The sequence below is a fragment of the Schistocerca nitens genome, chromosome 2 (assembly GCF_023898315.1).
Source record: "Schistocerca nitens isolate TAMUIC-IGC-003100 chromosome 2, iqSchNite1.1, whole genome shotgun sequence".
Lineage (NCBI taxonomy): Eukaryota > Metazoa > Arthropoda > Insecta > Orthoptera > Acrididae > Schistocerca > Schistocerca nitens.
The window spans coordinates 615,356,584-615,428,672 of NC_064615.1; the positions used below are offsets into that span (position 1 = coordinate 615,356,584).

At 36.4% G+C, this 72,089-nt stretch overlaps 1 protein-coding gene and 1 long non-coding RNA gene across 2 annotated transcripts; one reads left to right on the forward strand and one right to left on the reverse strand.

Moving 5' to 3' along the window:
* Positions 1-6,876: 6,876 nt before the first annotated feature.
* Positions 6,877-45,927, reverse strand: LOC126236711 (uncharacterized). The gene is made up of 3 exons (XR_007544973.1): positions 45,775-45,927; positions 38,181-38,304; positions 6,877-6,983 (listed from the first exon to the last, which is right to left on the reverse strand). It is a non-coding gene; the product is annotated as an uncharacterized LOC126236711 (long non-coding RNA).
* On the forward strand, positions 25,789-49,437 carry LOC126236706 (esterase FE4-like). Its single transcript, XM_049946229.1, has 11 exons — positions 25,789-25,931; positions 26,229-26,372; positions 32,451-32,585; positions 33,338-33,488; positions 36,093-36,278; positions 37,492-37,691; positions 39,630-39,795; positions 44,366-44,547; positions 47,546-47,678; positions 47,797-47,917; positions 49,164-49,437. The coding sequence occupies exons 1-11, from the start codon at positions 25,863-25,865 to the stop codon at positions 49,315-49,317; spliced, it is 1,641 nt and encodes a 546-aa protein (XP_049802186.1). The 5' UTR covers positions 25,789-25,862; the 3' UTR covers positions 49,318-49,437.
* The last annotated feature ends 22,652 nt before the right edge of the window (positions 49,438-72,089 follow it).

Here is a 72,089-nt window from a genome sequence, read left to right on the forward strand (position 1 = left end):
ATTTTAACACGGATAATGTACCACGAAGCAAATACCGTCAGCACTGACGGAATGTTACGTGATACCACGTACTTATACATTTGTGACTATTACAGCGCCATCTATCACAAAGCGAAAAAAGTGCTCCGACTAAAACATTCGTATTTCTTTATGTACTACTCGAATACGTAATAAAAAATTGGGGTTCCTATTTACAAAAAAACGCAGTTGATATCCGTTTGACCTATGGCAGCGCCATCTAGCGGACAAACCATAGCGCCATCTGGTTTCCCCCTTCAAGCTAGACGAGTTTCGTTCTTTGTAGTTTTTTCGTTTGATGCTTATTTCGTGATATATTTGGCTCGGACACTATCAATGGACTATATATATAAATTTGTACCATAGATAACATTGGCATAGAAACATAACAAGTAGAGATATGGTCTTAAATTTTTTAATGTCTTTGTAATCAGCTGTTCGTCTCTATAAGTGATAGTGGGCTGACGTATTACCACAGTCTGTATTACGAGTTCCACAGAGTTAATATTGTTAAAACATTTGTTCGTCACTATAAGTGATAGTGGGCCGACGTATTACGAGTTCCACCGAGTTAATATTGTTAAAAAAATCTTTTTTCTCTATAACTGGTAGCGGGCGGACGCATGAAGACTTCTGCCACATTAATATTGTTCAAATATATGTATTCTCCCCCCCATGAACCATGGACCTTGCCGTTGGTGGGGAGGCTTGCGTGCCTCAGCGATACAGATGGCCGTACCGTAGGTGCAACCACAACGGAGGGGTATCTGTTGAGAGGCCAGACAAACATGTGGTTCCTGAAGAGGGGCAGCAGCCTTTTCAGTAGTTGCAGGGGCAACAGTCTGGATGATTGACTGATCTGGCCTTGTAACATTAACCAAAACGGCCTTGCTGTGCTGGTACTGCGAACGGCTGAAAGCAAGGGGAAACTACAGCCGTAATTTTTCCCGAGGACATGCAGCTTTACTGTATGATTAAATGATGATGGCGTCCTCTTGGGTAAAATATTCCGGAGGGAAAATAGTCCCCCATTCGGATCTCCGGGCGGGGACTACTCAAGAGGACGTCGTTATCAGGAGAAAGAAAACTGGCATTCTACGGATCGGAGCGTGGAATGTCAGATCCCTTAATCGGGCAGGTAGGTTAGAAAATTTAAAAAGGGAAATGGATAGGTTAAATTTAGATATAGTGGGAATTAGTGAAGTTCGGTGGCAGGAGGAACAAGACTTTTGGTCAGGTGATTACAGGGCTATAAATACAAAATCAAATAGGGGTAATGCAGGAGTAGGTTTAATAATGAATAAAAAAATAGGAGTGCGGGTTAGCTACTACAAACAGCATAGTGAACGCATTATTGTGGCCAAGATAGACACAAAGCCCATGCCTACTACAGTAGTACAAGTTTATATGCCAACTAGCTCTGCAGATGATGAAGAAATTGATGAAATGTATGACGAGATAAAAGAAATTATTCAGGTAGTGAAGGGAGACGAAAATTTAATAGTCATGGGTGACTGGAATTCGTCAGTAGGAAAAGGGAGAGAAGGAAACATAGTAGGTGAATATGGATTGGGGGGAAGAAATGAAAGAGGAAGCCGCCTTGTAGAATTTTGCACCGAGCATAACTTAATCATAGCTAACACTTGGTTCAAGAATCATAAAAGAAGGTTGTATACCTGGAAGAATCCTGGAGATACTAATAGGTATCAGATAGATTATATAATGGTAAGACAGAGATTTAGGAACCAGGTTTTAAATTGTAAGACATTTCCAGGGGCAGATGTAGATTCTGACCACAATCTATTGGTTATGAACTGCAGATTGAAACTGAAGAAACTGCAAAAAGGTGGGAATTTAAGGAGATGGGACCAGGATAAACTGAAAGAACCAGAGGTTGTAGAGAGTTTCAGGGAGAGCATAAGGGAACAATTGACAGGAATGGGGGAAAGAAATACAGTAGAAGAAGAATGGGTAGCTTTGAGGGATGAAGTAGTGAAGGCAGCAGAGGATCAAGTAGGTAAGAAGACGAGGGCTAATAGAAATCCTTGGTTAACAGAAGAAATATTGAATTTAATTGATGAAAGGAGAAAATATAAAAATGCAGTAAATGAAGCAGGCAAAAAGGAATACAAACGTCTCAAAAATGAGATCGACAGGAAGTGCAAAATGGCTAAGCAGGGATGGCTAGAGGACAAATGTAAGGATGTAGAGGCTTGTCTCACTAGGGGTAAGATAGATACTGCCTACAGGAAAATTAAAGAGACATTTGGAGAGAAGAGAACCACTTGTATGAATATCAAGAGCTCAGATGGCAACCCAGTTCTAAGCAAAGAAGGGAAGGCAGAAAGGTGGAAGGAGTATATAGAGGGTTTATACAAGGGCGATGTACTTGAGGACAATATTATGGAAATGGAAGAGGATGTAGATGAAGATGAAATGGGAGATAAGATACTGCGTGAAGAGTTTGACAGAGCACTGAAAGACCTGAGTCGAAACAAGGCCCCGGGAGTAGACAACATTCCATTAGAACTACTGATAGCCTCGGGAGAGCCAGTCATGACAAAACTCTACCATCTGGTGAGCACGATGTATGAGACAGGCGAAATACCCTCAGACTTCAAGAAGAATATAATAATTCCAATCCCAAAGAAAGCAGGTGTTGACAGATGTGAAAATTACCGAACTATCAGTTGAATAAGTCACAGCTGCAAAATACTAACGCGAATTCTTTACAGACGAATGGAAAAACTGGTAGAAGCCGACCTCGGGGAAGATCAGTTTGGATTCCGTAGAAATGTTGGAACACGTGAGGCAATACTGACCTTACGACTTATCTTGGAAGAAAGATTAAGAAAAGGCAAACCTACGTTTCTAGCATTTGTAGACTTAGAGAAAGCTTTTGACAATGTCGACTGGAATACTCTCTTTCAAATTCTGAAGGTGGCAGGGGTAAAATACAGGGAGCGAAAGGCTATTTACAATTTGTACAGAAACCAGATGGCAGTTATAAGAGTCGAGGGGCATGAAAGGGAAGCAGTGGTTGGGAAAGGAGTGAGACAGGGTTGTAGCCTCTCCCCGATGTTATTCAATCTGTATATTGAGCAAGCAGTAAAGGAAACAAAAGAAAAATTCGGAGTAGGTATTAAAATTCATGGAGAAGAAGTAAAAACTTTGAGGTTCGCCGATGACATTGTAATTCTGTCAGAGACAGCAAAGGACTTGGAAGAGCAGTTGAACGGAATGGACAGTGTCTTGAAAGTAGGATATAAGATGAACATCAACAAAAGCAAAACAAGGATAATGGAATGTGGTCGAATTAAGTCGGGTGATGCTGAGGGAATTAGATTAGGAAATGAGACACTTAAAGTAGTAAAGGAGTTTTGCTATTTAGGGAGTAAAATAACCGATGATGGTCGAAGTAGAGAGGATATAAAATGTAGACTGGCAATGGCAAGGAAAGCGTTTCTCAAGAAGAGAAATTTGTTAACATCGAGTATAGATTTAGGTGTCAGGAGGTCGTTTCTGAAAGTATTTGTATGGAGTGTAGCCATGTATGGAAGTGAGATATGGACGATAACTAGTTTGGACAAGAAGAGAATAGAAGCTTTCGAAATGTGGTGCTACAGAAGAATGCTGAAGATAAGGTGGGTAGATCACATAACTAATGAGGAGGTATTGAATAGGATTGGGGAGAAGAGAAGTTTGTGGCACAACTTGACTAGAAGAAGGGATCGGTTGGTAGGACATGTTTTGAGGCATCAAGGCATCACAAATTTAGCATTGGAGGGCAGCGTGGAGGGTAAAAATCGTAGAGGGAGACCAAGAGATGAATACACTAAGCAGATTCAGAAGGATGTAGGTTGCAGTAGGTACTGGGAGATGAAGAAGCTTGCACAGGATAGAGTAGCATGGAGAGCTGCATCAAACCAGTCTCAGGACTGAAGACCACAACAACAACAATATGTATTCTAACTGGACATTAAAGAAGTGCAATAGAAGTTATTTGGAAGACGAAGTGTATTAAAAAAGCATCTGTTCATTATTACGTCACGCGCCGAGAATCCTGCATCAAGAGGATCGAAGCAAACGAGAGGAATTTGCATGAGTGTCATAACCAGTTCCATGTTTAAAGGCGCTAATAGGAAGTTCGTAAATTTAAATGGTGAATGTTGATCTTAAATGTACTGAATATTGTTGATATTAGTGCCAGTTCAAGGTCACTCAGGATATGTGTACCTTCCAATTTCCTTCAAAATTTCCCTTTTAAATTATTTAAGCAGCAATTTTTAATCAGTTTCCAATAGATATTACATTTTATTACCCACGTAACTATTCAAATTCTGCTAGCAATAAAGAACCAGTCCATTCGTCATTAACAGCAAAATCTGTTCCACGTAATTTCTGACCATTATTTACTATCTGATTCACATAGCTCGCCATTGAATCACATTTTTCTAGACCTGTTTGATATCAGTGTTCTCAGTTAACTTAGTCTTCTCCGAAAACCAGTGTTGTCTGATGAAACTACTTCTGAGACACATTTCGCTAATCCTTCAAGGTTAAGCACATTTTCGATAACGAACGACCAATATCCGTACTTCTCATGTTCATTCAGTTTCGTCACATTATTCAGGTAATTCCTCGCCATATTTGTCGACTCAAACAATTCTTCTATGTGAACAGCAGCATACACTCGACTTTGAAGCACGACATGTGGGTCTTTAAACAGCGATTCCTGATACTTCTAACGATCGGTTGTTTGGGTACCTGGACCCATAACCTGTTGTTGTTCTGTGGATATTGAGAACATAATAAACATGTACATATTCGGTGATTTATTATAATATTACACACAATCAATATGGACAAACCGGGACTGAACAGCATGTAGGAAAAAAGACGTAAAAAAAGTCAAAGATAATACCACATAGCCCTCTTCGTAATGTGTATGGCAACTGATTGAAGGCTTTACTGTTTAATGCTCGGTAAGAACGCTGTGTGGTTAGCATTAGATTGCCACGTGTCCTAGTTTCTTTATTGTCCTCCACGAAATAAAAGTAAATATTTTATAGCAAATACCTCCTTTCCTGATACGGTTAAATAAAGGTCCTGGGCTGTATAAAACCTACGTTCCAAAATGTTTATGCCTATGACATCGGCATTCTGGAAATTATTACGTATTTCCCTAAAACTCGTGCCTACGACATTAATTTCACGGTTGACACATGACCAAATCGGTAAATCTGGACGTTACAGGACAATCACAAAGAGTACATTTGTACGAGTTAAATTATTGAAACATTTCTTTAGTATTGTGCTTGCCTTGTAAGTCTCATTTCTATAAAAGTCGTTAGATACTCCAAGCAGTACAAGAAAAAAATCCTTATTAGTCAAAGTAGTTACTTCACTTTTGCTCCATAGTTTTGCTTCACACGTATTGGCGCAAGTCGGTAGTCTTTGTGACTATGACATCATGTTTTCAAATGCTGCCAGCCGCAACGTTCGAACAGTTGCTTTGTAGCTGCTCTAAAAACGTGTATTCAGTGTTCTTGGGTATACTGTACGTGCGTATACACACACACACACACACACACACACACTCACAGTACCTCCTGCCCATCACATCGCGTTGGCGACCCATTGTCACGTTCTCTTGTGCTGGCGCAGCGGCAAATTATAGTTAAGTTGTGATTTAACACACCTGTACTTTTTCAAATCTCCGATGCTGAACTTTTTAAAAAAAAAAATTAAAAAGACGAAAATGGTCTCTGGGAAGTGCCAGAACGCGTTCCGGCCGAAATTAAGCCCTTCGCTACACACGATTTACCTCCACGTTCGCTGCCATCTTGCCTCCTGTTGCATGTGAACGGTTTCTTACCATTACAGTGACATAATTATGTAGAAGGTTATTAAATTTACAGTATTTATTAAAAATGATGTTCAGAATCATCTGATGAAGAATGAGTTGGATGTTCTGGTACTTCACATGAAGGCCTCCACGAAATGTGTAACTGCAAATGGGAAATGCCTCAATAGTTTCTCCGATCAGCCGCCACACTGAGTGTCAACTTTGTTTGCTCATTTAGTAAATGTGGTGTTCTTTCTTTTTAGTAACTTTTTTTCAACTCTCCCACATATACAAGTTATATAGGTCAGCTACAGTCTTTTGCAACATTAATATAAGTCATATTAATCCCATATGTGTTTTGCTTTATTTTAAAGTACTATTATCTTGAGTTGTTTCTGGTAAAATATCGTTATTTCTCTTACAATGTTGTTTTTCATGGTCTTTAACAGTTAACCTGCTGTACTTATTACTATAAAGAGCATTTATTGTTTTCATTACTCATGTTTTTGTTGTTACTTATTTCATTCTTCTTTGTCTTCCGTATGTATGTGTTACATATTGCAAAGGAGGTGGATTAATGAAGCTCCCTTATAAGCCACCCTATGTGATTTCTAAGCTTGCCTTCCATTAAATGCAGCACATGCTGAGTTAGTTTGTCTCTCAGTGTCACATTATCAATGTAGCACACGAATACAGAAATCCATCATCACAGATTAATCCTTCTGAACCATTTCAATCAGACTACATACACGCTAGTTTGCAACAAAGAAGAATCAAATAAATTACACATTATTATCCCATTTATGATCCTGTTTTCTTGATTCCTTTTCTGGGTACTGTGACCACATCTAATAGACTACACAAATGGAGAAGCAAGACATAAAATATCACCCTGAAAACCAATATTTATCATCTACACCAGATACTAACGCACATCTGGTTGGAGCTAAGCATATACAACATGGTGGTCCTCTTACAATAGTTGTATCCATTTTTCTTGTTGAAGGTCTGTTAGCTCATCTTCAGTTGCTAAGAATTTTTCATTCCTCTTCATTCACACTGTGGCTTTGATGACCTTGCAGGACCTTCATCCATGGTCACTCTTCACAATTTCACACTAGAAGCAGAAACAAGGAAATTATTGACAGGAAATTGAGTCCCCACTTCTGTGGCAGATAAACAAAAACATACACAGCCTTACTTCTGCACTCAAACAATGGGAAGACCAGGTTAGAATATCATCAATTATGCAAATGATAAATCAATATTCACCTAAAAAATGACACATTGATTTTTTGACAGGCACAATGTAAAGATGGTTATGCTTTAAGCTTTTGGTCCAAAACTTTTCTGGGAAAGAAAGGAAAACACACACACACACACACTCATATAAGCAGCCACACTTCACATACTTATGACCAATATCTCTGGCCAGAGTGGAGTAGTTGTCAGGTGGCATGAAGTGTGCATGCTTGTGTGAATGTGTGTACATTCTTATTTCTTTGATGATGAAGACTTAGTGTGCAACAGTCCTTGTGTTGTGAACGTCTGCAACTCTGTGTGTCATATTTGCATTGATTAGCAGTCTATTTCTATCATAACTGTTACCTCTGCTGTTTGTGTGTGCAGGTACTTTAATTCTGCATTCCATATGCAGGTATTCAAAAACTTGCTTCAGTGCTACCTGCAGTCTTTAGATAAATCTAAATATTTCTATGAACAGGAGATTTTGAAACAATTTCTGGACTCCTCAACTTCCATGACATTTCGAAGCATTTTCACTCTTTAAAAGGTTTTTCCACAACTGTGAAAAATCATTCCTGATAGGAGTAGTTCGTCATAAGCTGGATGTTGAATGAACCAGGTAAAAGCAATGCAATAAGCAGTAGTAAGTGCTCTATGAAAATCTCAAAATTAATATTGTATCACCAGTGATTCCTTCGAACTCATGGAGCAATTATTTGTGCACTTGGCTGAACTTCAAACAACATGACAAACATTTATGTTCTGTCTCTGCATTGAAACCAAGAACCTGTAGCCATTATCACTAAGCAATTGTTTTGGGCCTCACCAGGACTCAATAGCTACAATATCTGTCATTGACGACTATGCACAAAGAGTTACAGAACACTGAAATTTTCACCATTATCTGTTATTAAATGTAAACTTGATAATTTTTGTGCTCTGAATGGAGTGTTGTCATGTTATTTAACTATGAAAAACGTTTAATACAAATTCAAGTAACAAAGTTTGTTCATGTTTAAAATGAAGTGCCGTAATGTAAAGATTTATGACAGGGACTTCAATCCAGCATGTAATCAGATTTTTAATTAATTAAAGTCAGATGTTAGATACAGCCCCAGATCTATGATATTTCTGAACAGGTCAAAAAACTTAATAGTGGCACCCACCCTTGAGTGCTTGAGTTTTGATGTAAAAAATTTAGAAAAAACTCAATTTTTCAAAATACATTTATTTTGTAGCGCACATCTTTCTGAGGAGTTTGATATATAAAACATATATGGTCAAGGAAATGTAAGACATGTGGCAAAGTGCTTTGTCACGCCTCTTCACACAGCGTTTTTGTATTGTAGGTTACTATATTTCGCTCTGTGGAATTCAAGCGAGTATATTTTGTAATAGAAACCATCAAACCTATACTCAGGAGACTGGGAATTAAAATATACTATGGTGTCTGTCCTGCTCCCAGTCAGCCAGACTGACATCCTATCCTCCTTGAAAAGAAAAAAAGAAAGCTCGCGTTTGGGTGAGATTACTAATGACACACAGATTAAGAACTCTTCAGAAAATTTGTACTCTTAATTGCCTATTAGCTAATAACTTTCTCTTTTGTGTCACAAAATTAAATATAGAAAAAAACCAGTAAATACAAGAAACAAGCAAGACAGTACACATTTCTTTAATTTTTAAGTCCTGGCATTTTTTCCTCTCTAAGCTTGCTACAGCTTTACATTGTGTGCTTTCCTTTCTTCGAAAGAATCTATTATCTCATCAAAGTTCGTCAAACGTTTTCCTACATGAAAAATCGAAATGTCGTTTTCTAATACTGAAAAAAGCTGTTAATACGAATAGTACCCAAACATGGTGTGATTTCTCTGATTGATTACGTCTATTTTGGCCCTGCCTGCAACATAAAACGAAATAGGCCTTTCTAATGTTGCAGCCATTGTAACAGACGCCAAATAAGAGAGACTGTTTTGGTACAAGTGGTCATTTTTGTGTACTTACTTAACATAAGTAACAAGAGAGAATATAATTCATGATGTACCAATACGAAATGCCTATTGGGCCTACTACAAGCAAACCGTTTTATTTTAGGAAATAGTTTCACTTTTCAGTCATGTGTTCGAGATTTTTAAGCATGAGATCGAAAAGAAGTAGTAGTGGAAAATTTTTATATAAATTTGGAATCGTCATATTCTTCCATATAATTTATGTGATCTCCCTGTTTCTTCTCCTTCCTCATTCCAACAAACAATCTTGTCATCACTAATTCTGTAACTATTCCTGCCATTGTCAAAACCTTTTCTCTAGTTAACTTTGCTAACCTTTCCAGGGTCACAGATTCAGTTATCACGCGTTTTTTTCTCCGTTTAAGCATTATTATGTGCCCGTACAACGCGTTTTCGGCGCTATTCCGAGATAGAACTTAAAGCAGCTGCTAACCGGGGACTGTACAACTGACAGTGTAGCGATCTAGCGAAAATTTTGTCAAAATTTCATTTTCTTTGATACACCGATGACATGTTATTCCTGTTAGTCGTTTATTTCCGCTCTGGTAGTCTGAATCTATGGCTTTCGCTAATAATTATGACAAAGCTGATCATTTGCACATCCAATCAACCACATGGACAAACATGGAATGGCGTTCACGTGTTTGGGTTTATTCGGCTCTGCTCATATAGCCCTGTCCCCTTTTGTCTGTGCTAAAGTTTTTTATTTCCAGATGCAACATGGGTTCACTAGACAGAGACATCACTACACTACGCACACATTCAAAAGTAACCTAATGATTAATTCAGAAATCAACTTAGAATGTGTTCAAAACTGTTCAAAAACTCACTGGGATGCATTTCGAAATCATATGAATAATGGACAGACTAACATGTGCTGGGTGCTAGGTGCTTTGTGAAAAAGGATTTTTTTCTTCAAGAACATGAACTTGGCGCCCCCTGAAATTGCTGGCTGGATCAGATACTTCAGTTTTTCCCCCCCCCCCCTCCCCACAGATCACGGCCCAGTTATATATCAAATTTTTTTCATCAGTACCGAGATGTTTGAACTTGAAAAGAGGATATGATTTTTTTGTGACTTGGAATTGAACCTGGCACCTACGGACGATGTACTACTAAGGTGAAGGAACTGTCCTCTATCTTGAATCACTCTTTGTTTCGTCCCAACTTGTCAGTAGGTTCCTACCTGCGAAATGTCACAGCTCAAGGAATTCTTGCACTTTATGAAGATAGATAATGTCGCAGCATTATTTCCCATACCCTATAATATATGAATTATTTTCTCATCAGTAGTCAGATGCATGCATGTTTGACTAGAAATAATGGCATCTATTGCTATTTTCGACAACATATGAAAAGACATTCAAAATGAAAATTATTTATCACTAGTAGTTCAGTGTGCATATGCTAGAGCTTGAAATGAAACCATGAATATTTTTGTGTCGTGCCAGGATCTGAGCTCACATATGTGTCTTTTGTAGAAACCTAGAGGAGTCTGTAGTCTTGGGAAAAACTATGAAATGATCGAACTGTATCATTTGGTATGGGTCAGATACAACGAAAGAGGAGGTCCCAATTCGAATTCCAGTCCAGCACTAAATTTTGCAGCGTAATAAGTTCAAATAAAATAAGAGCACTGGGATCTTAAATGATCATTGCCTCATTAAGTAAAAGAAATTTTCTATTGTAGGAAGCTCAGTGGCTACACAGTTTTTGTTTGCCATAATTTCTGCCTCTGCTATGGACAAACCTAAATTGGCTCTGCTCCAGTTGGTAGTGAAAGGATGTGATGTTTATAACGTGGATCCTGAACTTGATATTCTTCAGTAGGCTAAAGGAGATCTGTTTGTGTGTGTTTAAAATACCTGTCAGAAGTAGGAATAGAACCTATACCTAGAATCAATCCATCAGACCTCTTAAGCCAAAATTTGTTACATTCATGATTGTCTTGTAACTTATGTTTTACTTAGATTATTAATTTGGCTTGGTGAAAAAAATTCAATTCCCTATCAACTGGTTAATAATGAGCAGCCTTCTGACATGGGAATTCGGCTGGTGTCATGTCAGTGCATATAAAGGCACTTTTAGCCATGATAAGCTTGACTTTAAGCCATTTTGAAAGTTTCACTATTTCAAGAAATTTCTCACATTGAGAAATACCATTGCATAGTATGGAGTTTTCAGGTAATCTGATTATTACTGCCATTGTCACTGTAAACTTCTCCATTCTGCTGCTGCTACCTGAGTGCTAGAAGGAAGCCTTTAACGCTTCTTGACCATTTTTAGAAGTAGCTTCCCAAAAACAAGTATTGGTAAGTACAGTATTTAGTTCACAGAAAACTGTTGCCGCATTCTGTAGCAGCTGGACTATAAGAAGTAGTTGTGTTGTTCTTTCCTTGTCTAAGGAATACTTCTCAAGTTAATATTGGACACCTCCAGTTATTTGTAGATTACATTGAAACTAAATTGACTGATGAAGACGTTGCTTCATGGCAGAAATTGCGTTGTATTTCTTCATTTACTTGCATTTAGCAACAATGTTCGTAAAACGCTAAAACTTGCAGTAAATGCCACCTTCAAAGCCAGTGGATGTTAATGTCTCCTGTTAAATGTCACGATCATTCACTCCAGATGACTTAGTCGACGTCACCTTTCTCCAGTAGTACAAGGAAGAAAAAATGGCAGACAATCAACTGCTTTCATTCTTATTGCAAAGTAGGATCTTTAGATACTAAATACATTTACACATTACTGTAGGCAATAATCACAAGGCACTAATTTATTAAATCTTTTTTCAAAGTGTTAAAATCTGAATGAATTTATCTTCTGAGGTGAAGGAACTGTCCTCCATCTTGAATCACTCTTTGTTTCATCACACCTTGTCAGTAGGTTCATACCTGCGAAGAGTCACAGCTCAAGGATTTTAATAAAATTCGCATTCTTGCACTTTATGTAGATAGATACCGTTGCAGCATCATTTCCTATGCCCGTTCTATGTGTCACCTCTGGGTGAAGAGCATGGCGGAGGGAGGCCACAGCAACTGCTTTTGTCGCTATGGATGTCCATGGACTACCACAGAAGATCAAGACAATAGCATACTCAACTGCAGTGATGAAGACCTTGTCAGGACTAGCACTGAAATTGGGAACATCGGTCAGCAGGCTGATCTGTCATCGTCATCTCAACGAGAAAGGAAGAAAAGGAAAAAAACATGGTGGCTAAGGAAATGCTGAAGGGGCAGCATAAGGCTGCCAGATTAAACTTCACTCAGGCATACAGAAGGAAAGCACTTAGTTATATTTATGGATGAGAAGGTGTTTGCCGGCCGGTGTGGCCGAGCGGTTCTAGACGCTACAGTCTGAAACCGCGCGACTGCTACGGTCGCAGGTTCGAATCCCGCCTCGGGCATGGGTGTGTGTGATGTCCTTAGGTTAGTTAGGTTTAAGTAGTTCTAAGTTCTAGGGGACTGATGACCTCAGAAGTTAACTCCCATAGTGCTCAGAGCCACTTGAACCATTTTTTTGAGAAGGTGTTTTCTATTGCACCAAAAACTTTGGTCGCTGTATGTAGACAATATGGAGTGAGAGTTGACAGACGCATATGTGTGGCCAAACAGCTGTCATAGTTTGGGGATGAATATCAGTAAGTTGTTGTGGGATACTGTGGGAACTGAATCATGTGTCTTCTAGCCATTACTACTGTGAAGTACTAGAGAACGTAATGCTTCCTTCTGTTCAAAAGAGATTTTCGTGAGGAAGAGTACTCTTCGAACATGAATGATCTCCTGTCCACATGGCAAACTCTCTAAAACACTGATTTCAAATGAACAGAATAGTTGAGCTATTGAACTGATGCATGGGAAGAGTCGTCACAGCATAACAGATTCATATGAAAAGTTGTTGCTTCTATTCCCTGGGGGCTAGATGCAGTCATAGAGGAGGATGGAAACTTGACACACTATTGAATTATTGCATTGTTATGGAGCTCATTTTATTTATGACAAATGAACATTTAGTTTTCCCTTGAAGAAGAGGAAAATGTTTTTGTCTTATCTCTTTTTCTTTCTTTTCCTTAAAAAAGAGAAGTAGATTATATATAAAAACTAGGCCATCAATTTTAGTCTTTTCAGGCATTCGATATACTTTTGATTTTAAATTATTTCGTGACCATTGATCAAAAAGACTGAGACAAAATTGAAACTCATCTTTCTGGTCACATGGTGCATGTTGTCAGTGGTGATGAAGGCATCGCAGAGAAAGTATTAAGTTTTCTTCATGTCAAGAAAAAACAGGATGGCAGTACTGACAAAAGCACGGAGGAGATATCATTTTCTTCTAATGCCAAGCAGAAATCATTATACATAAAGAGATAAAGTGGTGCAAGACCAGCAGTGTACATGTAAAACTGGGTGTTTCAGTTCACTACAGACCCAGTTATATACTTATTTATTACTTTATAATTATGAATACTTAATAACTGGTGTTGCCCTCATAAACTTATAACTCTTACCATAAATTAAAATTCATCACTGTAGCAGAATTTAAACGTCCTTGCATCAGATTTGAAACTGATCACCTCAACTACTGCACAATTCTATCAGACGTGTACACTACACTTATAAAGTGGTGTCATAAAATTTCGACACAGTGATGAAAAAGTTGTGTAGAAAATGACTTGAGAATCTTTGAAGCACATATTCTATCACCCTGATTGAAATGTATTAGGAAATGCAATTGAAGTACACACTTATCATATCTCTCTTACGACGAAAGTTTGACGTATTGAAATACAACTGTTCGTTTTACTCAAAGTTCTGAACTGATTCAAGTATATCACATGCTTATCAAAATGTATATTTTGTACCTCTTCTGATGTAGAAGCAAGAAGAAAGATATACAAAAACATGCAACTCTGATGTACAATACATTTATCTTCTTCAGATTTACCTCAGTATGTTTATTGCTTACACAATCATTGTTCTGGGTGATGATTCTGTAAATGAGAAACAACACACAAACTACCATCATTAATGGTTCCTCAGAACAATTTCTGAGCCTTTCTTGTGAAGTAACTCAGTATTTCCAAAACAGACAGTTCTGGTCATTTCTAGAATATACTGAATGTAAGTTGTGAAAGGGCTTATAATGTAGAGCTTGTGTCATGATTTAGTCACTGAATTTCATTCTGGCCATTTTCATACTGAATAAAGAAAACAAGAAGATCGATAAACTACCTGATTAGTCTCAGACTGTTTTCAATAACATGAGAGAATATACTGTTGGTGCTTAATTTCTCTCTGATGTTTACTGTTGTGTCCAATAAAATAATCTACAACTCTATTAAAATATGCATTGTACTAAGTCGAATGGAATTCATATTACCACAATATCCTTCTGACAAATGTCTATTTTAATGAAACATAAACTATCTGTAACTGGAGTTTGCCTAATCCAGGAAAATTAGTAAGGCATTACTCAATCTGGGCTCCAAAACGGTCTGTGTTTACTTGCAGTCCTGTGTCACAATGAAATGGTATGAAAACTTGGCTTTTCATAAATAAAATAAACAAAAGTTCTTTACTGGTTTTTGATCTGACTTCTTGTAGCTCTATCACAAAACATCTGTTAAAAGTTTTATCAGTGCTTCTTTGTTTTGTGCATGTGTTAAATGCACTTTTGCATGTATTAGAGAGTAAAACAGCGTAATTTTTTAACTGGGAACGAAAGCAGTCCTATTTTTACAGGCAACCATGTTACCTCACAGCAAGCAGGATTCTACAGGATCGAGCGTTCCCTTATTGCTCCAATGCTGGCCAGAATAGATTAAACTTGCAGCATAAGAGACAAGATTAACTGCAGTTTCCACACTGAACGACTTTCCCGGATTCAAATTGATAACTTTATTTAACCTGTGAGAAATTGCGCCCTTAAAAGATTAGCGATTGCTCACATGTCGGGCATTTTGCTTATACTCAACAAGTAGTATGAAATGTACCTAAAATGTTTAAATTGGTATGTTTTTTGTTATTTTTACAATAATGCACTCATATTTTAGTTTTTAATATGTTTATTTGCAGTACACAACGATGAGTTTATTTATATTTTTCCTAATAATCTTAGGATAATTACAGTCGCCATTCTTCTGAGGCACTTATAAAAAAATTGAAAGAAAAAACAAAGAAAACAGATATTTCTCTTTATTTAACTTTTGTGACTTACTTCATCATATATGTGAGCTTTTCACATACCACATAATAGTGCAGCATGTTCATTACACAAAAATGTTTGACGGTGCATACAAGCCATTTTTGTCTTCCGATTTTTGCGTCTTGGACAGACTTGACATATACCACTGGGTTTGTCAGTGTCTGAAACTTCAATTTCATTAGTAAATCATTTTATAACTTGCTGTAGAGAATGAGGTAGGTTTTCCATTGTACTCCTACGCTCATTTTGTTGCCGTGTTAGTTCTAGAGTACTGTCTCCTAGCAATAATCATATTTCTATTCTCTTCATATATTATTTGAGTGTTTATGTCAGTAACATTTAAAATCGTAAAAAAAAAAACTTTTCAGTGGCTACCTACATGCTCTTTGAGCCACGGAACATTCTTCTTTTAGTCGATCCGCCACATCGACACCTCCTTTTGTCTGATTATAATATGTGATGATTTCGGGTTTTGCGTGTTCCCCAGTTGTTGGATCAATCTGATCAGTGTCATGTAGTGAACTTTTTTCTTTTTTTTCTTTGATGCTTGGGAAACCAGAACCTTGTTCTCACGAAAACCAAAGATAATGCTGGGTGTTGGTCTTATTTTAGTATCTAGGAACATAGGAGGGATTTCTTTTTTATTATTTCTGACTGTACCAACTAAAGTTGTTCGTTTGCTCATCAATTCGTCAGCCAATGGTACCCAGGTGAAATAATTATCAGTCGTTCTATTTCTATCAGTGTATAATATATCTTGTGATAAGCGATTCACGACAGAAAATCCAGTGTTATCGAATTTGTATGGGCCATTTGGTTGCTGACCTGGGAAAATTTCTGTAAATTTACTTGTGTAAAAAGAATTTGAGACACACAAAGCATATACCTTGATTCCGTCCTTACCAGTTTACTTGCTGTTTACATATGGAATTTACTATGGCCACGAAATGCTTCTAACATTTCATCAATCTTTACATTATCTTCTATCTGATAATTCGACAGATATTTTTCGACAAATGAATCAAATCTTTCGGGAACTGGGGCGAGATTGTCATACTTAGACCTCTCTGAGCGTGTCTGAATATCGCTAAACCTTACAGTTGTCGACAGAAAAGGAAATCTAGTATCTCTCATAACGGCTCGAAAAATATCAGGAGCAGTGTCGTCTTTGTCTCACATTTCCTGCACCTTCAAATGTGGCATGTTTTGCACCAGTCATGTATAAAATGACAATAAACACTTTCTGTTGTATAGTGTCAGTCTCTTTATGATCTCACTCTCTTGAAAATCGAGCTTTGATATTTCTAATACGAATATTAGGCCTAGTATTTGTTACCATGTCAGTCAACATTTCTTCACTTACAGAAAGAAGAAAACAGTCTACAATATCTTTGGCATCTTTTGCCACAGCTTTTGTCTCTCATCTACCAATAATAATATGATAAGATCTTGCCCTTACGTTGGAACGTCCTAGGTTATAACCGCACTTCGGTTGTTTATCTTTGTCTAAGTAAAAACACTGGCCTTGTGCTTCGAAGGAAGACATTTCCACCTGTACTTCATCTGATGACTGTTCCGTTTCGGTACGGTGGTCGCTGTGTTCACTGTCTAGGTCACTTTCGGTGTTATCGTCTCTAACAGATGCTACTGTAATATCTTGTGGCTCGTCTTTTCCAGCAACGCCAAAATTCTTTCTTTTAGTCTATACCTGTGTATAAAAATACAAAATAATGTTAGTTTAAGCATTATGTAGATACTTAACGATCGCAAATAATAAAAAAGAAATGCACATAAAATGATATTTTAAGAAATATGAATAACCAAATATATACTTACGTCGACACTCGCACGATGAGCAAAATGCGGCATGGCGATGATCGGCCCAACGAAAACATATCTGCGAGCGTCACACATGTACTGGCGCAATGACAACGGTTTGCACTGGTTGGGGGAAGTACAAAACCCAGCTACCGAGCGAACGAGAACTCTGAAGGCATTGTTGACAAAATATCAATTGTTTTAAAATTTGTGTGAGCAAAATGCTCTTAGCGCGAGTGATCGCGGGTTAACACCGTATTTGGAAACCATTACGATCATTTAATGGAAATTATATAAATATATAAAGTGAATTGTGTAGGCTAATTCTGTGTCAAACAGAAAAAAATCATCGATCGCAGGATTGACATGCCTATCCTGCATTGTTGCCAAGATTCAGTGACTACTATTCAGGTCTCAAAGAAATGGAGCCAAGCACCGAAATAGCCAATGTATGTATATCAATGAGTCTTATTTGCATTTCTGTATTTGGGTTTAGGGATTATAGCATATCCACTAATAACACTCAGTAGATATACTGTAAATGTTATGAGTAGGCATCAATATTTTTTATAATGTGGATGCCAATGTCCATGAAAGACAGGCATACAAATGAAGAGACAGCAACACAGCAATTATGGGTTATATGGAGATCCATTTTTTGTCATGTGTTGTGAGTGTGTACATCCATAGTGAGACTTTGTAAATTATGGACGACATGAAGTTCCAAATCAGGGAAGACTGCTAGGCATGAAACCAAAAGAAATGATAAACATGCAGGGTCAGAATTCTGTTGAGAATTAAACTGGTGAATGTATGCAGCGAAACTTCGATTTCAACTCCTGCTGACGTGAAACGTAAAGCAGTTGTTACCAGAAAGTTGAGAAGGAACACAAAACACTGAGAGTAAAGCCTAGAATTAATCAGCCTTGAGTGAAACAGTCATTCATTCCTTAAATACTAAAAGAAAAATTCGCATCGTCTATTCATTATGATTAACTGTATCAGCTGCTGGAGTGATTATAAAAATGAGAAGCACCTATGTTGGAAAGCTTTTTGTCATGCAATGTTCTTTTATACAGAGAGAAGCTGAAATAACAAAAGGTTCACCAAGCTGAGTGTGGTGCTGAGGTTCTGCGCACACAGAATGTTATTAATTTTGCCCTTGGTGTTTTAATATTCACAATTTCTATAGGCTACCACAATAGCCATATGAGAATTATTGCCAGCACAGATGGGCAGACGGTTCTAGTATTACGGAGACTGTCCATATGCTACTGGATCATAATGCCAATCTACTACTAAATAAAATTATAGATCATACTTAATTTCTATTTATTTATTTATTTATCCATGAGACCATGTTGGCACATAGAATGTTCATAACATGTTGGATATCATTTAGTACAATATTGTTTCTACCATTTCAACATCATTAATCTCTTATGGCCACACTACGTATAATTGGTACATTATTTGTATTTACCACGTTACTATGATTTCTCACTTGGTAGTTTCCTAAATATCGTTTTTTCAAGGTGTAGAACTTCATTTTGGCAGAGCTTAGTTGTTGTATTGTGTATATGGAGATACATTTTTTGTCATGTGTTGTGTGTACATCTTCATTTTTGAGGAAGACCATGGGATTTTCAGTTCCATACTGTTGTATGAATACTATGGTCTCATATATATGAAGGTATGGAAGCGGGAGGATTTGCACTTTTCTGAAGAGTGGCTTGCAAGATTTTCTGTGTTTGACCCCTTCTGTGATTCTTATGATTCTTTTTCGGATTCTAAATAGCTTGATGGTGTTTGGAAAAGCTCCTCAGAAAATGACTCCATACTTCAGGACTGATTGGACACTCGCATAGTAGACACTTTTTAGGCAGTCTTTACTACAACATCTTACAGGTTTTTTGCTGAGATTGTCAATATGAGTTCCCCACCTGACATTTTCCTGGATCCACATCCTGAGTAACGTTATCAGATAAACTCTGTATCCAGCTTTGTTAGACAACAGGGTATTTATAGTTTGTGGATCCTTCTCTTGACATTATGGAAGCTGATTGCTACAGTTTTTCGTTCATTTATGATTAACTTATTGTATGTTTACCATTCTGCTATGTTATCCATTGTCTTAGTTATGCTTTCTTGTAGTAGGTTTTCTGTTTTTGCAGTAATGAGAAAGCTTGTGTCTTCAGCAAACTGGTAAGCGTTTTGCCATTGCATATTTATTTGCAGGTCATTTGCGAATAGGATGAAGATCTCTGGTCCCAGTACTCATCCTTGGGGAGCATCATATTCCATGTCTTGGAAATCGGAGTAATAGTTTGTGATTTTGTTGCAGTCAGTGTGTTGTATTTCCACTGTTTGTTTCCGTTTGTAAAGGTATGACCTGATTCAGTCATTAGGTGTGCTTCTGACACCTAGTTGATTTAAATTCTGTAGGAGTGCTTCATGATGTATAATATCGAATGCTTTTGACAAGTGAAGGCATACACCAGTGATATAATAGCCACTGTCCCGTTTCTGGAAAATTTCACTTAGGAATACATAGATAGCACTGTTGGCTGAGCAGTTCTTCCTAAACTCGTGTTGTGCTGAGGATGGGCTTTGATATTTATTTAATTAATTATTTCTTCTTCTGGTGTTTCATGTTGTGACAATGTCACAGGCAATGGAATGTGTCACAAATCTATGGTAGAACATAAAAACCAAATGATTTCATAATACACTAAACTGTAACTTAGGTTCTACTACAGAAAATCAATTTTGAGAGATAAATAAATATTACAAAATAATAAGTGTAACAGAATATAAAAATTGCAAAATATGTATATTCAGGATTACAAATGTAGATTTGGCCATATATTTGCAGTTAACAGCACAAGAAATGCTAAACACTGTAGTTCAGGAACTCTTCTATCGTATAAAATGATCCTTGCAGTAGGAACTGCCTTAAAGTTTTCTTAAACAAGAGCTCATATTCTACTAAACTCTTAATTCATGAAGGGAGGGAGTTCAAAATTTTACAGCCAGTGACATGGACTCCTTTCTGTACCTTACTTTGATTTGTCTGTTCATAGTGGTTACCACATTTTCTTCTCATCTCGTGAATATGATACTCATTATTCAGTTTCAAAATGGATTTTTCTTTCCTTATGAAACACATAAAAAGAGAATATATATTGCACAGTGGATGTAAAGATTGCAAGTTTCTTAAAAAGATTCCTGCATGTGGCTTTAGGATGGACTCCACACATGATCCTAATGGCTCTCTTTTGTGCACATAGTACCTTTTTACCCACATGCCATAATGGCGCGAAAATAACCATAATTGACTGACTTGATGGTTTCCATACTTCTATAAGAGGAAACACAGCATAATGTGTAAGTTGCTGAACTCAATCTTTTGCATACATCTAGGATGTGGTTTGATTAATTAGTTTGCTGTCAATATGCATGCCTAAGTATTTTGAGGTATGCACCCTGGTTATTCACCTGCTCGCCTATTTTTACTACTATTTCTTCATCTTTGAATATTGAGTGGAACTGAACACAGTTTGTATTAGTGTAATTTAAATTAATCAAGTTGACTGTTTCAGATAAAATCTTATTTGCTGTTTCCTCAAAGTTTTTTACTGAATTATCAATAAGTATTGTAGTGTAATCAGCAGAAATGGTGAATCTACAATATTCTGTGTAGGGAGACAGATCATTTAAAAGATAATAAAAATTGGGGGGCTCATAACTGAGACTTGGGGCACTCCACATGTGATGGTACCCCATTCTGAAGATAATGGGACTCCATTTTGACTATCCACTACAACTTTTACAGGTACAAGACAAGCCATTTCATTTACGAACCAATTATATCGAGATGTGCAACTTTAGAATGTGGTGACTGACATGGTCAACGCTTTTATTAGGCCACAAAAATCCCAACAACTTCAATTTTTTGTTGATAGATTGCAAGACTCGCCATCAAATGCAAATATTGCATATTCTGTTGACAAACCTTTCTGAAATTCAAACTGACTTTTGCCGAAGATATTTTGATCCCTGAGATGCTTAACTTTCATGGGATGTATTAGTTTCTCTAAAACCTTTGAAAAATTTGTCAGTGGTGATATTGCTGATAGTGAGCAGCATCTGTGTTATCTTCCTTCTTATACAGCAGTTTTACAACTGCATACTTAAGCCTCTCAGGAACTATTCCTTGCTTAAGTAGTGCATAAAAAATGTGGCAAAGGACTTTACTTACATGGCCGAAGCAGTAATTTAATAATTTGTTAGAAATATTGTCAATTCCAGTAGAGTTTTTATTTTACAGGGATTTAATAACTCTTTCAATTTCTTGAACAGTGTCTGCTGTTACCTTCATGTGTTGTACTGAGCTAGGTACTCTGGATTTAAAAAGATTTATAGCTTGGTTTATGGAGCTTTGAAAATCTATTTTTTTCTGTTACTGTTAAAAATGTTTGTTTAATGTATCTGCAACTACTTCTGGATTGCGCTCAAGATGACCCTCACTTTTTATTTTGATATTTTCACTACAAATGGCAATTTTCCTTATTTCCTTCTTTACAAAATCCCAAGTAGTTTTTACTCTATTGCTTGAGTAATCCATTTCTGCCTCCGAGAACATCTTCTTTGCTGCTTGTATGGCCTTATTCCGAACTTTATTGTAGAGTTTATAGTGCATACTTCTACTGGGGTCATTTGATCTGTTGGCTGCTGCGTATAGTTCTCTTCTTGTATTACAAGAAATTTTGATGCTTTTAGTAATCCAAGGCTTGTTTCCAGACTTTTACAGGTTTTCTCTCACTGACTTTTTTGGAAAGGTTTCTTCGAAAAGACTTGTAACTTCATTGATAAATATATTAAATTTTGAGTTAACATTAATTTCAGCATGCACAGGAGACCTGCTCACTAGCTGCAATTGCTGATTAAAGCTTTCAGTGGTGTGTTCGTTTATAATCCTGAAGTTTTTCCAAATGAAATTTTCTTTCCTTTGTACATTTATTTTCCATAAAGGCTATAAGTCTTTTGTGGAAGACTTTCTCTTTTTGAGAAGCCAGACAATAGGGCAATTGGCATGTAATTTCCAGCTTCTGCTGTGTTTCCTTTTTGGTAGATTGGTTTCAATTTTGCAATTTTTAGACAAGAAGGAAATGTCCCTGATGCCAGTGAACTATTGCATACATATATTAGTGGTTTCATAATGCATTCACTACACCTTTTTATTATTTTATCAGGTATACAATCTGCTCAGACTGAATTTTAGATCATTTGCCTTCATTTTTGCTTCCTTGAAAAAAATAGCATTAATAATATTATATTAAAGTTCAGCTTGGAAAACATTAATAACCCAGAGGAAGTAGCTAATATGTTTAATAACTATATTATAAAAGTAACAGAGAAACTACTAAAACAGACCTCCAATAGAAAACAGCATACAGAAACAGGGGTAAATTGTTTCAAGCAAATCAATGTTCCTTTACCCAACATATGTAGAAGAAGCACAGAATACAATAAAAAGTCTCAAAATGAAACACTCTGCAGGAGTAGATGATATACCTGATTTCATTATAAAGAAATGTGGGGACCTGATTACTGCGTCCTTAACTCACCTATGTAACCTATCTTTTGCTACAGGAACTTTTCCTTCATGTTTCAAAATAGCAAGTAAAGCCATTGTTCAAGAAAGGAGACGAAGATGATATTTCCAACTACAGACCATTGGCACTTGTGTCCGTTTTCTCAGAAATATTAGAAAGGCTCTTGAATAAGAGTCTAACAGACTTCTTAGATGATATTGGCAGAATCTCAACATGAATTTGGAGCAAACCGTTCAACCGAATCAGCAGTTCACTCTTTTCTATTAGAGGTGCTATTAGCATAAGACAACAAAAAACTTACGATGGGCATATTTTTAGATTTTTCAAAGGCTTTTGACACCATTAATCACGACAAATTGCCACACAAGTTAGAAAATCTTGATATCAGAGGAACAGCTAACAACTAGCTCAACTCTGTTCTTAAGAACATGGAACAATATGTGGAAATAGATCATGAAAGAAATACTATCATTATGAAATATAATTCCAAGCTACTGGCTATTAAATATGGTGTGCCACAAGGATAAGCAATGGGTCTTGCTCTGTTCTTACTCTACGTAAATGACCTAAACATAAGCAATGACAGCACTAAAATATTTCAATTTGCTGATTATGCAACCGTTTTAATTACAGGAAACTGAGAAGAAACCCATGCAAAAAACACAAGAGAAGACATTGACAGGCTAACATGTTACTCTGATAACAATGACTTCATAATAAACACTGGAAAATCTGTAGCTATGGATACACACACAGCACAAACAAAAAATCTGATATCGCCCAATCTAGAGCTATTTGGACAAAAAATTACCATAATTGCCAGTAGCAAATTTCTTGGACATCATCTACAAGACAACTTGAAATGGAAAGCACAAGAGCACATATTGAGCAAATGAACAAAAACTTAAGTACTTCTTGTTTTGTGTCACATACATAACAAAAACCTACCACCTACAACACTCTTCAGTGTGTATATTAATATTATGCAGTCATACAATCTCACCTCCAGTATGGTATTATGTTCTGGGGAAATTCTGGAGATGCTATCAAAATAATCAAATTTTTTTTTTTTAAATGTAAGGGTAATGACAGCAGTAGATAATCACAAATCATTTATGCCACTGTTTCAAAAAGTGATGATCCCGCCTCTTCATTATATATATATTTGAAAATATAATGTATTTAAAACAAAACGTACACACAAAAAGACCACTCATCCCTTGTACTTTCTGTAATAAACATGAAATTCCTCGCCTACCTGTGCCTTTAGGATATGATATAGTTTTCTCTTTTTCTTGCTTAAGATCTTTATTCCAGTTGTCCAGATTTGTCTCAATTATTAGACCTCAGTTTACGTTTCTTTATTGGGAATGCGGTTTCTTAGTAGTTTTTAAGTATTTCCATAAATCTGTCGAACTTTTCATATGTACTTCCATGCTCATATACTGCATTCCATGTTTCCTTAGCTTACAGTTGTCTGAAGGTGCCTGTATTCTGTTTACTTAGGGTTCATTCTTCTTTGGCTAGTTCTGTTGACATTGTGGATTTAGGTATCAGTATTGTATGGAAATCAATATACTGTCCATTATGGTCACTTAATCCTGTTCTTATGGTTCCAGCCGGGAAGTGGTTTTTTTCTGCATATGTGAATATATAGTCAATAGTGGTACATGTACGTGTAGTTTTGGTGATTCTTGTGGGAGAGCTTATAGTGGGCCGTAAATTATACGTTGAAAAAATGGTTGTGAGATTTTGTTTTACATTTGAGTTTTTCTGGAAATTTATCTTGAAGTCGCCACACACTATTAGCTTTTTCTTCTTGGCCTTAAGTCTGCAGAGTGCACTGTCTAGTTTCTGAAGGAAAATATGTATCACACGATACCACATTGCAATAACTGTTGCAAAACGTTTTGCTTCCCACACAGGCCGTGGTGTTCTCAGTGAGACTCAGATGCACACTAGCAGACCACACTGGACATTGGTTTCTTGCCACCCACTGACATTCCCAAATACCACTATAGCCACTCCAGCAACGAACAGTGAGTAAATCAGTTCTATGTTAATTTAGATTAAGATAATTTACATTTATGGATCAGTTTTCTGCATGCATAAGCACCTGACAATGAGCACAGCATGTTCAAATGCATCATAATGTGTTAAACATAAAAACAATACTCGATCTGCATCTCTCTGCCTTAGTTTGAACTGCACCGAGTAAGGAATGTTCACATACGTGATTCCTCTGTAGCTGGGTGCTACTAAAACTGTAACCATAGGCTTTAATCCCGCTGGAGTACTACATTTAAATTAATACTTTTTCCTCCATCTCTACTGTAACCAAATTTAAGTAAGAGATTCCTATGAAAACCTCAAGTTTGTACAGCACCAATGCGTAGGTTTTATATTGTTCATAGTATTATGGCTGTCCACATTTCTGCACAATTATTTCTTCCCTTTCTCTCCTTATGAGCAGGTCTTATGAAATAAAATTATATTATTATGAATAACAAGTAGTACAACAACTTGACAGTCCAATTACGCTTTTTAACACTAGTTTTTGTGCCTCATAAAACAGTTTCTGATGAGAATTAATTAATTGTCTTGGCAACAAGACATTTGCCCAAATCAAGACTTTCTCAGATAATAATCTACCTAATTCAGACTGCTCATTAATAAGTGCTTTCATAGGTCATACGAACAATTTATCATCAATTAATTTATTCTGGGAGATAACTGCCTTCACAGTAAGAATAATCTAATCTCATCACCTTTGTATTAAAAACTGATGCTCTCAAATCAGCACACACCCAGGCACTTATTATCAGTTTATCTGTTTCACAAGTGGTAAATTATCTCGTATGTAGTAGGTAATTCCCTGCAAAACTTGAACTTTGTTTTATCACAAGTCTTATCTCACAAAAGTGCATTAGAGTAATTTAGCACATGAACAATCAGAGCAAATTCACACGTGAGTTTTTGATGTATATTTTATCTTACAGCAAAATTATAATTGCTGATATACATCGTTATATATAGTGGTTGAGGGGTACACCTCTCTGCCTAATAAGTCTGTGCTTTGACATTTTCTCAAAGACAGCAATGCCTCACATAAAAATTGCATATCTTGCCTTTGCTCTTTTCATATATGGTTTAGTGAAGCAAACTGAGGTAATAAAGGAATTAGCTAATATATCCTATGTTTTGAGAAAGCAACATTCTGTTTTATAACAACTGAAATATATCAGTACTTTTATACAACCAGTAATTTTGTGCTTATATCCAATAATTTGGTAGTACTTTAGTAATGACTGTGTGTATTCCTTTGTCATTAGTTTTTGTCTGCTTTTCGAAAATAACTTCACAAGAAAGTTAATACAGTTTTGAAACAATAGTAACTTCTTTGGATTAATTATTTGCAATGTGTATCTCCTATCGTAATAAACTTGACATTAATTTCTTTCATAGGGTGCACCACGAATATACGTAACAGTCAACACACCTCTGGGTCCAATAAGAGGTCGTCAACTTAATACCACAACTGGCAACCCTGTTTATACCTTCAAAGGAATTCCATATGCTGAACCACCAGTTGGATCATTACGGTTTCAGGTGAGCAGAAATATTCTTTAAAATAGTTTAATATTTTATGTGTGTATAATGTAACACTATTATAAAGTTGTGCAACGGCACTATTATAGCAGGTTACAGTTTTTTTGCAAGAAGTAAGTTAAATAAATGTTAGTTTGCTAATATTCTTTATTTTCTTCTTTTCAAATGTATTTGATGTGTTACTTTAATGTATTCTCAATTAACTATGTTATAACAGAATACCCACAAATAAGTTTCTTATAACATAATGTGTGTGAGCTGTATTTATGTGAATGTGTATGTGAGTTGTCCACTTTAGAAGTAGGCCTTTTGGCTGAAAGCTCACTTGTTTAGCAGTCTTTTTGTTGTGTCTGTCTGTGACTCTGCATGGTGAGTACTAGTCTATCCTTTTTACTCACCAAGTGGCAGCAGAACACGCATGTAAAAAAGGCTACAATTATGCAAGCTTTTGAGGCCAATGGCTTCTTCTTCTGGCAGAAGGGGTGAAGGGGAAGAAAGAGAGGGGAAGCAAAATGGCTGGAAAGGTGTAGGAAAAGGAGTATATTTCGAAAAGTCACCCAAAATTGCAGGTCAGGTGAGATTCACTGGGCAGGATGAGAAGGAAAGACTTGTTGGGGACTGCACTGGACGAGATATAAAAATGTTAGAGCTTAAAGGTGGAAGACAGGTAATATGCAAGACAGAGATTACAGCTACAGCACAGTGCAGACTGAAAAACTAAATGCATTGTATGTAACAGATGTGTAAGTGGATAACAAAAAATAGACAGGTAAGAAAATGAATGATGTAGAAAATTAAAATACAGTGAAGAAAGCAGCAGTTGCTGCAAAGAAGTGCTAAGATTTAAGAAACTAGCATAAATTAAATCCAGGAGGGTGGCAAGAACCAATGATATGTTGTAGCACTAGTTCCCACCTGTGGATGTCTGAGAAAGTGGTCTCTGGGGGAAGAATTCAAATGGTGCATGTGGTGAAACAGGCACCTACATCACAACTGTCGTGTTGTAGAGCATGCTCTGAAACAGGATATGTTGTGCCGCCAGTATATGCCCTCTGCCTATGACCATTCATTCTAGCTCGGTGATAGTAGTCATGCCGACTTAAAAGGCTAAACAGTGATTACATAATGCTGACGTATGACGTGTCATTTCTCAGGTGGCTCTCTCACTGATAGTACACATTTTGCCAGTTACTGGGTTGGTGTAAGTGGTGGTAGGAGGATGAATAGATCAAGTCTTGCAGTGGGAATGGTCACAGGGGTAGGAGTAATAGGGTAGGGTGATGGGTGCAGACGGAGCATAGGGTGTGACAAAAACATTGTGGAGATTGGGAGGGGGGGGGGGGAGGTGAAAAGAAGCTATTCTAGGTGTGGTGAGCAGAATCGTAGACAGAATGGATCTCATTTCAAGGCTCCATTTTAGGAAGTCACGGCTCTGTCGAAGTAGCTGATTAATACGTTCCAGACCAGGATAATATGAGTAACAAGTGCCATGCTTCAAGGTTGTCTTTTGGAAGGATCAGCAGTACCAGGATTGGATGTGATGGCCCAGGAAATCTGCTTTTGAAATAGGCTGGTGGGGTAATTATGTCCAATGAAGGTGGATTACATAAAGAGATCTCATCTGGAAAAAAAGTTTAGCTCAAATGTGAAGACTGTATAGGAGGGAACGTTTGACATGGAAAGGGTGACAACTGTCAGAATATAAGTAGCGCTGTTTGTTAGTAGGTTTAATGTGGACATAAGTGTGTAGTTGGCCTTACATGAGAACGAGATCAGCATCAAGAAGAATGGCATGGTGTTCAGAACAGGACCACATGAAATTTAATTGGGAAAAGGTATTCAGAGAGTCCAGGAATTTTAACAGGTCAGCCTCACGTTAATTTCTTCCATCTCAGCATTTCTTTGCGGTAATTACTCCTTCTGCACTGTTTTAATTGTCTACATCTTTCGTTTTCTCACCTGTCTTTTTTTTCACCTTTTGTTATGAACAGTGCACAATGTTTTATCAGTAATCTCTGTCTTTCATATTACCCTGATTACCCTGTCTTCCACCTTTAAGCTCTAAGGTTTCCAAATCTCATCCAGTGCAGTCCCCAACAATCAGTCTTTCCTTCTCATCCCATAAGGTACATCTCCCCTGACCACTGGTTCTGGGTGACTTTTCCGACATCTACCACTTTTCCTAGACCTCTGCAGTATTTGCCTTCACCCCTGTGCCTTCCTCTTCATCTCTTTGGCTGGAAGAAGGATCCAATGCCTCCAAAAGCTTGTATAATTATAATCTTTTTTATGTGTGTGTTCTGCAGCCGCTTGGTGATCAGATTCTTTTACCTATCCAGTTATATTATATTGTCAAAAACTGATTGTTTTTCATTGTTATGTTAGTCCATCCTTTTTCTAATATTTCGTTGAATTGTCATATGAAAATTCTCAATTCCATGTTTGATTACATATTTGTTTCTATATATACATCTACTATTATATTTCATAAGCCAGTTTACAGTGTTTTGTCACGCCCATAATTTGCTATTATAATTACAAGTAGCTTGCAGGGAGAATTTCATTTTGTTAGCAACCATTTCATGTCAGTTCTCTATGACTTTAGCTTCATGGTCTTTTTATGAGATATATGTAGCAAAAAATAACTCTCCTAGTAACTTATTATCTCAGAATTTCGACAGTAAAGAATACCATGACACACAACACCCCATCTTGTAGTATCTGACCTCGGAGTTGGATGTGAATCTATGTGACACTTTTTCATATTAACTTATTATATCAACATTGATGTAATACACTCATCTACACCTCTTCTTTGGATGACCTCTGCTTCCTCTACCATTTCTACCTGCAATGAGTCCCAGAGTGAGGAAAAATACTCAACTATCGATGAAAAGAAGAATCTGTATGCTACCTGCTTGGTGTGTGGACACCTCTCCTATTTCCTGTAATTTGACTTAGTTGGTGATTCTACTATAAATTTCCCTGTAATTGTACTCCCGTATATTTAATAGATGTGACTGTTCATAGTGTCATCAAACAATAAATGTTTCTTCTTCCTATTATGTACAATGTACTAAAATGGTTGATGGTCAATCCTTGGAACAGGTGTTAATCCTCTGCAGGTCTTCTTGCATTTTACTATAATTATCTAGTATTGCGACTTCCCCATATGCAATGGCACCAAACACTACACAGTGTAGACAGAAACACTCTAAAAATCTTGTAAGCATATTGGAGGTTAGGAAACTTCCTGGCATATTAAGACTGTGTGCCAGACCGAGACCCGAACTCAGGACCTTTGCCTTTCGCGGGCAAGTGCTCTACCAACTGAGCTACCCAAGCACGACTCACGCCCCATGCCCACAGCTTCAATTCCGCGAGTACCTCGTCTCCTAATTCCCAAACTTCACAGAAGCTCTCCTGCGAACCTTGCGGAACTAGCACTCCTGGAAGAAAGGATATTGCGGAGACATGGCTTTTACCTCCTTTCCACAGATTTTTGAGCCTGTCATTCTTAGCTCTTCTTCCTTAGATCAGTGAGAACTGGTCACATCAAATGAATCATAAATCACTGAGAAATCATGGATTACAGACAATGTTAGCCCTAACAGCACTTTCACGTTTTCACTGAAAGTGATCAATCTTCACCTACATCTTGATAGGAGCAGTACTTATCCATCTACATGAGAAATATTACACTAACCCATGCAACCAACAGACAAAACCTAAGTACTCCTGCTATGCTCCTCCTGGCTATCAATCCATGAGAAACTCACTATTCCTGCAACTATCAATAAACCACTGAAATAAAAGAACCTTACAATAATAAAAACACACCTAATATTCATTTTTTTTTGCAGAAGCATGAAAGATAAAAACTAAAGCAACCATTGTGTACAAAACACATACTCTCATTGCTAATAACTACTTATGCTGCAACAATTAGAGCATTGTTTACTATTTATGATATTATTTCCAATGGTTATAAAATTCAAAATGAATCAGATAACAATTGCATGCTGAAGTGATCTGAAACTACAGGATGAAGTCTACTTATTTACTACAAATGGCCATAACATAAGCAAACAGAAATAAATTAGTAAACACTACAAAACAGATAAATATACAAGCATTAATTGTTTCTTCACAGAAGAGTCTAAGAAAAGTAGTATAGAAAATGCTGCATACTGACTGGGTACTACTGCTACATGTGGCTGCTATAATCTTGATAAATGAACACTGCTTTGCATGTAATGAAAATAGCGATGTTTTGCCTTTAGAATCAATAGTTAGGTTGCTTCTGTATTCAAAACTCCAAGGATATAATGTGCTTTATAATGGAATTTAAGACTTTTCATGTGAAAACTATGAAGATAGTTTATCAGAAAACTGCATTATATGAATATTCAGATCGTCAACTAAGACATTTCTTTTTGATCATCATTGTCTAAATATCTCTATGTTAGTTTATGTACCAGCCAAATCATAGTTATACCTACTCACTGACTGAATTTTCAGTTTGAAATATATAAATATAAATAGGGATGAAGAGTGTAATTGATTAATCTCATTATCCTTTTCATCTAGTACTTACAGATTACAAACTTTTCTTCTGAAGAATGTATTCTGCTAATAGTTTGCTTATATTTTATGGCATGTGGTAATACTACCATACACTATGTTATTATCGTGAGCATTATCAAGGAATGATAAAATAGAGGAATAGCAAATGTTTCTAGATGACGTGTTCAGTGCGTAGAAATTTGAGAAATTAAAGTAATTGAAGTAGTTAAGTTGGTGGAAGGGGGTACAGATGTGTGAAACTGAATAAAAACTTCAGTACACTGGAATAATTGTAATACTTAGAAATTTATTAATACTTTTCGTTTCAGTTGTAAATAAAAAATGAGATACAGAAACTAAACCTTCTCCGCATTTCTTTGAAAATCACTCTTTAAGTTATCTTTATTTGAAGAGAAACAGACAAAAGTATTAATTATATTTTTGAAGAAACAAACATTATCAAATACTTCACATAGTCAGTAATATGTTCTTGCAAAGATACTGAACTAGTGAAATAATCAGTGGAGGATTTTCTGACTGAATTAATAGGTACCTGATTACAATGTAAAGTAGCTGTACAGCTTACGACAACACATCTCTTTGTACATTTTTATAACTGTAGTTGGCTTTCCCTGCACATATTTGGTATCACTGTATACACAGAATGGTGAGAGGTTATTTATCCATCAATACTGCAATGCTTAGCAAAAATTCCCTAAAATTTGTCTGGTACACCAAATGCAAACAAAGTATACCTGACCTCTAAAAGTTATTAATAAATGTCTATCTAATAGGAATAACCATTACCAATTATTATAGATAGAAGAGAGTATTCTGAGTGTGATTTCAACATTTAGGCATTGATTTGTTCACCAAGGTCTACCCTAATGTTTTTAAAAATATTAAACTTTTGAAAGCGATAGTATAACACTCTTGTCATCAATAAATAGTACAGAGTGAGACTATTATTGGTAAGATTATTGTCAAAAAGTTTGCTTCTCTGCATACCTCTTGAAGCACCTAGCTTATTTGTTCTTCACTGAAATGAGAAACTTCCTAGCTTCCCCTCAACCTCCTAACATGGTTTCCTCTCATCCTGGAGTATGAGTTCCTGTAACCCCTTCTAACTTTCCACAGCCTGTTCCTCTTTCCTCCCTTACAAAGGTCGTGATTATTTCAAAAGCTATGAACTGATTTTCATCTTCTAAGTGTGTCCATTGGTAGTACAACAATTTTGCCTCCTGGAGGTTTGCCTGTCTCTTCATAATTTTACTATTTTCCCAAGTGAAATTTCATTTTGATGTATTTTTGTGTATTTTTGTATTGACATGTGTCCACTTATACATGATAATAAAACAATTTTTGTACGTTAAAAGTTCACTGACACATCATTTTCAGTGAATTAAACACTTGTATCTCAGGTGTGGTAACTAAATAATAATAAGGTTTTAGAAAAACTGTACAATTAGTAGTTGCATAACAATGTGATTGTAAATTTACCGTGATTTGCAGCCACCAGTACCTGTGTCTTCTTGGACAGAAGAAAAAGATGCTCTGCAAACACCAAACCGATGCATACAGATGGATGGTTTGGGAAACATAAAGGGAGATGAAGACTGTCTCTACCTGAATGTCTTTAGCCCAGAGGTAGATTCACAAGAGATTTTCTGATAATTGTAGTTACTGTCAACTTCAGAAGTAGAGCAAAATTTTAGTCTAATGGACTGTTCCAAATGTTGCAAATCTTTAAAGATAGAAATGAACTAACAGATGAAATAAATATGGAAACACAATATTTATGTACTCAATATTATGGTACATAAGAGAGTGCACAGAAAGAGAGATATATCCAGTTTTCTTCTGTTGTTCTTTCTTTCTCTAAAGTTTTATATAGTTACTAGTTCATTAGCACATTAACTGTATCTCACACCTAAATGCTGTTTCACAGTCAGTGATTTACTAAGTGAAAAATACTTTTTCAAGATAGTGGCATTTCACCTACCAGACAAAACATAAATCACATATGTTTCATGTTTTACTACCCTTCACTAAAATCCGTAGCATCTCAGCAAATATGATCTTAATTTGTAAACCATTTCACATACATATTTCATATGTGTCTACAAAACCTATAATATTATACGATACATATGATGAAATGCATAAAAGCTAAAAGAAAAGCACTACTGCCATAATAAATTCAATGGTTTTTATAATTTGCTGAAGTAAAGCTTGTGTCAGTGCAAAGTAGTATACTAAACATAAACACAGTTATACACTGGATTTTCATTTTCTTTTTTCTGATTGCTCTTCATTCACAATTCTGATATAGATGGATATTAAAAATAGAAGTACAGAGCCTAAACATTTAATAATGTGTGATTGTTATTAAATTGCAGTTACCATCTGATACAAGTGTCCCAAGACCAGTACTGGTGCTAATACATGTTGGCTGCTTCAGAACTGGTTATGCTCAGCAACGTTATTTAGATTATTATATTGATCATGGAATAGTGGTTGTATCCATACAGCATCGTCTTGGAGCTTTAGGTAAGAAAATTGACAATATAAGAAAAATCTTGACTGTTAAAAGTAATTATTTGCAATGCATCACATGCATTGAGCAGACACCAGTCTGCAGTTATTCACATTGTCCTTGTCACCTTTCTTATATGTTATTGTTACTTTTTCTTGAATTACTCCATCTTTAAGTGACCAGTTTACTATATCCAAAGGAGATTAATTATTTTTTCATTTATACACTTTATGAAATAATTTGATACTTCATCATCTTTTGTAGACTTCTTGGATTTTAATTTCTGAATTCTTTTTATGAGTTCTGTTTACATCACTGGTTCCAGCAAAATTAAGTGGGATGGTTGTCCAAGTGCTCTAGACTTCTTTGATCCTTGGTGACTTCTTTTCCCCTTTAAATTCTTGCAGCATCTATAAAATTGTTATGTACATTAGCAATTTCCATTCCATCTGTAACTATGCTGTTCTCACTTCTCATTTGCTTCTTAAAATTTGTATTATTTACATTGTTCTCTTCTGCCCACATCTTTTAGTGTCCATTATGCCCCATGCAATGTCACTTTTATGATATGAATTTGCTACGTCTCTCTTTCAGTGAGGCTTTTAGTTCTCTTATTATCTGCCTGTACATCTTCTGATGCTGTTCACAATTCTCCATATCACCTATTTGTCAGAGTCCCTTTATTGTAGTCCTGATTCATAATCCATTGCCTACTGTGATCTTTTTTTTTCTAAAAATAATAATAATAATAAGAAGAAGAAATAGGTGGTCTTGTGGAAGTCTGCATGAAAATGATGTATTAGTGCATTAAGAAACACATTACACCTCTCATTAGTGCCCTGTATTTGCTTTTTCCTGTCGAATCTTCTTTCCTCACTGTTATATTAAAATATTGGTGTTTTGTTGGTTGATAATCCTGAGTTCTCTATCGTATACTTTTATTCTTTTCTGACCTCTTGTTTTTATACCTATAAAATTTTAAATGAAGAAAACTTACTGAAAGAAGAATAGAAAACATTCATAGGAAAATTGACATGCAGACATAATTTCTGCACATGCACCCAGCAGGAGGCATACCTCCTGGAAAGATGTGCACTTCATTTTTCAGTTCAGTCCTTTTTGCTGATACATAATGTATGATCATTTCTCATAGGTCATGATCCACAAATATCCACTATTTATTTGTGTGCTGGAGAACTCTCAAGTTCATCTGCGTTCAAGTACTTTGTGCTCTGATACGTTATCTATGCTGTCTCAGTGACAATCCACAGCTGTATTGAAACAACCCTTTTGCATTCGCAGTAATTATAAGCAACAATAAACTCTATATTTAAATATGTTGACACATCATGCCATTTCCAGCTATAAACTCTACTACATGTCAATATTTGGATGCATCACCCCATTTTTTCCCATCAACAACAAGGTCATTACAGAGAGAGAGCAAATTCAGAGTAGGGAAGGATTGAAAAGAAAATTGGCCATGCTCTTTCAAAGGAACAATCCCAGTGTTCACTTTAAGTGATTTACAAAAAAATCACTAAAAACTGAAATCTGGATGGCAAGACACAAGTTTGAACTGACATCCTCCCAAATGCAAGTCCAGTGTGCTCACCACTGCATTGCCTCACTTGGTTCTTTCAACAGAAGATACTCAATATCTTAATAGTAAACACTTTAATCTCACATTCGGAGGCACAGTTGCAGTAGTTGGACAGCCTTCCTACAATTATGACCAGGTGTGCAGCTATTTACATATCCCATGATGATTGGGAAGTGGTTGTATTGTAGATGATTCCCGAGTAATGTAGATTTCCAACAAGTGATCATTAGAAATACTATTGGCCCATGATGGAGTACATCATATCAGAGACTCAGTGTGTTGAGTCAGTGATATAAATGTTTATTCAAACATGATGAGTATGTTCACACTCTTGCATATGTGCTAATCATCGACGACTCAACATACTGGCTTAACTTCAATCTTGTTTTCATTCACTGGCTGATTCACCTTCTGTGTTCTTGTGTATCTGATATTTGCAAATAAAATTTTGTTCAATAAGATAATTTGTGTTGGTGCTACTATTCCTTCATCTATTGCCTATTGCAAAGGGACAGAAGTTACCACACATATTAGGAACACACCTCAGTAGATTAGTGACAATGCTTTTGGAGCATATATGTCCTAAAGATCATTAAAGTATTCACATTTAAGATCATACTAACAATTTATGTTATGTTGCTAAAAATCATCTGTTTTATGTAACTGTTTGAAGAACAATACATCCATATTCAAGTTGTGCATTTTCTTCTTTTTTTCAAGAAGACACAACATCATACTCTTCATCCCCACCCAACTCATACTCTTGCTCTTCAAAAAATAGGAAAGAAAATACTGCACATCATACAATCTTCCTTCCCAATATCAACAACTCTAAACTAATAAAAATTGTACATTCATACAGCCTAATCATTTCTTACTTTTGCAGTTAATTTAAACTTTACTTGTATTCAAAATGCAATTTTTTGTCTGTTACAAACTACATACAATAGAGTATCTGCAAAGGAATTTTTGTTTTCAAAAGACACATCTTCTATTCTGTGCTGAATGATTACAGGGTTCATGAGCACAGGTGACTCTCTCCTTCCTGGAAATCTTGGAATGAAAGATCAGGTCCTTGCACTGAAGTGGATAAAGCAAAACATTAGAGCATTTGGTGGTAATCCAGATGAAGTTACTATTTCTGGTCAGAGTTCAGGAGGATCTGCAGTACATTACCACTTGCTGTCACCATTATCAAAAGGTATAGCAGTAAAATTAAGATTTGAAAATCATATAATATAATGTAATAGATTGTGGAGCAGCATACTGAGTCAACCAAACAGATAATTTATGACATGCACATCAACAATACCATCATTTCTTAAGATGCAAAAAAGCTTATGTTGTGTTACTCATTGCAATTACAGCCCCACTTCATGAGAAACTCAGAAAACTAATTTATTCAATCCTTTGACAGAAAATAATCTGAAGTATTCTAGGAGTTAAAAAGAAATAAGATTCAATTCTTATTTAAAAAGCTATAAGATATTTCCATTCTAAATGTGTTGAGAAGTGATGCTACATACCAAAACATCAACACAAGTCCAATAAACATGGGTCAAGAAATGCAATCATCCTATCTGAAATCTGAATCTTAATTCATAGGAGAAGATGAACATAATGTCCACTTATGATATTTTTCCATAGTGGTGTTCATTGTTAAATTCATCCATGACAATGCCTCCCTATATAGTTTTTACTTCTTTTAGCACTAGCAAATCGGAGATTTTGTGATGGCTTTCCACTTCAACATTTTTAAAGGGCAAAAAACTCTAGAACTGAAACGTAAGAATGCAAAGTGATTACAAATATAATTAATTTCCAGTTGAAATTGTATGAGATTGTACTGAACAACAAACATATTTAAAAGGAATTTTATCAGCCACAGAAATCTCAATTACCGCTGAAATATTGGTATTTCCAAGAAGATATTATTCACTGTATTATCTCATAATGTCGAACAATTTTCAGATGGAAAGTCCATACCCCTTCACTATGTGTCAAAATTAGTAATAATAAATTGTTTTTATACATAAACTTGTTTTGTAACTCCTGTAAGTTAGTATAAACTTCTCTGTTATATTTTTTCTCTGCTGTTTACTTTTTTACTCATGGGAAGATAGAAGACATTTACAGCATATTTCAGAAACAAATAAATGGCAGTAAATCCCATTACAGTATGATAATGAGGGATGTAAATGCAAAATAAAGTAAATATTAGGAATTTGAGTGAAATGCTTAAATGACCAGTGTCATATTAGTAAAAATATTGAACATTGCAGGAGCAAATCATTGTGACAGAAATTAACAAAGCCAAAAACATAATTTCATGTCATGCAAAGATCTTAAGTTGACATAATGTACTTATTTTCTCCTTTCTTTGTGTTCAATAAACAATTTTTGTATGCTCACAGGTCTTTTCAAACGAGCTATAGCACAGAGTGGATCTGCACTTAGTCCTTGGGCATTTACTACAAATGCTACTGACAGAACATTCCGTTATGCATCATATTTGGGATTTATTGGAGAGACCACTTCAGAACTTATGGAGTTTTTGATGACTGTTGATGCAAAGGAATTTGTCAAAGCAAGGGGGCCAGCTCTGGATCCAAAGGTAATGATTCCAGATTTGTCAAGTGTTGAGAGATTTAATATACAGAAGTTAACAGATTTATGATACTAATCTGAACAACCTACAATATATTTAACTGTAAAAGGATTTAAACACACCTTGTTTAAGAGTAGTCTGAATTAGCACAGTCTGTGTTTATTTTCCATGTATTTGTCCATCCAGACACTGTTAAAAAGATGGGCAGATATATATATATATATATATATATATATATATATATATATATATATATATATATATATTCTCTATTTTGTGAGAAAGTATGGTCCAAAACATACTGAATCAAATGACAGAGAATAATTTTTAAAAGATCTTCAGCCAACATGATTACAGGATAATTTATTAAAGAATATTATCTTATTTAATAGGAGAACCAATTAATGATTCACATTACCTTATTTTTAAAACTGAAAGTTACATTAGAAATGTCACTGGAGGTTCTCCTTAACTTATTCTGTCTCTACTACTCACTTTACACAAGATGATTCGATCACGCCCTCAACATGTTAATTCATTTATGAGGATCCTCTGACTAGCTTCTGACATGTTGACACTGGCTTACACCTTACTTCCACTTCACCTCTTCCACACTGTCCTGTAATCATTGTGAATACTGTATAAGATATATACTTCCTGAATTCCCAGCAAATGTTCAGTTGCAAAAGAAAACATAGGTTATGAATTTCTGTGTTTAGTTGCTACAGCTTAATTGTTTTTAATGGAGAAGTGCCACAGAATGAAAGGCAGAAAAATTACTTTTAAATGAAATTATAATGATGTGAAGTTCATTACAGTTCTCATGACTAGATTTGCAATTTTTCTTTCAATTTTGAATACTCAAATTTTTCTTTGTGAATGTAACTAAAACTAGATCACAACATATATTAGAGAAGGAGAATCTTTTTTTAGAGTGTTTGTAGATGAAGAAATAGTAAGGCAAGAAATGTATGAAAGAACCAGTTGTTCATAGGAACATTCCCAGTGCTCTTTTATGGAACTGAAAAAGATTGCATAGCAGTAGATTTACTGGACTGAACTTATAGTGTATGGAAAATACACCAATCATAAATATTTTCTAATGTTTTGACAAGTTTGTTAAAAGATCAAAATGAGCAGATGAGAACTGATATCTTAGTCCTTAACATATATTCCAAAAATTCTGTGGCCAGGCCCAGAGAAATGTGCAGAGGTGACTGTCCACAATGTCAGCATTGTGACATATGGTGCCATTGAGATGCAGTAGGGAAGGGAATGGAACCATGCAACACTTTCTAAGCTTCTGCCAGGGTTGCAGATACTGTTGCTCATTCAAGCAGCTCCTTAGTGAGTTTCATAAGACTGTATGGAACTGTTCCAGTGCTGCCACCAATGGAAAAATCTCTCAAGCCACGAGGGTTGAAGTCTGCTCATCAGCATTGCAATGCTGATGACCTCTCAGCTACAGACGCTGTCCCTTCATACCAAAGCACCGCAACACTTTTTCTTAATAAAATTTTGCATTTTAATAAAGTAAAACATCACTGATAAAAAAGTAAGCCACTAAGAATTATGTTTCCCTCAATTGTTACATGATAGTATAAGGAAAGAAGACTTCATGTTATCTCCATTTGGACACACCTCTGACTCAGGCATTTATATGAGATGTGCAACAAAATGATGAACAAGTCCCCTTTGAGCACAAAGTCATTTAGTGACATAAATATATGTAAGTTGATATTAATATTTGTGTACAGATGATTTGAATGAGTGAGGCCATAGAGATTTAAGTTCTGCAAATGTATTTGCAGCATAATGTGTAGGAGTAGATAATAAACAAATAAGCAATGGAGATGGTGAGTCACAAATAGGTACAACAAAAATTCTGTGCTGGATTTCCATTGCTTGAATTAAATAAATAAGTAAGATTTTCTTTCATTCCAGGACCGTAAAAATGCCCTTATCTGTGTTTGGGCTCCACATGTGGAGCCAGAAAATGAAGGTGCATTCCTGACTGAGCATCCAGCTAAACTAATATCAGAAAACCGCTATACGCATGTGCCATACTTAACAGGTGTAACAAGCTATGAATTGCTTATTAGGACACAAGGTATGAATATAGATTATACATATATTTATTCATAGAATGAGCAGATTTAACACTCAAGATAACACCTGCTTCAAAAATATGGATAAAATGAACTAACTATGTATTTTTTAAGAGTAGTTTGGAGTGAAAAGTGCACAATGGTACCATTACCACAATATTAAGTTTATACTGAGTACAGTAACAAAATAACTTCATTCAGCAGTAGATGCATGTTTCAGTTGACAGTATGATGATCACCAGATCAGTTATGACTATGTAAATTTTTTTAACCATGACGAATGCAATAAAAGTTGTTACTTATAGTATTATATTTGTATACAATGAAATGAAACTTTTCGTACTCTGTCTTTAAGCAACAGTAAATAGTTACATTCCACTATCTCATTTTATTCTGTAATGACGCTAAATCATTGCTCTCTTAGCTTTTCAAGCATTGGCCATCTATAAATTCTCCAAAATAATGCAAATACATAGTTTCTAATTCATCAACTTGAAAACTTATTTTTGTGTAGCTCATATATAATTGAAATAAATATATCCTTTATGAATAGGTGATTTATTCCTGTTGATAACTTTTTCTATAAGAAGATGATTATTTGATTCAATTGAGACATGAATTAACTCCAAAAAAGCACAACATAAGCTGTTTACCAAAATCTTTCTTGAACTTTATGAGCACTTGTGATAATAATGAAATAACAATTACTTATGTCAATTCTAATGGTCATTTGTCAGTTACAACTGATTTGGCTCTTGGTAGTGGCATTTTATTCACTGTCTTGTCCAATACATGTAGTTGTTCACTAAGGGTACAGGCAGTAGTTGGTCGTTAAGAGTGAAGTGACAATTTGTGAATGTTACAAACGGTTTACCTCAAAAAAAGTCACAAAGTTACACAAAATGATCAAAATTACTTAAGCATTGACTGCTTATGACTAAATAGTACACATTCAAATATCCAAAACTTTTCTTTCATATTATTTTGAACATTTTCTTGGAACTTGATTGAGTCAGTGATCAGCATACTGCATGAGAATTAAATTTGTGCTTACAAAAGAAAAGAGCAAATTTTTTCAACAGTATCTCAGAGAAGGGAAAAATTATGATTCTTTTTGTTGATGAGGCAGTCAAATGCTTTTCACAAGTGATGTACTTGTTAACATGTCTGTCAGTAGAAGATAAAAGTGTAAAGTATGCAATGGAATAACTGTTATATACTTTGTTCCCTGTTAAATACTTTGTTCTGTTTGATATTTAGTTGTAAATTGTTCCTCAACTCTCAATTATAAAGCATAAGTTCTAATTTGACATTAATCATATCTAACATTTACACTCTGTATGTCACTTTGCTGTGTGGGATGCAGGGTACTTTTTGTCTACTGTCACTTTCCCCCTTAACTGCTCCGTTGTGAATAGGTTGCAGTAAAAATGACTGCCAGTGTGACTCTGTGTGGGTTCAGATCTCTCTAAGTTTTTCTTAGTGGTCTTTTCATAAGATGTACACCAAAGAATGAAATATATTTGTAGATTTTTATAGGAATGTATGCTCTTGAAACTTTAACAATAAACCACAGTAAGATGCTGAATGTTTGCCTTGTAGCATCTTCCACTGGAGTCGATTGATCCTTTCTGGGACACATTTGTACTTACATCTGAATAACCCAAATTTGACTGATAAAACTTTCTTTGATGACTAGTTGGATCTATCACTCTGACTGACAAATAATCCCACAGAAAGAGAATCATTATGACCTTATTTTCAATATTATGCTACTGGCTTAGGCCTTCTGATAGATAGCTTTTGCAGTGACAGGGATAATAAATGGGGAAGAACAAATGTTACCCACAGCAGGAGCTGAGAGATTTGGGCCATTACTGAGATATGAGTATTTACACAAACAAAATTCACAAACATATCATCATTGTCTCTAGGCCGCAGTGCCACTGACTCCAGACAAAAGTGCCAAGAGACAGAAACAATTTGTCTATGTATTGTGTTTGTGTTTATGTACATGTGTCTTGTACTACAGGAGGAGAACATTGTCATATGCCTCAATATTTTAGTAGTCATCTTCATTGGGCCTGTCTACATCTCAATGCCACTTCTATGTCATGAGTAGCACTTTATCATTTCCATATTGTTGTTATTCCATTCTGGACTTTCCAACGTTTGAAAAAAATATTTGACCAGTGTAGAGGTAGTCATTATCATGTGATCAGGGCAGGGATTGCAAATGCAGGGGATGGACAGAAATATGATAACACCAAGGAAAATGTATGCCCCAACATAAATAAAGGTGCTAGCCAAACCCACAGGTTGCACTGCTGTATTTGACCACAGATGTGAGCTGTGCAGTGTCCTCAATATGTTGCAAGTATCATTGATGATCAGAATAGTGTTCTTCATAGTAACCAAAGAAACAGAAGCATTTGGTGTTACAAGAGACACCATTTTGAAGAATTATACCACACATACGAAAAGCAGAAAAACCTCTGCTAATTCACAATGTGGATGAATGTGTGTATTGAGTGACTGTGACACTCAGTCACTGAACAGGACTGTGATGAAGAAATAAGAGGACAAGGGCTCTAAAAGCTACAACAGAACTGAATGTTGCACTTGCAAACACTGTTAGCACTAAAACAAAATGAAGAGACCTCTGAAAGCAGCAATATGAGGGTGAAATGTAATGTGAAAACCACTCATCACTGATTAAAATGTCCAACCATAGGTAAATGTGGTGCCATGTTTATGTCCCAAGAGTGAAACAAGGTGACAGTGTGATGATGATTTGGGCAGCCATATAGTACTATTTCTTGTACTGTGTGGTCACTCTGTAACACTGTCACAGATTACATCAGCAGTTTTGCAGATCAGCTCCATCTCATGGTTCAATGTTTGTTCCCCAATGGTTATGCTGTGTTTTAAGGTGGCAGGGCCCCTGTTCACACAGCATGCACCACCCAGGACCAGTTTTGTGATACAAGGATGAAGTGTCTTCAGGTCTCCCCCAGCCACTATAGTCACCAGATCTCAGTATTATTTAGCCTTTTGTGGCTGCTTTTGAGGGAAGGTTGGGCGATCACTATCCACTATTTTGCAGGAAAATTGGTATACAATTTCCTTGAAAATTGTATGGGACCAGTATTTATCCATTCTGAGACGACTGGAAGACTTTTAAACGCCAACAGTTGCCTACAATGTATTAGGCATGGTAGTGTGTTGTGCTTTTGGTAATTCTCTATTGTTGTCCACCCCCTCCATAAAAGGGACAACAGGAATTTAGGTAATACAAAATAATATCAATATTATTGTGAGTGAATGAGACCTCAGAAGTGATGAAAAAATTTAACTAGTAATACATGATCTATATGTCTGATGAAGACTTGGAGCAGTATGCATTCAAAAAATTAAATAAAAAATATAACGATAAATGTAAATGGTAAAATACAACAAAGTGTTGAAAACAACTGTGGATAATATGTTACAACATACACAGGGTGTTACCATTGCTGTAAGGTATTCTCTGCCATGATCTTGACAGCTTTACAGAGTACGGATGTAAATATGGAGGAAGATCGAGATATAAAAGCAGTTAATGTAACTGGCATGAACTTTTTATAACAGAAGATAATCTGTTAATGTTTTGATTCGCTATGCTTAAAAGCAGTAAATATAATAGTAAATTAAAGAGGAATTGTACTAAAAAATACAATTGCAATAAAAAAACAATGAAGATGTCCACTGTCATGTGTAGCAAATGAGCTGGTGGACAGAGAAAATCAGAGACACAGCATGTGTGAGAGCAAATAAAGGAATTTTTGATCATAACAAATGAGCTACCACACCAACAGTGTATCTGTTTGATGCAGTAACTTCTAACTGTTAAAGGACTGTAATAAGTAACTTTAGAAGGATGCAGCAGGAAACAATACATGATTAAAACAAAAATTTCAGAGAAAAATTTCTGTCCAATTTAGTAGATCAACAACAGAGAACCGAATTTTACAAATTATTAACAGGCAAAACAATATTTTGTATAGTGTAGTGGCTATACTTTCACAGTTTTGTAATGACCAAAATTTATTATGAAACGTAACTCATCAGTATTTGAGTATAGTATAATGTTTTATGACAGGTGTCTTTTTTTGACAGTGGTGCCACCTATTTGCATTTTATTTAATGTATCACTGACGGCAAACTTGTATGCACCTCTCTATAAAAATACTAAAAAAAAAAAATAATGAAAACAGCCTGCAGCTAACAGTTACAACCTGTCTCAAGTAAAATTATTTTTCTAATAGTACTGTTCCATTCAGACCATTCTCTGTATAACCTTAGCACTGCCTCCTGCCCTTGTCATTGATACTTCTGCCTGTTCCAAGTAGGAACATTCTCACACACTTAAAAAAGCCAACAAATTATCTTCAAAACAAGAGAGGAATGTTATTTTCTTTTTATACTGAAGTCTTGTACAGAAATGAAACATTATACGTAAAATGTCATATTCAGAGTAATGATATCTGCTAATATATTCAGTGGCTACACAAACTAAATTTTTACTTCCAGCTGACGGGCTATTTGCAACTGAAGAAGGAGCAAAGAATTTGAATGACAACTTTGATCTCTACATTGCTGACGAACTTCGCTTCTCAAGTGAAGAACAACAGCTGAAAGTAGCAGAAGAGGTCCGACAGTTTTACTATGGAGACAATGAGATCACTCCAGCAATGAATGACTCAACTGCAACTGTAAGAGCCAATCTTTAAAATTTGGGTTTAAGGAGATGAAAATTTCCTTTCATTACTCTACTGAGAAGAAGGTACTAAACAGGTGCTAGGAAGATTAGGAACTGAATTGTGAAATTCACAGCTGTTTTGCTTTTTTTATTGAAGACAAATGATTTTGGTCCAACATCAAACTGTCTTCAAATATCCTGCACCACTTGTTTCTTGTTTTCTCCTGCACATGCTTGCTTCTGTTGCACCACACACAAAGATGGTCTAATGTTGTACAAAAATTGGCTGTCTTCAATAAAAAATATTAGTACAACTGTGTGTTTTGCAATTCAGTGCTTAATATTTTCACTGAAAATTTTTCCTATCACATATTTATGGAGGGCGTGTATGTACAGACAACTCTAGCCAGCAAAATTGTACTTCTTTCTGTAAGTGTCATGAAAACAGCAAATCTTTATGTTTTTGGATGTTTACAATACATGCTGTATGAACTTCCTCAGAGGAAGGTCACCGAATGCACAACTGCTTTGTAAGATGTTTCGAGATTTCTGCTAGTAATTTCCTAATTAGTGTTCACCAGTAATTGGCTAACAATGATTCACTCCACTTTCGCTGGTATCTCATTTCCATGTCTGAAATTTGCTGATAGAAACATTCTCAATGCTGATCAGTTACAGTACCACAGCTGTCAGGGAAGAAGTCCCACTGATAATCTAGGAAATCTAAATTTAAAAACATGTAGCACCCTGATCTATTGCAGTAATGCAGAAGATTTGCAACAATATCCTTACAGCTTTCTGCCCTCTTATTTCCTAGAAAGTTTGTTGCACTTGAACAAGGACATCCCAAGCAAACTTTTCATCGCCTGTAAGGATGGTGCTTAAATGCTCATCCTTCCACTGAAGTCACACCATTTGTGAACTTCCTACTCCATACATAGACTTGCTGCTGTGACAAACACATATCACCATACTGAACCTTCATTCGTTGATGAATTTCAATAGGTTTGATACCTTCACTACACAAAAACCGAATAACAGAATGCTGTTCTCACCTGGTGCAAATCGCAAGTGGGGAGGCCATCTTCATACTGATATTGCGACGGTATGTGTGCTTCTGTACTATGCTGCCACCTACAGGCCATTCTGCACACTGTTTGTAGCTTGCTTACCAACTTACAAGATAACAGCACGAAATTTCGATTTGTTATAACAAATTTAAGGTTTTCATTTGACTCACCCTCGTACATGAGGAGTCTAGGTCTTGTCCTGGTCCCTGATTTCACAGCCAAAGCACACTCTGAATGCCTTCCTAATCCATGGCATTATTGTCCTTCAATGTAGCCTGTCTGCAAATGTAGCAAAAATTGTCAGCATTGTTTATACATTTGTGAGGCATATTGAGTCACAGGAATTACAATCAGCACTCACACTAATTACACTTTAGCAACATGTTCTCCCAGCACAGAAACAGAAAACAGCTTGTAACAGACTGAAACTATGCTCAAATGAAACATACTCCAGTCCTCCCTCTCCCCTGCCCCTTATTGCCACTAGACTGGGCTGAAAATAGTGACAAAACACACACAGCTATCATTTCCTAAACTTCATCAGTCTATCAAGCATTAGTGGGTTTGAAGATCATTTGGGAAGGATTGACAACAAATGCTAACAAAACATAATGAAATGCACCCCTTTTAACTTGGAAATGAGAGCTAGTTCATGTTTTTCACTATTGTTTTCATTATTATGTAGTCTATATAGTTAACGAACAATTATTTCATCCCAGTTATGTTTCCACTATTAGCTAATGTATAAGTGAAGCTGAAATTAGGTGTGAGAGAAGAGCAGATCATTTCACTGACGAATCTGCATCTAATGAAATATACTATGGCATTACTGAAATAGTCTATGGTGGGAGGGTGCATTCACAAGGACAGGAAGGAAGGTTTTGGAAGCATCTGCAGAACTATGCTACTTCATCATTTGATGAGATTCAAAGTATCACTTTGGAATGGATGGCAATGATTTTGAGTGCAAGGTGGCAATGATTTTGATTTATGGCAGAGATATCAGATAATTTTTTCAGTCTGTTGTACAGCTGGGTAATGAGAGGGGTGGTTTTTTCTGATTGATTAATAAGTGGCTGACCTACATGAGTAAAAGTGTCTGAAACAAGACACCTACTTGTAGACATATCGTACATGATAATATCCATTCTGAATGTGATCATATTCTAACAAAACAGTAGTGTAACCAAAGCTTTGTTTTACTTTGTTGGGTTGGGTTGGGTTGGGTTAAGAGACTAAACAGTGAGGTCATCCGTCTCATTGGATTAGGGAAGGATGGGGAAGGAAGTTGGCCATCCCCTTTCAAAGGAACCATCCTGGCATCTGCCTGGAGCGATTTAGAAAAATCACGGAAAACCTAAATCAAGACGTCCAGACGCGGGATTGAAATGTCATCCTCCTGAAGGGGAGTCGAGTGTGCTAACCACTGCGCCACCTTACTCATTTTTACTTTGTGTTGCTGTATATATATTATTTTGAGAGTTCTTGTTCTGTATACAACTAAACACGATACTATGAACAGTCTAGAAGACAAATGAATAGTAATGACTTATTTTTAATACTAGAATACGTTTCTTACAGTTCTGAGATCATATATATGAGACATCAAATCAAATTTATTCTGTCAGAATCCATTACAGACCACAATATCTATGAGTGAAATAATACAAAAACATTCACAATAACATTTCAAAGTTTTTCAGTGAATTACAGAAAGGAAAATGTTTTCAGGATGAATTTTTATGAAGTGTATTTCTTCCACACAATCACAGTGTTGGCCTATTAGGTTAATCTCAAGTAACAGCTTACAACAAATTGTATCAATGCATGTTGTAGCTTCTAAAATGACACTGTCTTGATTACTATAGTCATTGACTCATTATTGTGCTGTTCATGTTCACTTCAACACATAATGGTACATAAAAGTTAAATTTTTTACAGATGATATCAGACGTCCTTATTGTGGAAGGAATAGACACCACTGTGCGGAACATGAGTAGAGATTCTTCAGAACCTGTTTACTATTATCAGTTTTCATTCAATGGACCACTCAATACGTTTCCTGATTTCCCAGGTAATTGTTTTACATTCATATAAATAATGATCAACCATCAATTCATTCTTTTTCAATTTAGCATCTGTAATTTTACTTCCATAAAACAATCACTAATTATGTCATCTAACTTTCACAGGAGCTAGCCATGGAGATGACAGGAGATACATGTGGTATTATGAATCTCTTGAAACATGTTCACCAGGATATCTAACTGCAGTGCAGCTGCTACAGATGTGGACAAATTTTATCAAATACAGGTAAAGAAATTCATTCTATTCCATCTATTGCTTCAGATGTTCTGATGATCCAGTGATGATTGAGAACATTTGTTTTTGTCATATAGGTGTCTAATAGACTACCATAAGCTGTAAAGAATTGTGAGGATCCTACTAGTTAATATTAATTAGGTAACTTTTTTTCAGAGGGATCATCATTGTAAGCATCATTGAGTGGCAAGAGCCTTATTGTGAAGAAACTTGATCTAGAAGTCTCTTCCATTTCTAAATGAGCTCAATGTTTGCCCATTTAATGTTGATATTCATCACAGCCATATTCTCCCACATATTCTCTCATTATGTAATTCTGCATCTCCAACTTCCTTTCATTCTGTCTACTGTCCTGCAGAAAACTATTCCAGGAAGTCTGTTCCCGTTCATTGTTGCTACATGGCCAGGCTGGTTCAGTCTTCTCTTCTTTAGCACTACAAGATGTTACTGTGTTTGTGCAGCTCTTGTAATTCTTTTTCTGTTTTCATCACATACAAGTCCAAAAATTATACTTAGCTATTTTCCTTCCAATATTAACAGTTCCTCTTCATCTTTGTTTGTTAATATTAACGTTTCACGTCTGTACCACGATACTTCTATAGCATACAATTGATGTAAGTGAACTTTTAAGTTAGTATTAAGTGTGTTTCTCTTTCAGATATTGACAAAATTTAGGTGTTTATAAGCATTGTTTGGTGGGAATCTGTTCTATTGCTGTTACTTATACAACATTCTAAGTAACTGAGGCACTCTTCTGTCTTGAAAGTGTATTCATCAACATCCAAACATGCATCACTTCAGATTTTCTTACTTATAACCAGATATTCTGTCCTTTCCAGTGACAGATAACCCTGTTTTCTCAGCAGTTTTGTAATAATTTTGTATAATTCTGATTACTTCTGTTTTGGAACTACTCATTAATGCAACAACATCTCCATAGGCAAATCTAGTAATGAGCAACCCTTGCAGTTGAATCCCTTGTTTATTAGTTTTAGTAAATCTCCTATCAATCTTCTCTAAGATGAGATTGAATAAAATAGGTGAGATGGATGTCCCAATGTCTCAGTCCAATGTACACTTTTTTAAGGGGATACAGGATTCCTAAAAATTTCCACATCAGTGTTGCAAAATTTAATGTTCTACGTTATTTTCATTCTGTGGTAGGCAAACTGCATTAATATATTAAGAATCATTAGATTTTCTAGAGTGTCTATAATTTCGAATTATCTCCTTTCAGTGATCCTTCTCCCTACACTGGTGGAAAAGTTACTGTAGACTGGAATGCATATAAGCCAGACAACCCTAATTATCTAGAAGTTGGCTGCACAATTCAACCTGGTACATCACCTAACAAGGATCGCATGGATTTTTGGCACAGTGTTATGCCATAGACTAGGCCCAGTAAAGCATGGAAGTTATTACTATGTGTTCAACATTTTGTTACAAGAACTATTAATAAACAAAGTATGTAAGAGCAATGGAGAATAAATAAAGAAATGATGCACAATAAATACTGGAATTATTATGTCTTTGCTATTTCCATCATCTTAAATCTATAAATATTTTATTTACTTTGTGATGTAAGGGGGGTAATTAAGTAGGCAATGAGTTTTGATATTGACCTACAAACATAATGAAATATTTCTGTGTTGAAATGAAGTCAGTATTTTTGAGGTGTCCTCAAGCAGCCTTTACTCCCATTATCCAGTTTACTCATTACCAATTTCTTACATTTGTGTATTTCAACTAGGTTCTAAGATACAATAAAAGCCACCACTTATTACTTGTATCGGTTTTGTGGCTCATTGCACATGATTTTAATCTTGTTGTCAATAAAATATTATCACTATCTAAGAATGATATCAATATGGTTACACTGTAAGTCCTTTAACACCAATGCCAGTTAGCAGTATGATGAACAGAGTCATCAACCAGATGCTTAAGGATCAATCATCCTTTGAAGTAACAGACTGATATCTCAACACATACACATGACACTGCTACAGTAACCTTGCTGCCAATGAACACTATCTCTCCCAACAATCTATACACTTCAGATCCACAAACTCAGTCTTTATACACTTGACTGATTATATCCCTATCTGCAACTCCTTCTCCTTTGAGTGACAAATATATAAACCATTTGGAGGAATGGTTCTTAATCACCAATGATCTTAAACCACATTCATTAACAGATTCTTCATTGTCTTGTCTCAGTGATAACATGTCTATTCACATTTGTCATAGCCTTAATAACTTCTCCTCAAAACTTACAACTCTCCTGGTTAAATCTCCACTAGCTTTGTCCCACATCTATACTTGTACCTGCTCATATACTCCTCCCATCCCCCTTTCCCTTCATTAATCTATGTTCAGAGTATTATCTCCACAATCTCCTTCTTTCTTTGTTCTGTCTCTCCTCCATTTCACTGCATGGCATAACCAAGGTGATGACACATTCCTAGTCCATTTTATTGCTTTTCCCAGGCATCTCCTCCAAACATTCCTCCAGTCTCTTCACCACTGTTCCTCTTCCTCAGTCCAGTTTACACAATTCAAGTCAGACTGCAGTGCCAGATCAATGCTGAAAGTCAGAATAAGAGAGCTGTGTGTGTGTATGAGAATGTTTTGTGAATCTGCTAAATTTAATTATGAATATTGTTCAAAACCTCAACAATCATTTAAAAATACAAATCTTTTCATTATTTAACTGCAGTATCTATTCAACAGGACAGAGGTATAAGAATATCATTTGAAGTAGATACAACACACATGGAAAAGATCTTTTTGAATGTCTTAATAACCTTACTTCCCAGTTCATTAACCCTTATGGTGGATTCATAATTGCCACCCACCTCGGTGCCTCAGCTGCCAGTCTGGATCTGCCACCTAGCAGCCTGCAGGAGGTTGTCAGATAACCATAACGTTTTTAAGTGTTGACAGTCAGAGGAAATTCTGAGCACGCACACAACATGGCACACCAACATCAAAAGAACGTCATGATGTTACAGCTAGTTCAAATATACTCACCAGGTTTGCTATTTTGTAGTTCGTGGTAGGTTGTCATAAAATCCTCAAACTTAGTTTAAAGCAGCCTGCAATGATTGCTGTTGCACTTCATGATGCTGAACAGGAACAGAGAACAAAAAGAAATTGTGTTAGAAAAATTTTAAAAAATTGAGACTGAAGGAGAGTTCCTCACTGGAAAATGAGAACTCATCATTCTATAAATATTTCAGAATATCTAAACAACAGCTTTTACCTATTGGTATTAATAAATTTTGCTCAGAGCAGCACTTAGAAGCTTGTGCAATAGAAGTAGTATTTCATAATAAGTCCTTTATAGTAGTGGGTATATACAGATTTCCTTCAGGAAAGTTTGACCATTTCATAAAAACTCTGGAAGCTCTGCTGTCCCACCTCATAGCAAAAAACATGGAAATAGTGGTTGCTGGAGATTTTAATGTGGATTTATTGGAAAGCTCTGTCAGTGAACAAGTATTGCAGTCAGTAACACTATCATTCAATTTAGTTCCTACTGTGAACTTTGCTACTAGGATATGTAAATACTCTTAGACAGCTATTGATAATGTCTTTGTAGACAAATCTGGGGAAAAAAGTCATATCACAAAACCGGTAGTAAATGGGCTATCTGATCATGACATGCAGCATCTTGTGTTAAATGTTGAAAATTTTCAGGTAAAAAATCTATTAAATCTGAGTACAGGAGGTAATAAATAAGTCAAAAATTGAGAAATTCTGGAAATTGCTCAAAGACGTGGACTGGATAGTTGTATACAATACAGCTCACTCAAATGGAAAACACAAAGCATTTATTCCACTTTTGAGAATTGTTTTCCCGAAAGGTAACTCAACTCACACACAAGTCAAAAAGTAAACCATGGATTACACAAGGAATAAAGATATCATGTGGGACAAAAAAGAGAATCTCTCTACCATCTAGGAACAGTTCTGAGGTTAGAATTGTAATGCATTACAAAGAATACCGCAAAATATCGAAGCAAGTAATCCAGAAATCGAAGCAGCTTTACTACGAGAAAAAGATAATTACATCAGGTAACAAAATAAAAACTGTATGGGACTTTGTGAAGACAGAGACAGGTGGAGCCAAAAAGGAAGAGGAACAGACAGCTCTAAAAATAAATGAAATGTTGGTAACAAGTACAGTTAGTGTTGCAAACTTCTTAAACAACTACTTCATTTCTGTTACTGACTTTTTGGGGTTATCAGGTTTGGTGAACAGTGCAATGGAGTATCTGAGACCAGTCTTTAAAAATAATTTCAGTAAAATGGAAATGACACTCTCATCTCCCAAAGAATCAGTATCCATCATAAAATCCTTAAAATCCAAATATACCAGTGGGTATGATACCATATCAACAAAGTTAATCAAAGAGTGCTCATGCGAGTTAAGTTCTATCTTAAGTTATTTGTGTAATCAATCTCTTATCAGTGGAACGTTTCCAGACTGGCTAAAAAATGCTGAAGTTAAGCTTCTTTACAAGAAGGGGGATAAAGAGATACCATCAAACTATTGATCAGTTTCACTTTTGTCTGCTTTCTCAAAAATATTTGAAAAGGTTGTGTTCAAGCGTCTGACTGCAAATGATGTATTGTCCAAGTCACAGTTTCAATATCTGAAGAGTTCTGATATAGAGAAAGCTATTTACACTTACAGTGAGAATGTACTTAATTCATTAGATAATAAATTACAGGCTACTAGCATTTTCTGTGACCTGTCAAAAGACTTTGACTGTGTGAACCACAGCATTCTCCTACGTAAATTAGAGCATTATGGTGTCACCAGTAATGCTGCAAAATGGTTTGAGTATTATCTAACAGGAAACAAAGGGTGTCATTGCGAAATACCTGTGCAGTAAACAGTGAGCCTTCATCTGACTGGGAATTAATTACATTTGGTGTTCCTCAAGGTTCCATTTTGGGTCCATTGCTTTTTCTTGGATGTATGAATGACATCTCACCTGTTACATTGCCAGATGCTAAGTTTGTTTTGTTTGCAGATGATACGAACATTTCAATAAGTAGCAATTGTAACGTCTAGTAAGAAACAAAAACAACATATTATGTAGTAATTAGAAAATTAGATGTATCATATTGTGTCATTGTGTAAAATTATGTATTTTTTTTTTATTATTTATTTTTGAGAACGTCTGCGTCGGCGAGTAATAAAACCGCCACAGAAGATAAATGTTGAACAGAGATTACAAAAGGAACTAGTATATAATGCGTGATGTAAAATAAAGTCTTTGTCTTCTTAATCTGGAAGTTGTGAGAGTAAGATCTCCTGTTGTTGTCGTGGAGAACGCGAATGTAGCATTCTTTTGTCGAGACTGGGAAATGTACGCCATTACGTGTGAATTCACACAGGTCTGTAATCAATGAGATATTTAAATGTTTTAATAGAGTTGTTTAAATGAAAACTTGTATTATTAATTGTTAAAGCTTGCTTGCCTATTATCCCATCCTGTTGAGGCATTTTTCAGTTATATAAATATTATCTGTGGTGCTGAGCTGCGTGGAGAACGAAGAGCCGCTGCCGCGGCGTATTTAAACGACTTACAATATAGTCGAGCATACCGCAAGGAAGCGGTAAAAGAATAGTAAAATAATATTATTTCTTTTAGCTTCCAGGCTGGCAGTGAAGATCAGCAGATTTTATGATGTGTTGCAGGTTGACGCGGGCTGCTGATAGGATATAATTTACAGTGCAAATAATTTAATGTACCTTCAAAATCTGATAGTAATCTTGCTGTGCTCCGTTCTGATCTGGCAAATTTTATAGTGATAACGTAATTTTTTTTATGAGAATCTCATGTTCTTGGGCTAGTCGTGGTATGAAATAGTATTTCACCAAGAAATAAAATCCACTGCGAACTTGTGTTTTTGAACGATCATACGAACTGTAACATCAGTGTTCATTAAAAGTAATTTCAACTTTTAATAACTATGAAGTAGGGAAGTTATATTGATCCTTAGCATGAGTTGCAGTTAAGAAAAATCGTTCTTTAAATTGTAGGCCAGATACAGAACAATAAGACTTCCATAGATACATTTTATTTTGCAAAAAGGTAACGATGATAAAGAAATTCAAAGCACAGCATTGTTAAAAGTATTTCACGTAACTCTTTCCATATATGCGTTGTTACGCCAATAATCAAAAAATAAATAAATAAACCAAAGAGCAACAATTTAAAACAATTCGAGAGAGTAGTGACGTGAAACTGGCGCCCAAAAACGCGGGGCTCGAATTTGCAGTGACCACAAATATAAAATTTTATGTATTTTTCTTTCAGTGTTGATTGTTATGTATGTATATATATATATGTATTTAGTGATAAATGTATGTATGTATATCATGATCAATGCTATGTATTAATGAATGTGCAAACACTCTTTCATGACAAAACGTACTACTGCAAGCGAGTCTGAGAAGACGATCCTGATAGTACTGAGAAGCTCTAACGACTACGTAATCCGGGGGCAGCCGAACCCCGAGATAAGATAAACTAAAGGTAAGACTACAGTGTAGTTGTCCTGTTTGTAGAAGTTGAGCTCCAGTGAAGTGATCTCATATCGCTAGTGGTGTGCATATTGTGCGTAGTTTGATGTTAGTGTTTGGGACGGGACAAAGTTGATGGTAGATAGTAATTTTTAGTGTGCAGTGTAGTGTAGATAAATTAACGTATTTTGTGTGCAAGTGACAAAACTGTCAGGTTTTGTGGTCAAGTAAGCAATTTAGGAATATGGTTAAGTTGCGTAGTCAACGTCCGAGCAATATGGAGACTGAGGAACAGCAATTAGGTAGCGTAGGAAATGTGGAACCGGGGACCTCAAGTAGTACTAGTACTCTCCTTGAGGATATAACATGCGAAAATGTGGGGGCAGGGGCACAGGAAGTGGTGCCACCGCCCACTAGTGATCAAGGAGATGTAGATAAAGAAGTTGTACCACCACCAGAAAAGCAGGAACCAGAGAGTGGTAATCTGCCTGGTGGGTATTCACTTCAAGCTATATTAGAGCGTGTGCTAAATTACCAGGCAGAATTTGCGCAACAGCAAGCTGAGCGAGATCGCCGGCAAGCTGAGCGAGATCGTCAGCAAGCTGAGCGAGATCGCAGGCTAGAGGAAAATTTACTCGCACAGCAAGCTGAGCGAGATCGCCAACAAGCCGAGCGAGCTCGTCAGCAAGAGGAAAAGTTACTTGAACAGCTAGCTGAGCGAGACCAGCAACTTGTGCAATCTTTAGAAATTATGAAAAAGGACATTGCCTGTATGAAACAGAGTTATGAGTCGATACCTAAGGCCGTGCAGGAGTTGACGGAACAGGTCAACAACCTGCAAGTAGCAAACACTAACATAGTAGATGAAATAGGTGTCTTAGCCAACCGAGTAGAAAAGCTAGAAATAGATTCCACACAGCTTGTAGAGCAGAAGTGGAACGAACAAGCAACTAAAATTGAAACAGAATTCAACTCATGGCTAGAAGTGAAGGAGAGTGAGATTGACAAAAATATTAATTCTAAAGTACAAGCAGCCATAGCAAATAGAGATTCCGAATCGTTCAGTACCGCAGTAAATAGTCAGGTACAGAACGACGTGCAAACCATCAAACAAATACTCAGTGAGGATATTCCGCAGTGGCAAGTGAATATGAACAAACGGATATCCGACCTGGAGAAGGGTTTAGCACAAAGCAGAAAACATCTGGAACAGGAACCTATGTCGCCAACAGCCCATGGTTTTGGCAACGCACAAACTTATACGCGATACAACAATGGGGAATCTGTAGTCGATAATGCGAAGAGCTGTAGCTCCGGTTCGGAGCACACAGCATATGTCCCAGGAGCAAACCCATGTAGTTCAAAAATATTAGTTGAAGAAAGTTTAATCAAAAATAGGCAATTTCAAACGTTTACTACTGAACGGAAATCAGTACACCCAGTAGTATTCATAAAAAGCTTTAAAAATATCTTGCCCAGTGTATGGAACGAAACACAGAAAATTCAATACGTAATGTCGTACATTCAAGGTGACGCAGCGTTGTGGGCTACAGAAGTAGCAGACAGCTGCAGGACATACGAACAGTTCGAAAGGGCATTTCTGTCGAAATATTGGTCGCCTTGTATACAAGAGCGGCTAAGAAAAGAAGTATATAATCCCGAACCGTACTCACCCCGTCTTGGGAATTTGAGGCGGTATTTTGAAAAATATATAAACAAAACGCGCTACTGGGACGAGCCTATATCACCAAGAGACATAATAAGACTGCTAAAATCACATTTACCCATTCATATCAAAGAGAAATTAATACACGTACCAGAAAGCGACATGGAAAACTTCCTGTCTGTTCTAGATTCAATAGACTTGATACAGGAAGACGCAAAATCAGCGTGCGATCACACGCGGAATAATGGGTCAGGATGTAAACATGACAGAAATAGTAGTGCACAAAACCACAACCATGGAAATGGTGGGGGTGGTAACAAGCGACAAGAACATTCGCAAAATGGTAGTAATGGTAGAAGCCAGAACGGGTATGGACAACCAACTTATAACAAAAAGCGTCGATTTGACGACCGGTACGAATCCGGAATGTCAGGGACCAACCGCTGGAAAAATGCGCGAGGTCAGTGGCAGAGCAATTATAGTGATAGTAATCGAAATTGGCAACAGAATCAGCGAAGAAGCCCAGAGCGACAGGGTAATGACCGGTATGACAACAATAGACCACCACCGCAAAACGCGCCTATTGCGCAGCCGTGGCGGCCTACAAATCAGAATGTACATATAGTGGAGGTCGCGGACAATAGCCGTCCAAGTACCTCACAAGTAAGCAATCCAACAAACTAGAATCGGCCTCGATATGCTCTCCATCGAGGGCCGAGGGATGGAGTGAGAGCAACACGAGTGATAATAATATACCTGGGATACGTATGCTGCGATACAACGACGGTGTCAGTATGGATAAAGATCTACTGAACGAACCGCACGAATGTAAGAAAGATAATAACGAAAATGTGCAAGCTATTATCGAAGCGAAAATCAATGATGTTGCAGTGAATATAATCATCGACACAGGTGCCTCAGTAAGTGTAATAAGTATGGAGTTATTTAAAGCACTGGGAAAAGGACATAGCATTCCGACTTTCCTGGTTAATAATTGTAAGGTGTCTGGAGCCATTAGTGCACAGAGCCAATCAGTTAAGTACCAGGTGCAGGTGGAGATTTGTAAGGAGGGCGAAGCCATAGTGAGCTCGTTCCTCGTTGTTAAAGGATTAAAGGTGGCCTGCATTCTGGGAGTAGATTTTCTCCGTGAGAGGGACGCATTGATCGACCTCTCCTTGGGGAAATTAAGCATAATTAATAGGGGTAGGAGGATTGAGTTATCTATGAGGAAATCGAAGGAGGTACTTGTGCCGTGTTGTAATCGAATCAATATCAAAGGTAGGAACCCTTGGGTACTACACCTCGATGATTTTTCACATGCAGCAGACCTCTATTACCCGAATTTAGAGGAGCGAAATTTTGAAACAAATGTTGAGGCATTTCAAACCAAAGTGCACGAATCTGAAGGTTTAAGTGATACACAAATGCAACAGTTGACGCAGCTGCTATCGGAATATACTATGGTATTTACCGACCGACCAGGAATAGTCAAAGGGTACCACTATCACATAGAGGTGATGCCCCATAAAACATACTATCGCGCAACTTACCCCATCCCTTGGTCGAGGAGAGAAGTAGTGGCCAAAGAAAAAAAGAGGTACGATCGAGGTGTAACTAACGAACAGAAATATAATGTAGGAGACCTAGTACTTATTCGTAACCACCCTAAATCTTCAGCCACCTTAAAACAAAATAGTAAGTGGCAATTGCTATATTCAGGGCCCTTTGAAGTAATAAGCGTGCCACACGAATGTAGCTATTTGTTAGCACATCCCCATACGGGGAAGATCAAAGGATTATATCCACGTAAAGATGTGAAGTTATTTATTCAGTGACATATCACATATAAAGAGTAATAGTTGTAAGAAGATTTTAATTGTGTTTTAGAATATAAGTATGTTAGTATTAAGAAAGAAATTTGTGTGTAATTAAACTTGGAGGAAGTGGAATCAGAAAGTGAGCAATAGCTTACACAGGAAAGATTTTGTTTACAGACAATTAGTCATTAAAATATTATATGCTCATTAAGCAACGAACAATCTTCTTGTTGATAAAGTGAGGATTAATTTCTTGAATCATTTTATAAAGGATTAATTTCTTGAACCATTTTCTATGTGTAGTGTGTAAGTGCAATTAATGATGCAATCTTATATAGTAAGGTAATTGCTGTAATTGTATTAAAATAAGGAACCCTGAGAGAGAGAGTCTTTACTAGCCAAACATTGACTTTGTAATATGCAACAATTATGTGATGTGATGTTTGCTGCCAGTAGTGATTTGAGAACGACACTGGAGCAGAAGCTAATTAAAAACAAGCCCGTTCCGTGGAAACTCCGCTCTGTATGTAGCAATGCTTCAATTGAAGCCTGTGTACTTGGTACACGCCCTTGAATATTCATTACGCGATACGCGAATTAAGTCAACCAATGCGGAACCTACACTGTAGTCATATAGGAAAATTCATTAAAAATAATGCTAGTGCTAAATGAAGTATTTATTGAGCAATATGCCCAAGTCAAGCTGTCATGCACATGGTAAAATCTGTTTGCTAGATGGGTGATAACCAGGCAAGCTACACTGAAAGGAGGAAAGGAAAACTATGTACAAAAAAAAAAAAAAAAAAAAAATCACACACCTTTAAAAAATTTACAAAAGGGCTATATACGCCTAGTAACAATATGAAAACTGTGTTGTGATAAGGTAAAAACAAATAGACGCCATGTAGATGAGAGTAATTATGCGAAGAACAGTTAAAAGGTATTAAAAAATAAACTGTGTGCATAAACAATTAAGGAAAGGACGGAATATTGTGTGTAGTAGGGACAGAAAATGACTGTTGTATCTGCACCAATATATACGTCGATAAGTCTAGTGTTGAGTGATAGACTGTCCTAGTGCAGTGCTCAACGAACAATAGACAGTGTATAAAAACAGTAGTTATTGATCCGTTCGAAGTCGATTCAAACAAACATCGCTCGACGGAGACATTTAGTATGTGTGTAACGAAACATTTTCGCGTGTTGAAAGACACTCTGGCAGTGTATCAACCGTAGGAGTGAGTGAAAATGTGTAGTACAATGTGCGTGTGACGAACCCTGAATACCAGTGTCACAATGCCACAAGAAACCTGTTATCACGCCAAAACATACCAGTGCATACCAGTGAAGCGACGGCTACTGAACAATAAACGCTTTTAACAAGTTGCATCTTCTTCCACAGCTAGTAATCTGTGTCCTTAAAGACAGTACACCGTTGTGGAATGTTTGTTTCATGCGCTACGACGGGGAGCCACGCGGAGAAGCAGAGACGAGTGCCGTGCCGCCAGCCAGCCGGTCGCGGTAAACCACTGCCACTCGCCGACATCGGCGAATGGTTCGCCGCGGTTCGCGACTGCTTGGGCGCCACGTCAGCACGACGTCGCTGTTACTGAGAGCCGGTCGTCGAACCCAGCGGCCGTCGGTACGCGGCGTTCCAGACGACGCTACTCAACAATTGCTTCGCGCCGCCAGCTCCGTACAACATTGTTGTCATTCAAATGAACTATCAACTATGTATCTAATGCACTAACATGAATAGGGTTTAGTGGACACGAAATGATGTGACAAACATTTTTTTTTTGAGTTATCCAACACAAATTCAAAGTATTCATGGGTTTAGTGATGTATCGATCTAATATGTTTTCGTCATGTTAATGAAGGATACTCGCACGAATGCTAGACATTTTAAACCAACTGTCGCGAGTAAGTGCAAGGACGATTCATTATACTATTGTAAAAATGTGTAATAAGTGACTTTCATTACAATCCAGAACACAAATATTATATTGATAACAAAGAGACTAAAAGTTTAACATACTATCACAAATAGCCTTTGTTATATGTGAACATTGAATAGAGTCTGAACTTTTTGTGAGATGACCATGGCTCCGGCGCAGTTTTCCCAGGTTTTCTGATCGCACGTAGCCCGAATGGGGGAGCCAAATAAATGTAATGACCCTGGGACTAGGTTGACGGTCACCTCGCAAAGTGTAAGAACAGTATAAAAAGTGTAATTAAACCTACAGTGTAAAAGGACTCAGAAGTGTAAAGTGAATGTTCCAACCAAGGTAACAGACAATAACCAAACAGACGTTAGTGGCAGCATATTGCCGAACATTTTCAACGTTAGTCAATTGCTGCCAGGGGGCATTGTAACGTCTAGTAAGAAACAAAAACAACATATTATGTAGTAATTAGAAAATTAGATGTATCATATTGTGTCATTGTGTAAAATTATGTATTTTTTTTTTATTATTTATTTTTGAGAACGTCTGCGTCGGCGAGTAATAAAACCGCCACAGAAGATAAATGTTGAACAGAGATTACAAAAGGAACTAGTATATAATGCGTGATGTAAAATAAAGTCTTTGTCTTCTTAATCTGGAAGTTGTGAGAGTAAGATCTCCTGTTGTTGTCGTGGAGAACGCGAATGTAGCATTCTTTTGTCGAGACTGGGAAATGTACGCCATTACGTGTGAATTCACACAGGTCTGTAATCAATGAGATATTTAAATGTTTTAATAGAGTTGTTTAAATGAAAACTTGTATTATTAATTGTTAAAGCTTGCTTGCCTATTATCCCATCCTGTTGAGGCATTTTTCAGTTATATAAATATTATCTGTGGTGCTGAGCTGCGTGGAGAACGAAGAGCCGCTGCCGCGGCGTATTTAAACGACTTACAATATAGTCGAGCATACCGCAAGGAAGCGGTAAAAGAATAGTAAAATAATATTATTTCTTTTAGCTTCCAGGCTGGCAGTGAAGATCAGCAGATTTTATGATGTGTTGCAGGTTGACGCGGGCTGCTGATAGGATATAATTTACAGTGCAAATAATTTAATGTACCTTCAAAATCTGATAGTAATCTTGCTGTGCTCCGTTCTGATCTGGCAAATTTTATAGTGATAACGTAATTTTTTTTATGAGAATCTCATGTTCTTGGGCTAGTCGTGGTATGAAATAGTATTTCACCAAGAAATAAAATCCACTGCGAACTTGTGTTTTTGAACGATCATACGAACTGTAACATCAGTGTTCATTAAAAGTAATTTCAACTTTTAATAACTATGAAGTAGGGAAGTTATATTGATCCTTAGCATGAATTGCAGTTAAGAAAAATCGTTCTTTAAATTGTAGGCCAGATACAGAACAATAAGACTTCCATAGATACATTTTATTTTGCAAAAAGGTAACGATGATAAAGAAATTCAAAGCACAGCATTGTTAAAAGTATTTCACGTAACTCTTTCCATATATGCGTTGTTACGCCAATAATCAAAAAATAAATAAATAAACCAAAGAGCAACAATTTAAAACATACCGCAAAATATCGAAGCAAGTAATCCAGAAATCGAAGCAGCTTTACTACGAGAAAAAGATAATTACATCAGGTAACAAAATAAAAACTGTATGGGACTTTGTGAAGACAGAGACAGGTGGAGCCAAAAAGGAAGAGGAACAGACAGCTCTAAAAATAAATGAAATGTTGGTAACAAGTACAGTTAGTGTTGCAAACTTCTTAAACAACTACTTCATTTCTGTTACTGACTTTTTGGGGTTATCAGGTTTGGTGAACAGTGCAATGGAGTATCTGAGACCAGTCTTTAAAAATAACTTCAGTAAAATGGAAATGACACTCTCATCTCCCAAAGAATCAGTATCCATCATAAAATCCTTAAAATCCAAATATACCAGTGGGTATGATACCATATCAACAAAGTTAATCAAAGAGTGCTCATGCGAGTTAAGTTCTATCTTAAGTTATTTGTGTAATCAATCTCTTATCAGTGGAACGTTTCCAGACTGGCTAAAAAATGCTGAAGTTAAGCTTCTTTACAAGAAGGGGGATAAAGAGATACCATCAAACTATTGATCAATTTCACTTTTGTCTGCTTTCTCAAAAATATTTGAAAAGGTTGTGTTCAAGCGTCTGACTGCAAATGATGTATTGTCCAAGTCACAGTTTCAATATCTGAAGAGTTCTGATATAGAGAAAGCTATTTACACTTACAGTGAGAATGTACTTAATTCATTAGATAATAAATTACAGGCTACTAGCATTTTCTGTGACCTGTCAAAAGACTTTGACTGTGTGGACCACAGCATTCTCCTACGTAAATTAGAGCATTATGGTGTCACCAGTAATGCTGCAAAATGGTTTGAGTATTATCTAACAGGAAACAAAGGGTGTCATTGCGAAATACCTGTGCAGTAAACAGTGAGCCTTCATCTGACTGGGAATTAATTACATTTGGTGTTCCTCAAGGTTCCATTTTGGGTCCATTGCTTTTTCTTGGATGTATTAATGACATCTCACCTGTTACATTGCCAGATGCTAAGTTTGTTTTGTTTGCAGATGATACGAACATTTCAATAAGTAGCAATTCAAGAACAGATTTAGAAATAACTGTTAATAAAATTTTCACTGACATTAATAAGTGATTCAAAGCTAATTCTTTGTCATTAAAGTTTGAGAAGACCCACTATATGCAGTTCAGAACCTGTAAGAGACTTCTTTCCAGCATGAGTATAATGTATGAAGACATGCATATCACATTGCTTAAGTGCCTAAACAAGTCTTTATTTTCCATGAGAGTGATGTCAGACGTAGGAGATATAAATATAAAAAAATTTGGATACTTCACTTACTTTCATTCTATTATATCGTATGGGATCATATTCTGGGGCAACTCATCAAATGAGCAAAAGTTTTTAGGGTGCAAAAGCTTGTGATAAGAGTCATTTGTGGATTAAATTCAAGAACATCTTGTAGAAACCTGTTCAAGGAACTTTGTATTCTAACCACTGCTTCTCAGTATATTTATTCCTTAATGAAATTTGTTGCAAGTAATACATCTCTATTTCCAACCAATAGCTTAGTGCACATTATCAATACTAGGAATAAGAAGAATCTACATAAGCGCCTAAAATCACTTACATTGGTCCAAAAAGGGGTCCAATATTCAGGAACACACATTTTTAATAAATTGTCAGCAACCATTAAAATTTTGGTTTCAGATAAAGCACAGTTTAAACAGAGTTTGCAAGACTTTTTGATGGGCAACTCCTTCTACTCCATAGATGAATATCTTAACAGAGACTGTTAAGTCAGCTTAAGTAAAAATATCTGTTTGATTTCAGTTTTGACAACACTTGGTCACAACAGTATGATAAATTTATTAATAGTGGATAACAGTGTTTCATTCTGACAGTGTGTTAATTCTGTAAATATTAGCTGTCCCAATTTACTGCATTGTATTAGCTTATTTTTGATTATCTCCTGACACATGAACAGTGTAGTAAGTATTATATTCAAATGTTTTATTTTTTTTGTCATACTTTCTGACATGTTACACACCCACGAGAATCATCTCATTTTTAGATGTATGGAACAAAAACTTAATCTAATCTCATCTAATCCTATTAAGCAAGGTACAAATAAAAATTATGAAGAGAAATTCAAAATTTAGGTGCCCCGTTTCAGCAAGAGAGTAGCTGACAGTTTGCTTAAGGTATGTGCAGATCGACCAGTTTAGTTCATGTGAACTGTGTTTACATGTATTTCTGCTATCTGCCATTTGTCACTAATTTATTGCAAATCTTGTTTCAAACATCTGCATGCTGCACCAGTTTTACCTCAGATTTTCTTTTCACTATACCTGTGGAAAAATTGTGAGTAAGCTCATTCAGTAGATTAGTTTCATTTTCATCACAATGTATTTCTTTAGTGTATCAAATAAAATACTTTATTTTAATATTGTTTTAAAGTAAATATTAAGACCCTTTCACTGCAGTGGTCATTGATGAATACTTTTGTATTAGTTCACAATGTAGCCTTAATGTAACAGTTGTTCATCAAATACAGTATAAATGTTTCTGAATGTGTATTAGGAAAGGATGACTTTAAACAAACAGCTGTTTCTTACTGGTCTTTCAACATTGATGTTTACTGTAATGAAACTTGGCGTGCAACAAGAATCCTGAAGGAAACTGTCAAAAGGATGCCTCGAGTGCATTTCTACATTGTTAGTATCCCCAGGAGACACGATCTGATGGAAAACTCGTGCGTAAACATCGAGATTGTTACAGCAAACAGGCTGTTTGAGAAAATATGTAGAGGTTTCCAGAATACGACTTTCGTAGAGATAAACAGTGTTCACAGAGAGCACTTCACAAGACATGGTCTCCACATGAACGTAAAAGGGAAAAAGATTATTAGTGCCGAAATACTTAAATTTATTAATGAGTCATCTGTAATGGAAGTGTCTCCAATCCCAATTCCGCCAAAACAAGAGTTGTCTGTAACAGTGGAACCATCATTATCTGCAGTAGAGCTACAACAAACACCAGTAGCAGCAGCAAAGGCTCAGATATTCTCAGCAGCAGTGTCAGATAAACCAATAGCAGCAGAATCACCACAATCATCAGCAGAGTTGTCGTCATCAGCAACAGCATCCAGAACAGCAGACCCCATAATACTACCTCAAGGCAATGAAAATGCATGTGAGGAAAACATACAAGGGTCATTAGCCACAGCAGCTAACAAAGAAGGGCAGTCACCAAGTCGGGGAGCACAGGAGCCACCTGCAACAGCAACCACACAGAAGAGGTACCTGAGGCCTGGGAGATCAACAGCAGAAGCAGGTTCCAATCAAGACAGATGCCTGAGAACTAGGAGACCTGCTACACTAAGTGAGGATTTTTTATGGTACCGAGTAAGCAGGAAGAGAACATGGAAAAAGATGTAAGTAAAACTGTCCATCTTAAATACCAGTGTGACAATAGTGAGAGGAACATAAACACCGGACAAAGATACGATCCAGGTTTAATGACACAAACTGAAAAAAAAACATTGCATAGTACCAGTAGCAAAGGCAGCAAGTGAAGTGCTTAGTATATTACAGGAAGGGGAACTATTACATTTAAAGCCAACTGTTAGAATACTTCACCAAAATGTTCAATACATAAACAATAAAACAGAGGAACTAGAGGTAATATTACAGGAGTATAGGCCAAACATTCTAGTAGTTACAGAACATGGGCTAAAAGAAAATCACATAGGAATGTACAACTTGAAGAATTATGTGAGAGTAGCCAGTTTTTGCAGAACTTCCTATAAAGGTGGTGGGGTTGCCATTTTTTCTAACTATAAATCAACTAAAGCCATAAATATAACAAAATATGCTATAGAATTGAGCTTTGAAGCTACAGCACTGGAAACTAAAATTGCTGGGAATTTATGTTGTGTATTAGGTTTGTATCGATCACCAAATGGTATAATGAAAACCTTCTTTGAACAGCTGGAAGATATAATCCAACACCTCTCAAAAACATATGCTTATTTGATAATTATAGGAGATCTGAACATAGACACAAGTAAAAATACAGACAATACTAAGACCCTATTGGACTTATTGTGCATATACAACCTAAAAATAAAAATAGATAAACCAACCAGAGTAACAAAGCATAGTGAAACTATAATTGATCATGTAATAACAAATATTCCTACATGCTATTGTGACACACAGGTAATAAACTCCACATTAGCAGACCATTTTGCAATCATGATAGACATAAATATAAAGAATAGTGATTCAGTGCAGAAGATATGGGAGATGAGAAGACAGAACTACCCACATAACATAAATCTGCTAAAAAAGATGTTAGAGGCAGAAAACTGGGAAACAATATATGCAGCTAAAGATGCAAACACCAAATGGAACCAATTTTTTTCTTTATTCAATTATTATTATGATGTTACATGTCCCGTTAGTAAAAGGCTTGTCAAACAGCAACAAAAAAAGAAAAGCTGGGTGACTGGAGAAGTAATCCATGCCAGAAATAATCTGAGAGTGTATTATGACCTATCCAAACAAAAAAATACTGAGGCCTACAACACACTGTATAAAATAAAAAAGAAAGAGTACTGTAGTTTTATCAGAAAAACTAAAGCATCGTTCATCAGGATGTCCATAGATAAGGGAAAGAACCACTCAATAGGCTTATGGTCGTTCATTAATGAAGAGAGAGGGAAAGTAACAAATCGGGCAGAGGACATCTGCCCACTGATGAGTGGGAAAAGCAACGCAAACCCTCTAGAAGTAGCCAATACTTTTAACAGATATTATATTACTGTAGCAGACGAATTAATAAGTCAAAATAAAACAAATGCAGTAAGTAAATCACACTATGGTTTTCATACCTACAACGGATGCAGAAGTGTCAAACCTAATAAAACAACTTAAAATTAAACATTCATCTGGCTTGGATGGTGTCACATCACATCTCGTAAAGGAATGCAGAGAATGTATTTTAAAACCATTGACACACATGCTGAATGCTGCGATAGAAGAAGGTATATTTCCAGATTCATTGAAAGTAAGTAAAGTGAAACCAATATTTAAGAAAGGGAACAGGGATGAACTAGGAAATTACAGGCCAATATCATTGATCTCAACATTTGCTAAAATCTATGAAATGATAATAAAGAATAGAATTGTAAGTTTTATAACAAAGTACAGTATACTGCATTCATCACAACATGGTTTCAGAGAAGGGAAGTCAACAAAAACAGCATCAACAGATATAATTGAGCACATTCTTAATTTACTTGACAGGCAACAAAAGACTTGTGGGATTTTTATGGACCTATCTAAGGCATTTGATTGTGTGAACCACTCAAAATTAATGATGAAATTATATCAGTATGGAATTAGAGGAAAATGCTATGACATACTTAAATCATACATTACAAATAGGAAACAATGCACAGAAATCAGACATACTAGTGGGGGAAATATAACAAACTACAGATCAGAATTACAAACAGTTAAACACGGTGTGCCTCAAGGGTCTGTGCTTGGGCCAATACTATTTATACTCTACGTAAATGACTTCCCTAGCTATATAAATCAGAAACTTATAATGTATGCTGATGACACAACAATCATTTGCACAGCTGACACAAAGGAGGAGCTTGAGAAGGAAGTTCTCCTGACTATCGAAAATGCAAATAAATATTTAACACAAAACAACCTGTTTATGAATCAGTCTAAAACAATGAATGTAGTATTTCAGACCAAGCATAGTGAAAATTATAATATAAATGTTAATGTAAATGGAAAGACTATTAAAGAAGTAACCAGCACAAATTTTTTAGGAACTATAATAGACAAACATTTGGGATGGGGGGAGCACATAGATGCACTGTGTAAAAAGATAAACAAACAGATCTTCATCATGCATAAAACAGCTAAGACTGTGGATGATAAAATCCTCAGATCAATGTATTATGGACTTGTCTTCCCACATTTGTCTTATTCAGTTCATGTATGGGGAAGTGCACAAGCTGGCTACCTAAAAAGAATATTCACAATTCAGAAAAGGGCAGTGAGATGCATTGCAAAAATACCACCAAGACAGACCTGTAGGCAAGCTTTTGTACACTATAATATTATGACAGTATATTCACTGTACATATACCAAAGCATAATGGCAGTAAGGTCAAGTGATAAACACCTCCTAAATAAAGATATACACAAACACGGTACAAGAGGAAATGAAAATTACTACATGATAAACAGAAATCTAAAACTGTCTATGACTGCCCCAGAAGAAGCAGGCAAAAGGTTTTTTAATAAACTCCCCAAAATCATTAAAAAAGAAACAGACCTAAAATGTTTTAAAAATCATTTGAAACTGTATCTCACAGAGAAATGTATATACAGTTTGAGTGAATACTAAGATGGTGTTTAATATGATATATCATTACTGAAATGTACGTTTAAAATTATCATGTATGTTGTTTGGATTTGTGTGTACATATAATGTGAAACATGTAATACCTTTGTATGATTATGGACTATTTCTGTTTAATCATTTGTTTCATTTATATATAATGAAATCAAGTATGATGTTAATAGCTTATTGTATGACACACCCAATACTCTCAGCTGAATTTTCAGCTGGAGTCCATGGGCAAAGAATAAATAAATAAATAAATAAATAAATAAATATGACCAAGTAATGGCTACTATTATCCAGAGCAGAACCAGCTTTTGTGAATACTGAACCTACCAATACCGCTCATCTGATTTGAATCCTAATGTCATCAAAATGGGCATAACCCATTTTTGGCAAAACAGTCTGAATAAACTATGTGAATTATAACAGCCTTTATGACACGACATTTGTTGGCTTTACCAGCTCATGACCAAACTGACACATTTCAGTGTAGCATAGATCTTAGGCTATGTTGCATATCGGCATTTACAATGCAGCTGCATATAAGTCCTGCCGCTACAAGTTACTTTACACAAACTATTTTCAGTGTTCTACTCTACCTATTTTCATGGACGTAAGATTTAACACACCACAATAACATTATATTATGGACCAAATCTGAGAACTGCCACTCATTTTCCTGATACGGGGGAATAAATATGTAAGACAAGAGGAACTGGATCTGCTGTAAACTACACTGTCGTAAACTATTGTGTAGCCAATGATTCTGTCAGCAATTTTGATGCACAACACTGGTAAAGTACTTTAATACTTTAATTAACTGAAGAAATACATAAATTTTTGTCTGTCATGGTTTTTTGTATTCTGCAAAATGTTCTTAAATTAGTGAAAATTTCATAAGTTTTGTTTTATGATGGATAAATTTTCATACATAACACTTTATTCTTGATAAACTTATGTTTGTAGGCATTTAGCAACAGGTGATTCATTTCACACAGTAGCTTTCCGCTTCCAGCTTTGCCACTCAACTATACACGGAATACCTAAGAAGCCTGCCACGCTATAATTGGCATGATGTTGGATAAAGTGATGTCAGCTCCATCTGAAGCAGGCCTTCTACATACTACACAAGATTTCTGGAACCCCACCCCAACCAAACAGAGGCTCACAATTTGAAAATTAGAACCAAGCATTTTCAGTTGTTCTTCTGGCACATGTTGATGCTAACTATAAGTTCATGTCTGTGGACATAGAGTTGTATGTCAAAAACAGTGATGGAGGTACATTTGTTCACTCATAGCTTGGAAAAGCTTTAAAAAAGGGATAAGTAACAGGTTCCAAGAGAAAATGCAAATTGTGTTACTGATGTCCCAGTGCCCCACATCATATGGGTAATAAAGATTTTACCCTCAAAACATATTTATTAAGACCGTGCCCCAAAGATTTCCTGGAATTGCTTTTGGCCAATCAAGGCAGAAATATCAGGTGCATTAATACAGTGCCAGAAATGTGGATGCAAAATATCATCTAGATGTATCTTGCACAGTTACGTAAATGATGATATTACAAAACTGCAACTTATCTTACAGGACTTAACTGGATAATTGGTTTCGGTAGCATTCTTTGCATTCAATGTGATGGAATGGTACAAGAAATATTTTAATTCTCCAAATGGTGCATTTCCTTGGAAGAAATTCTAATTTTTTAAATCTTTTGCTTTCATATAGCCTAAAATTTGTGGCTGAAAGGGATACAGTGAAGGTAGTAGAAACTGTAGATAAACATAGGAATAATTACCCTTTGTTACTAGTCATTTAGCATTTTAATTTCAGCTGATGTTAAAAAATATATGTTCACTTTATATAGTGGCAAATAAATAATTATTGTTAACAGAACCCACGGAATAATAGGATTAAATTTAATCTTTACATCATTCACACTCCATGAAATCAATAATTTTGTTCTAATGCATGTAACCTGAAAGTGATACATCCAGAAAGACTTATGGAGGATAAACTTTTAAATTTTATTTCTGAAAATAGCATCACACTGAGAGGACTATTATGTATTATATGTGTAATCTAATTGTGGAAATTCAGAGAAAACAGGAAGTCAGGTAGCAACAGAGCTTTGAGCCTCTGTGTACTATGAAATGGATTGTAGGTCGACCCTCTCAGTTTTGTGCAAATAGCTGGCATTCGTGATTGTGTCAAAAAAGTTTGGCAAAGTCTCCAATTGACCATTGTACTGTTCATGACCAATTACATAAGTATTTTTGAAACATATATTTGTTTCTTAGTGCTTTTTCCACTTTATCTGTTACAATATGTTTATTGCAAGAATCTAAATCTAGCATGGCTAGAGGAGACTGAGAATAACGAAGAAGTTCCTGACTCAACCTTTAGTGATGAAGCTTATATTTGGGAAAGGCATACTACCATTCTACTGGTGAAAGATCTACTGTCAACCTCGGTAGCAACACAGAGGAGTCCTATGTGTAGCTGCTATGTCTGTGGAAGAACATGAAATAGAAGTACCTGAAAAGTGTACAATGTATATTATAAATTCATTTGTCTCAATCATTCAGAGATCATCTGTATGTCTGGAACTGGAAACCATGATTTGTTTAGTATTTATCAGAATATCCATTTTTTTAAACTCAGTCAAAGCCAATTGTGGCATTTTAGTTAACATTGTGACCTATTATTAAAATTTTGTTGTCTGCCAAATATGAGGAATTAAGTTTACATTTTGTTGATAATTCTTAATAAATATTAGCATGGGCAACACATAAATCACTGTGGCATCTCTGGCATGGAGCACCCTATCTTTGACTCTGACCTCTTTGAACTGCTTCGTTCTATGTCTCTTAGGCGTGCAACTTGTGTACTGCCATGTTTGGTTCTTCTTTCTTCATGTCTAATAAATGCATTTACAATATTTAAAGTGTGTTAGTGCCAATTAGCATTACATGATTACCACAGTGGTGACCCCAACATTATCATCGTGTGATCGCCAGTTATTTTTTTCTTGTTTTCGTCACTTATGAACTTTGTGCGCCAGCCCATATTGTTTCCATGACAATGGATCTACTAGTGTCTTTTGATGCAAGTGTAACAGACATAATTAACTTTGCTTGCGATCGCGATTGGATAGGTGTTCCACCCATGCTGTTTACTGGGTACATTGCCCCATGGCTTGGCCACAGTGTCACAGCATCCCCCTCTGCATGCCAATTAGACTGCACCAGTCACCTGACCGCCCTGGTTTCCACAACTGTCACATCGTGGTTGCACCACAATCACCTTTCGCCCCATTTTGTAATGGCACCAGCCTTCCACCTGCACTGGTTACCAGGTCCACCGCCCTATGGTTCGACCCCAGTGTCACAGCAACCCACTCCTGTCTGCCCGCAAGCCATTTCAACATCACCAGTCACCTCAACTGCGCTGGTTTCCATGACTGCCACACCATGGTTGCACCATGACCACCTTCCACTCACTTTTGTAACAACACCGGCTGTTTCACCCATGTCGATTACTGGGTCAGCCACCCTGTGGCTGTGCTGTGACTGCCTTCCACCCACTATTGCAACGCCACCAGCCGCTACACTCACACTGTGTTCTTCATTAGACCGGCGGTTTGGACAGACTGTGCTAAGTTTTGCACCTGCACACTGTGTGCAGCATGCAGCCCCTCCCCCATGTAGAACTTCAGCGACCCACCGCTCATTGCTACTACACTCCTGGTGTCAGAGGCATCCTGCCCTGCTCACTCGGATCTCCACCTGCTAGTGCTGCCTCAACATGTGTTTCCTGGCATGTTTCCCAATCTACCTGCTTTGCAAAAAGATTACCCTGAACATTTTGTCTGCCTGGTGAGCCATCACCATGCACATACAGACCTTGTCAGTGAGTTGCTCCTCTCACTGCCTGCCTCACACAAATATTCAATGGTCAAATCGCTGCTTACAGAGCACCTTTCCCATTCTCTGGCAGAGGCTATCCATCAAATTATTCACAATGAGCTCCTTCGCAGCTTTGATGGCACATATGTGTATTAATCGACGATCAAGCATTATCTGACACCATACTTTGGATGTTGTGGTTGTTCAAAATGCCTACAGATCTGCAACTTCATCTACCGTTTCATGTTGCCGACCCACTAGAGGT

Excerpts from the sequence above, each read along its gene's own strand:
- LOC126236706 (XM_049946229.1), top strand. The coding sequence starts at position 25,863 with ATGCCTCACATAAAAATTGCATATCTTGCCTTTGCTCTTTTCATATAT. Across the intron at positions 26,373-32,450 it reads TTGGATCATTACGGTTTCAG|CCACCAGTACCTGTGTCTTC; the intron begins GTGAGCAGAAAT and ends CGTGATTTGCAG. Across the intron at positions 39,796-44,365 it reads ATTGCTTATTAGGACACAAG|CTGACGGGCTATTTGCAACT; the intron begins GTATGAATATAG and ends TTTTACTTCCAG.